The sequence below is a fragment of the Frieseomelitta varia genome, unplaced genomic scaffold (assembly GCF_011392965.1).
Source record: "Frieseomelitta varia isolate USP_RPSP 00005682 unplaced genomic scaffold, Fvar_1.2 scaffold_689, whole genome shotgun sequence".
NCBI classification, from domain to species: domain Eukaryota; kingdom Metazoa; phylum Arthropoda; class Insecta; order Hymenoptera; family Apidae; genus Frieseomelitta; species Frieseomelitta varia.
Window position 1 is genome coordinate 174057 of NW_025110466.1, and position 53767 is coordinate 227823.

Below are 53767 nucleotides of genomic sequence, written 5' to 3' on the forward strand. Positions count from 1 at the left end.
TCAGTAATTTATTTATTATTTAATAAAGAATTTTTATGTATTCGTTGAAAATTTTAAAGTGCAAAAATGCACCAATATGCAAAAATATATAAAATACTCAATGATACTCTCTACTTAGGTTCAAGTAGGCAAAAAATTTTCTACCTACGTTCCATTTCTATAATTAACTTCGTAAAAACATAAAATTACCTCAATTTCCTAACAATCTACAAAATTTCATTAACAATATTAATTCTAGCGTACGCAATATCGTCGATGAGAATCGAATACAATCATTATACATCAAGCAAACTTAGTTTTCAACTTTTCCTAAGATCACCGAATCAAAGGGAGTTTCGAAGGGGAACGGAAAGTGGAAAGCTGATCAACGAACAGTAACGCCAGTATAACTTTGATCTGGATGATCTCTGATCCAGACGGATCAGTTTCTCGTGAATGTCGACGGGAGACAGAAGACTCGAGCGAAGAAAATAATTATCGTCATTATTACGGGGAGGATAACGATGCATCCGACTCTGTGATACGTAGCTTCAAGGATATCGAGTTCTCTACGCAGGACTTCGATTTTCGAGCACTCGACCAGCCACCTTAATTGAAGGTTTACGCAAGTATGATCCTGACGGAGATGAGTGCGCATTTAAAAGGCCGTCGAGATAATCATTGTTCGAGGAATATCGGCAACCACGCTTGGAATTTGTTGAATGACCTTCCGCGAGAAAGGGGAAGAAGTTTGAGGAGAACCTTAGAATTTACAGGTGGAATGTGGTAGCTTCGATTTTCTTGCGAGTATCGAGTAAAAAGAGATTAAGGGCGAAGTTATTTTATTGAGAGAGAAGCCGAATGGACGCTGGAGGAAGAAATGTAATAGACGTTTCCAAACAAAATCTTGATTATTCCTTGTACCATTAGAATCTCTAGTAATTTTTAATATTCCATACGTGTTTTTAGTAAAACTGAGGAATCAGAATACATAACAATAATATATTTTTTAAATTTTTATATTATTAACAGTGCAACTACCAAAGTGAGAAAAATGACAAACTAATAATTAGAAATTTTATTAGAAATTTTGTAAACGTAAAACGGTGTATTTTTGGAAATTTAAATGATCTTTCATAAAATATATAAATAAAAGTTTCTGTACTCAATTGTATTATAAAGCTTTTTTGTCTCCTTTATTTTAAATAAGCGATTTACTTTTAGTTTACTTTTATTCAATGTTTTAGTTCTAGTGTAAATTTAATAACATATTTATTATAATTTTTAAATCTTTGAATACAGAGTTCTTTCTTTCTAAATATTCTTTTCACAATTCTTTTCATACATTTTACTCTGTATTATTCTATATGTGCATTTAAATATTCAAACGAAGCATTCTCTCGATTATTCATCTCACTGTCCAAATCTTTTGATTTAAAAACATGTAAAACATTGAAAATTCTGACTGGAACTAATTCAATAGCCACAAATAAAAGTAAGATAAAAAAGTAATAAAGGAAAATAAAGAAGTTACATTAGTAAAAAAAGAAAATTTAAAAATTGTGGGCATAGATGAGTAGGTTTTTATCGATTGAATTGCTTTCATCGTTTGGGTTCTGCTCTTCACCAGCAGATAGCACAACAGTACAGCACGAATTTTAATCTGAACTTAAATTATTACAAATTGAATTTATAATTTCTAATATAAATATATATATATATTTAAAAATCTTCTTCTAAGATTGTAACAGCTTTAAGTGAAATTAAGTTCCACTTGGTATTTATATTTCATCTGAAAATGTATATAAGAAGAACCTATCCTAAACCACACACGAGGTGTATGAATAGACCAAGCCATCTTACGAGATTTCGTGGCCTGTGACCTGAAATACCGACATACTAAAAATCAGTGGTTTTTGACGCACTCTACACTTAAACAACGGTGAATTGGGGAACTACGTCACGTAAAACGATTGAATTTGATCAAGTAGTGAATGCGACAGAAATAAGATTTTTGTAATCCATTCCATGTAATCCATTGTGCTATCAAATTTTCAATATAGAAATGTGAAGCTAGTAACTAACTGAGATCATTCTATTATATATCAAAAAGAGCTCTATCCATGATGTACGGTATTACGATGACTTCTTTTCATATAGTAAATTAAAATTCCAAAGTTACTAATAAAATATTAAAGAATTTATCAGCAAAAATAAATTTTATAATATGCGTAGAATTAAAGAGAAGAAGGAACAACAACTCTCTTATTTACAGATATAATCATTGTAGAAGAAATAATTAAACCAAAACTTTCTAAAATATTTTTGTACGAAAAATATACAAATTCGTATGAAATATTTTTCATATGCCTACAAATTAGTTATCCAAAATATATATTACTTATTTTTAATTCATCTAATGAATATGTACACACAATGGATTTACACAAACACCTAGATCGCAGCCAATCAACTCGTTTGTAACGAGCATTCTGTTTTGTATACTTCACAGAATTTTCTATATTTAGTGTATTGTATGTACAATCTTTTTCAGTTAATGTCAAAACCATTAGTGAAATAAATTTAACAAGATATATTTAATTACCACTAGATATGATCCAGGCTTCATTCCAATTAAATTCCAGAATCCATGTTATTCTATCGTCCATCTATCCGTTTGGAAGTAGACAAATCTGAAACAGACTCATTTGTTGGATTAGTAGTTTAAAAAACTTAACACAAAAGTTCCACACCACTAAAACAGTCCCGACATTAGAAAAAAAAAGCAAATGAATAGCCAGAAGGGCTAGACTACTGAAAAGGAAATTGCGATACAATAGCCAGAAGGGCTATTAAAAAGTATTGCTCAACAACACAATAACCAGAAGGGCTACTGTACAATTATCTACGTTAAAAATCCGAGCAACAATCCGTAGCTTGTTTCGCAACACTAATTCACTAGCACTAATTGTGAAAATAGCAAATTTTCAAAATCCAACGCGAAGAGTGCTTCGTCATGTTCAAAACTCCCGAAAATAGGTACGCGACGTTATTAATCTAATCTGCACTCGTGTTTAAAAATGCGCAACACTAATTGCGACGCGTCCAGTGCAACCATGATGGAGGTTGCTGATGAATAACTATTTCTGTACAATTCTTGTAACTGCATCAGGTGATCCAGGAGCAGGAAACAGCCTTCCACGAATTCAGTGGAAGAATCTGGGCATTTTGTAAACGCAACGCTACATCACAAAACGCGATCATTCATTGTCGCAATGCTAACAGTAAAAATAAAACTGGAAATCGCGATGAAATAATGTCGCAACACTAGTTCCAAAGCTAAACTCAATAAAAATTATCATTAACAATACAAAACTGTACGAATGAAAAGCTACTTCAAATACTCTAACACTGTAAAATTAATTAAAAGCAATAACTCTATAATTTAATTCAAAACAATAAAAAACAAGATGAATTTTATTCTGTACAACTCTAAGACAACTTTAAAAATTCACAATCGCGAAATCATAATTCGCAACTCTAAAACAAACACGATTATCATTTTCTCGCAACTCTAACTTAAACCGTAATCAATTTTTCGCAACACTAACAACAAGAAAAAACGCGGTTTGCCCAAAACAAAGATGAACGATGACGGAGAAGAAAAAAAAAAAAAAATACAACTACAAATACTAAAGGAGCATAGTGACAAAGTAGTAACGAGAATGACTTCCCATGCTCTGAAATCATTTAAATTATCCAGAGGATGAGATGCCATTTGTTGTGACCCTCTTCGTGGCAGTTTGCCGGGCCTCTTCTTTCTTCGAGCGCAATGCTCGCTGAAACTTACATTTAGCTCGAGTCTTCCTAATCGCAAACCAAAAAATAACTTATAAAGATGAAATGAANACCAGTCACCCGTGCCGATTCGGACCTTTCGTCCTACGACATGATTGAGTGACCGGAGGAACATAAATGCATGCGACTCACACGACGGATGTGAAGAACGTTATCATCGATGCTGCACTGGAGCAAAAAAAAGTTATCGTGAAGACTCTCATCAAGTAGATACCCATCGTGAAAGGGAAAAATTTTCTGAAAAGCGGCAAAAATTTTGTTTCTAAAGACACAGTGTTATTTGTGAAAATTTAAATTTTAATAATGATAAAAATTCGGGCTAATAATTTGAAGTGTTTTTATTTTATAATTATAATGTTTAAAAGCAAAGCAAAATCTTAAGTCAGATATAATGAAAGATTCTTACATTCTTGGCTTTAAAGCCACCGTTGGATTTTCCCCTCAAAATACAAAAAATTTGTTGCTGATGTGAAACGTCTGTAACAAAACATTATATATTATACTTTGTTGTGAAATTTGAAAAATTGAGCAAATTGAAATACAGTATATAGAACTACTTACGATCCTGATTTCCTGGAGAGACCTTATCCTCTTGAGCACTGGCTCTAATATACCGAAAACGAACGTTGAATAAGAAAAGATTATCAACGCGCGTGTTTAAGTAACAATCGGTTGACTCACTGACTCTAACTTCGCGAATTATAATTATAATTTAAATGAATTAATAATCTAATTTAATGAGACCCACTTTGTTCAAAAACATATTAAAATACTGCGCAACAAAAACTGACTCTACCAACCGCATTGCGCGCGGTCACAAACATTTCCTGAAAATAATAAATATGTATGAAAATAATGAATCTTGAATATGTATTGCGTGTGGGCGTTCGGAAAAAGTAAATATATTGTAACAAGGTATAGTACAATAAAGTACGAAAACAATAAAGCATGAATTTAATAATCTAATGTATATCCATTTAAAAATATATATACTATTCAGGTGCTACGATATCTATATTCGAAATAAAACATTAATTAATCTAATCTATTCCATTTTCATCCTTGTATCACAAATAATTATAAAAATACAATTATAAAAATAATTATAAATCTAATGCGACGTAATACGTGTTGTTGTTACGAAATTCGACAGCCGAATGACTTTCCGCGACACGTTTCGTCCTTCAGTTGAGAAAGCAGTAGGGGATGGGGTGATTCTGTCCGAACAGGCACAATAGTTAAGACAGACATAAACATTGTGTTCGTGTTGTTTTATACATCGAAATTCGAACTCCAAGGCCTTCTACGTTTTACTTTATTTGAAAACTGAACAATTACATTATATTACGCAGTAAAATTATTATTAAAACTATTAAATACGTACATACCTAACAAATTATTGTTAGTATAATTATTAAGAATTACACAGTATGAAATTAAAGTACCAAAAAATAATAAAAGTATATGTGTAAAAACTTGTAATAAAATATGTATATATTTATATGTACATATGTATATATATATAAAACAATGACAATTGCCAACTACAAGGTAACAATATTTGCAGTGGTTAGTATTGAATTAAATTTTGGTATAAATTATAAATAACTTTAAACATACTATGTTCTGACTGAATATTTATATGCAATTATTTCTTTAATCGTTGAAAATTATATGTAATAAGTATTTGGTTAAATCTTACCTTCAGTTGAAGCTAAATAGGCAATTTTATCTTAAAAATTCACAACACAAACACTAATCTAACAGCTATTGATATATATTTTTACCTCAGAATTTTTGATGATACTTCTTTCTGGATGATTCTTTTGGATAATACTTTCTTCTTTACAGATGAGTCGTGCTCCTTTCCATCATGCTTTCCGCTCGATCATGAGAAATATTGATTATTTCGATAATCGTAGGAAGTATATTGCATGTTTCACCGTTGGGGCGCTGTAATAGCGTGTTTCGCGCAAAATGATAATTTGGAATAAAAAATGAAACACGCTGGTCTAAATCAAATACACAATATTTACAAATTACAAATGTTGTTAACATACCGAAATTGCACTCTAGTCATCGAGATGTTCTTCCAAAGTGATTTCGGCAATCAGTCGACAATCTGTAACAATGAAAACTAGAAATTTGAGATTAGACCAAACAATATTGAAATAATGCAATAAATAAGCACAAATTATACCTCAGAAATATATGATATATTTTTTTATCTTTTAACATATGATATATTACATGACAAATCCAACAATTGCGTAGTTGAACGAAGAGATCCGAATAAACAAATTTCATAAAATTATAGAATATCGTTATGACAGCATTCAAAAATATATTGAACAACAATATATCAGTTAAACGAACCTGAGATAGTACATTGCAGAGGGTGATAGAATGATAATGAAAATGTTACGCACTAACAAAATTCACAACTTTCAAACAGATCGACACGTCTCGACGCCATGACACCCGAAACTGAAATAGTGGCATCTCCCGCCAAATTCTCTGCTAGTCGCTTTCCTATTGGCTAATGCGACGTACATGCCCATTGGCTTAAAGCGGTGCGCCTTTGAAATATTCTACGCGCGTCATTTAAAACTCAATCAAGGTACTTTGAATTTATGAAGAATTTTTGATGCAATTTTATTTTTTATATATGTATATATATAGATATAATAAGATAGCCATGTTACAAAGATACAATATTTTTAGGTAGAATGTACTTTTTACCTGAAAACTTTTGGGTGATACTAAACTATTCTTCTGTATAATAATTTCTTCTTTACAAGATGGGTCATGCTCCATTCCGCCATGCTTCCCGCTCGATCGTGAGAAACATTGATTATTTCGATAATCGTAGAAAGTTTATTGCATGTATCACCGTTGGGGCGCTGTAATAGCGCGTTTCGCGCGAAATGACAATTTGGAATAAAAAATGAAACACGTTGGTCTAAATCAAATACACAATATTTATAATTTACAAATGTTGTTAACATACCAAAATTGCACTCTAGTCATCGAGATGTTCTTCCAAAGTGATTTCGACAATCAGTCGACAATCTATAACAATGAAAACTAGAAATTTGAGATTAGACCAAACAATATTGAAATAATGCAATAAATAAGCACAAATTCTACCTCAGAAACATATGATATATTTTTTTATTTTTTAACATATGATATATTACATGACAAATCCAGCAATTGCGTAGTTGAACGAAGAGATCCGAATAAACAAATTTCATAAAATTATAGTATATCGTTATGACAGCATTCAAAAATATATTGAACAACAATATATCAGTTAAACGAACCTGAGATAGTACATTGCAGAGGGTGATAGAATGATAATGAAAATGTTACGCACTAACAAAATTCACAACTTTCAAACAGATCGACACGTCTCGACGCCATGACACCCGAAACTGAAATAGTGGCATCTCCCGCCAAATTCTCTTCTAGTCGCTTTCCTATTGGCTAATGCGACGTGCATGCCCATTGGCTTAAAGCGGTGCGGCGTTAAAATATTTTACGCGCGTCATTCAAAACTCAATCAAGGTACTTTGAATTTTCAAGCAAAACAATTATACAGAATTTATGAAGAATTTTTGATGCAATTTTATTTTTTATATATGTGTATATATATATATATATATATATATATATAAAGAAGATAGCCATGTTATAAGGATACAATATTTTTGGTTAGAATGAACTTTTTACCTGAAAACTTTTGGGCGATACTTCTTTCTGAAAGATTCTTCTATATAATACTTTCTTCTTTACAGATGGGTCCTGCTTCATTTCGCCATGCTTCCCGCTCGATCGTGAGAGACATTGATTATTTCAATAATCGTAGGAAGTTTATTGCATGTATTACCGTTGAGGCGCTATAATAGCGCGTTTCGCGCGAAATGACAATTTGGAATAAAAAATGAAACACGCTGGTCTAAATCAAATACACAATATTTATAAATTACAAATGTTGTTAACATACCGAAATTGCACTCTAGTCATCGAGATGTTCTTCCAAAGTGATTTCGGCAATCAGTCGACAATCTGTAACAATGAAAATTAGAAACTTGAGATTAGACTTAACAGTATTGAAATAATGCAATAAATAAGCATAAATTCTATCTCAGAAACATATGATAAAATTTATTATCTTTTGACATATGATATATTACATGATAAATCCAACAATTGTGTAGTTGAACAAAGAGAACCGAACGAAGTTCATAAAATTATACAATATCGTTATGACAGCATCCAAAAATGTATTAAACGACAATATATTAGTTAAACGAACCTGATGGTACACTGTAGAAGATGGTAGAATGATAATGGAAATGTTACGCATAACGAAATTCACAACTGTCAAACAATTCGACACATCTTGACGCCATGATACTTGACCTCGGAATCGTGGCATCTCCCGCCAAATTTTCTTCTAGTCACTTTCCTATTGGCTAACGCGACGTGCATACCCATTGGCTTAGAGCGGCGCGCCATTAAAATATTTTACGCGCGTCATTCAAAACTCAATCAATGTACTTTGAAGTTTCAAGCAAAATAATTATGGAGAATTTATGAAGAATTAGTGAATTTTCTACCAATAAAGATACATGCATGTACACGATCAAGTACGATAATTTTGAAATGAATATTGATGAAGTACCATCACTTTCAATGCAATAAATATTCCTCGAAGCAGATGTGGCAATACTCTACCTTTTTTTTTATTTTAATTTTCATCACTAGTAATGCTGCAGTGCAAAACTTGTCTGAATCGATACAACAGGATGTGACACAAAAATGGTAAGAGGATCGTGAGACTCTCCAATCGTGAGCCGAAAAAATAGATTGTATGCTAGGTCTATTTATATACCTCGTGTGTGACAGTGCATACAGTCATTGACTAATAGCTAATACCTCGTCTGTGATCTGTGTCCGTCTTTAACCCTCTTACCATTTTCGTGTCACAACCTACCATATCAATCTAGGCAGGTTTTGCCCTACAGCGCTACTGGTAATCGGAATTAAAATCAGAAAATATGAATAATGTTGTTACATCTACACCAAATATTTTTTATTGAATTGATATTGAACGCTTTCTCATATGCATGCCTATTCTTACGAGATCAACTTAATTTTTGACTGGAATATAATTATTTTCTAAATTAACATTATATGTCACAGGCTTACAAATTAGCATTTAGTATATGTCAAGAATTAGAAGTTAAAATCTGACTATGCATATGTAATGTCAGTAAACAAAAAGTAAAAAATAAATCGCAACATTAAAATTATCAACACGTTTATTTGCCGAAAATGTGGCGCACTCTATGTAGTCTTTTCGCGAGCGAAATGAACTTCCTGTGATTCATATACATATAAACTACGAGCAGGATCCATATGTAAATGAATATTGCGTTAAACAAATATTTTTAATATACGCTAAAAAAACGAGCATCGATTCTAAACGAATATACACACAAGAAGACCAAAACCAAATATACTTATATTCTCGAATAAAACTATAACCATATGAAGTTCTCATCTCGTCGAACACAAAATGATTCAGTTCTGAAAATTATATTACCTTCGGTGATCCCTCAAAAAACCTCATGACTCATAGCACATCGTGGCGTAGTTTACCGGAACATCCGGCTTATATCGTAATTTCACCAGCCACGTCTGTTTTACGAGGCGACGACTGACAAAAAACACGCACGTATCCGTTTCCTCCTCGCGTATTCTTCGCGAATTACCGCTCGAAGATAAACAGGACTCACCAGTCATTTTTCTCGAACGTTATTGCAACGATCCAGAGGTTTTTGAAAAAAAGAAACAAGGTACAATCGATGAAGAACATGATTTTATTGTTATTTGAATTGTTTAGAAGCCACCTTGATCACTTTATAAATTGAAAAGCAAAAAGAGATGATAAAAGAGGAATAAGAATTGTCACATAATAGTTTTACTGAGGAACAAGTTAATATTATTTTAGTCTACTTTAATCTTTACTTTACTTCCAGTTAAGATTTAGAAATAAAAGATTTAGAAATAACTTAAAAACATCTAGAAAAATTGTAGAAGATTTAGAATTGAAATTAATATTATTTTAATCAATTAGTAAAGTTTTCTCAATGAAGTTATTGGATGAAATTATGAAGAAACTATTAATTCTTTAATTTCGGCGATTGAATATGTTGTAGGAATTATTGAAAATCAATATATTAAACAATTTTATAATGACTCACACTAAATATTGAAACTGTTATAATTTTGTAAAGAAAAAAAATCGCACAATACTAAAATTTGGGCTCATTTTAAAGCTCGAAGCCTCTACTTTCAAAATGCATTGTTCATTTTATTCTACTATGTTTCTGCATTTTGTAAACACTCATTTCTTCTCGAAAATGCCATTAAACTTTCATAATAATATTGAAAAACATTTTTTCCCTAACTTGGATTTGAAATTCCTCTACAATGGATTAGAAAGGGAAAATTAAAGCCTTCCCTTTATAACAAATCCTCGAAATTTATTGTACAATTTTTTTCGCCAATTTATTGTACAGTTTGTTTCTTCAATACCGGGTATTAATTGCGTGCTTGTATATTTTATAAAATTGAAAAATTAGCAAAAAATGAAATTGATCAATTTGCCTCAGGGTAGTTCATTTTTTTAGATTAATTGAGCTATACTACGTTAGTTCGTGAGAGATTGTAAGTCGCCCACGTGCTGCTGTTTGAATGACTGAAAATCACTGGATGCAAGTAATTTTCTTTTGTAACCACTGCTTCTTAGTTAGTTCATTTCCTTGATTCTATAGGGTCTCGAGATACTGGTAATTGCTAGAAATCAATTATTGCCAAGAAAACCACTTGATATTCATGTATTCTTGGCGACATCCAACTGAATGCAAATGGAAATGGATCGAAGCAACGATTGTCTATTTACAGGAAAAGAAGGTAACTATCGTTCAGAATCGTTAGCTAATTAGTAATTTGTTTCTTAGAATACTGCTATTTTCATTTACTTTTCAAGCTTCTTTCGAGTCTATACGTAGAGATAGATCTAAATAAATCTAGGAAACAGGTGAATTACATTTCTCTTTTTTGGAAGAAGACAAATTATTCTTGTATTTATCTGTGATCTACCAGACTTATATTTAGGCGAATATATCGCAAAAATAATATTTGTTACGATTTATATTTATGATTGTAGAATCATTTATGATCGTCATATTTTTGTGATGACTATCATTATATGTATGTTAAGAAGATTATTGTTTCATTAATACGAAAATTATACTGCAATTACATTTACGTATTAATAATTAATATTAATAATACTGTTATTACGTTTACGTATTAGTTATTAATATTAATAATACATTACCATTAATAATACTAATATTGATAACAATCATGTTAAAATACATTATTTCAACACAAATTTAATTCTACCGTAAATAAAAGAATGTCTATTGAGATAATTTCTCTTTCCAAACTTCATCGGTTTCGAATGTATTAATTAAAATACTTAACATAATCTGAATTTGTTCTACGATTTTCGACACTGACCAGTTTCATTTGCGGGTGCGTTTAAATCCATCGAGAGCCATCCAATTTTCGAAACACGATTCGAGTAGACAGAAAAGGATTACACGACACCCACGAATCTCACCGTTAGTATACTATTCTACCTATTCTCAACGATGCACGTAATTTCTTGAACGCAGGAGACGCTAAGATTCGTCGAGGCAATCTCAACTCAGTTTATTAGCATCTTTGGTGAAAATAGACGATTCGTAGAAAGAACAGCGCGATGGATTTTTATTTGCCATAAAAGTTACAGTTGGCAATTAAAAGTTTCTACTTTCTTAGCTGACTAGTCCGGTCCCCGTTCGCAGCAATGTTTCTTCCCTGGAGCGTCGTCGAAACGATGGAATAATGAAGGGATTATTAAAATATCCCTTCGAGATTCGCTGCTTTCTCAGCGTACAGCAGTAACACGAGCGTTGAGAATGCGAATCGTGCAGGAATCGGGACGAACGTTCAACGAATTGGTATCGATGCAAGTTACACTAGAATCTTATTATAGAAACGCCTTCGATCTCTCGCCTATCGATGAATCAGTTTCTCGGGAAGAGTCATGTTTCGGTGTGTATTGCACGAAATTTTCTTGTCGTTCATGTTTATGAAAACGTCAATGTAGGAGAAGAAGAAGAAAAAGAAGTTTTTGAAACTACTACACATTCTATCAAAAGTAAATTAATTTAGCTTAATCCTGATGATGCAGATTTTTAAGCAAATTCTATTAAATTAGACAATTTTCTTTTTTTTTTTTTTCATCCATTGAGGGCTAAGCAATGATTTACTTCAATTTTTTGAAATTTCATCAAGTTGTAGGATCTAAATGAAAAAAATGACCGAAAAGATAACAAACAAATATTTGGAACCAACTTTCTCTTAAAGTTAAGCTCTTAATGGGTTAAATAAATAAATATTTATTCGGTGCGTTTATCATGCTGGAAAATGATTTGACAATTCTTTAATATCTATTGTTGAACACAAAACTCGATTTATGATGGTGAAGATATTTTGGGGAAATTTATAGGATTTATAGAAAGTAGACAGTATTTAAAAAAAAAATGAAGCATATATAAGATTATTATTAGACATGAATTGCTTCCTAAAATAATTAAAGTTAAATAATTAGAAAAAATTATTTCGCTAATTATTTAAAATGAATTGTCGCTTACATTCGAGAACCTCAAAATGAACATTAACTCCACTCCACTTCAGGTCCATTAACTTCATTCTATACCGTTTGAATCGCGATCGAAACTATAGTTTATCATCGCGTCTTACTGGAATCTACATGTTGTTGTTCTCTTTTATTTGCGAAAGGAACTCGGGGAAAAGCGCGACAACCGATAAGAACGCCGAAAACTCGACTATCGTTTCCATCTATCCACGATCTTGAATTCTTACGTCACCAACTGGGTCACAGTACAGAAGAAGCAAGAAAGCAGCGAGGCAGCCAAAGAAGTTCAAAGACGGAGAAAATAAAGGAAAAAGACAGAGGGGGAGCCAGACAGCCGAAAACTTTTCGAGTTCGTTGTACTAGATACGATCTTCATTGGTCAACCTGGTTTTCTATTAAGGTCACGAAAACGTTCTTTGCTAGGCTCGGTGCAAGGGAACGCTTTTGCGTCAAATTCGCCATAGTTTACCACTGCGTTTTAGAAAAAAGATATAGATTTGTATGTAGCGGCTCACACGAGACAGGATTTTTAACACACTGACATCGTCGTCGTCGTCATGTATACACATTTTTGTTAAAATAGTAAAAACAAACGTACCACGTGCATAAATATATTTTCGACGGACAATGGTTTTGTATCTGAAAAAAGAATTTAACGTTTCGAATTTGTGTTTTTAGTTCGACGATGTATTTTCGCGAGATAATACCATCTGTGGAAACAGTCCGTGAAAGTGGAATGCGCGTCAATGGGTTAATCTAGACTAGACGCGAAATTCGTATTTACCAAAATGGTCACGTATATATTGTTTATTTGTTTGTGACATGAAATGTCAGTGGCAAAGCAATATATGTACCATATTGTACAAAAGCATACACAATAATGGAAATATTGGTTATGCGTAGACTCTTCATTTCTACGAAAATTGATATTTCAGTCAATTCAATTAAATAAATAGAGATTCAAGTAAAGATCTGTCATCATCTGCTGAATTTCATTAGTACCAAACATTTCATTAGCAATAACAGTTTCAATGATATTAAATTATCATTAATTATAGTGAAAAACTTTAGACAAAGTATCCTGCAAATGCAAAAGTCATAAAAATATTTAAGCTTGTTATCCATCATAGTCACAAGCCTCACGATGTAAATTAACTTCGTGACAAATATCCTTGCGAAGCCACTTTTAAAACGCATCAGCGAATTTGTTCGTGCCAAGTAAATTAAACGTCAATTACGCACTTTTCTTTTCTTTTCTTTTACCGGTCGTTCGATTGTGCATAAACAGAGAACGATGAAGCCGCGACCCTAGCGTTAAACGACTTGGTTTGCTCGTACGATTGAAAAGCGGACACGACGTGATTCGAATACTCCACGGAATTGTCCCCGTTAAGAGAGACGATCTGTATGCCTGGCACAAAATTGACGCGACTAGGGGTTGGCCGACGTCATAAAGGATACAAGGCGAACGATTCTTCCGATTGGAAGGAAGGAAAGGACACACGGAAACATAATCACGTAATCGCCGTGCCGGGGACGATGTCGTAAGCCCGTGCTAGATGGAAGAAATTGATCGAATATCTGCAACCTTATTGCCACGTCCCGATGAAACGACACGACGAATCCTTTATTTGATTGCCAAGACATTTCGTGGGCTTTCTCTGAATAGGTCCTTTTTATTTCTTTATTAGGAGGTTTGAACGAACTACAGCACGATGACCACCGGCGTAACGACGGTTATTTCAGAGGACTATGGTTTAACGAAATCGCTCCAATTTGCTACCATTCTCCGGTTCTGAAGTCGTGTTTGAAGATAGAATTTGCGCAAGAAGGATACGCTTTTTATCGTTTACTCTACATTCGTTGTTTATTATTATATTTACTGTCCGAAGATCGGCTTTGTATTTATCTGCAATTGTCTCCCTGGGAATTATTTTATTCACAATTATTTTGACAGACACACTTTTTATAATTTATTTCATAAAAATTGAGTTGTTGTTAAGTCCTTAATTCTTGTTCGTTCAAATATTAACTTTCATTAAGAATGAAATTTATGCAAATGGCAAAATGAAAATTTTTTGAAACACGAGTGTCGTCAATGTACGACGTATATTATATTAATAATGACATTGTATTCAGCTTTGTTATTATTCTGCGGTTGGGAGAATAATTTATCAAAATGTATCTGTAATTAATTAAAGTCACTGCGCTGTGCAAAAATAAAGAATGTGAATCTCCCATTGTAGCCTTTATATTTTATCGAAATATAGAAATCTTTATTTTAAATTAAATTGTGTGTATTATATTTAAATTATTGAAGCCAATATCCACCGACTGTTGCTTGATTAATTACAAGTGGCACTTACACTTAAATATTTTACGTTTAATATTTATTTTGAAGGAAAAATTGACAGTTTACATTGACAGTTCTATTACACAATATTATTCTATTATTATTGACTGGTTAAATATTAAAAATAAAAAGTATTTTAAACTCTCTGTATAATGGTGTATTATATTAGTATAGAAATTCATATAAAATTTCGAGCGAAATATGTAACACTGAACGGTGTCACGACAGCTCCTTGTCTTTAATCAAAGATACAACAGTTTCATCGAGGTATCGAATATTCGTGGAACAGAATTTGCGATAGAACAGTTCACGCGGGTAGCATTCAATTTCACGAGCATCTCCAATCAGATGCTCCGGGAGTCAACATTCCGCTCCAAACTCCCTCATGGACCACAGGAACAACGTTAATTCGATTTCGGCATAACACGGTTTATCGTCAGCTTCGCTGCGTTTTAACATGTTAGCATATATTGACAGATATAACATGTAAAATTGAGTAAAAAATAACAATTCGTGCAATTTATTCACTAATACGAGATTATTATTAAAAGATATATTCCAGCCTTGTGACGTAATTTGGAAAGGTATGTTTGCAAGAAGAAAAACTTTATTAAGAAGAACGTGAAGAGCGGTGTTGTAATGCAAGTGTAAATAAATAATTAAATAATAATTAATAGTAAATAAATAATTAAATAATTAAATTGTTGTTTCTTATATTTTTCTCGAGTATTTATAAATTGATCTGAACACTAAGAGATGCCAGAATTAACAAAAATCTCATTTTTCAACATCTTGTGGTACAAATCCTTTTTATACTAAATTTTTCAATTTTTGTGTGTGATTGCATATCTATTTGTTATAATTTCATCAAAGAAACTCTATATTCTCAAATAATTTTTAGTCAATTTAGTAAAAACAAAAACAATTCCTAATAATTTAAGAAGATTTTTAACATCAAATTAAATCGAACCGTGCATAACGACGTTACAATAATACTAACTCTCATATTTCATTCGAATCGGAGACTTTTAATTTCACTTATTTTTTCAATACATTTTTAATTTCAGAGAAATTCACGTGGGTCGAGAGTTAAAAGCAGTCATCTTTACGTGAAATAAAACCATTTCGTAAACAAAAAATGCGACGTTACTTTCCAGCCAACCTAATGGAACGTCAATCTTCCTAACGGAGGAATTTTACCAAAGGTATTCGGCCTCCAACGTTCGCCAAACACCAGAGGAAAGGTTCGTCTAATTTTGGCAAAGACATTTATCTTCGATCCTCAGATTCATTCCGCAACGCAATGCAACGCAAGGCAACGCACCGCGCCATGTTTGAGAAAGAAAGACGTCTGTCTACGTGGGTGTGTTGATCCGTCGTGTTATTCGTTTATTATGCTAGCTAGTTTGCCTGGATTATATTGTGCCGGCAGCGTTGTAAATGCGCGGCTGCCACTGTTCCCTCGATACATCCTTCCTTCAGAACGCCTCTTCTCTCATTTTCCAAACTCTCTCGCGAGGCCAGTTTCAGCCACCATCGATCGCGAGGATCAACGCGTCCAGTGTACGCGAGATATCAATCATGTCGTGATCGTCGATCGTGAACTTGGTGAACCTTTCTAGAAAAATTTTGCTCGATGTTTCCTTTTGTTTCAAATCTTCTTCTTGCATTTACAAAACGAACGTGGTCGTTGTGAATATATTTACGACACGCTCAATGCTGAAGGAACGACCGAGCTCAAAAAGGTGAGATTGCTAATTGCTGATAGTTCAATTCGTTTCAAAGTGATTGCATCTCTCCATTGTCAGTGAATGAACGTTAAATGAAACGAGGCGAAAGACTTTAGGATTTTTTAAGTATCCAAAGATTGTAAGAGTTCATGGATCATAGGTTCTACTAGTTCAGCACATTTTTCAATGGATAAATATTCAACGAAACAAGCCGGAGAACATTAGAATTTTTACGAATTTTGGATTTTCAAGATTTCTACACTCTACTAGTCCAGTGTGTTTCGGAGTGATTGTATCTTCCAGTGAATGAACGTTAGACGGAGATAAAAAGTTTTAAAATTTTAAGAAATTTGAAGATCGTGGACGTTGGATGTTCAAGATTTCTGTATATAATTTATATATATTTCTGTGTACTACTAGTCTTGCACGTTTTAAAGTCAATATATTTTATATTTCTTCAGTGAATGAATGCTGAACGAAACGAAGCAAAAGGCTGAACGTCTGAGGTTACAGTGATTTTTATATATATTTTTATATAATACTGCATCTGCTCAGTGTTTCAAAATCAGTGAATGAACGTTGGACAAAGAATCACGTATGCTGGATATTAAAAGTCGCAGTGATTTTCTCAGTGATTCGCGTTTTCTTCTGCCACTGTAATCTTTTTCGAATTAACTTTTTGACTGCTTGCTAAAATTACTAGAAGTCCAAAATCTGAACACCGAATGAGGAACATATGACGAAATAAAAGTGCACGTATGCTTTTTCTGACTGCAAGGGAATCTTCTTTGAATTTCTAATAAGCAGACTACTATTATTTTAACCGTCTATAACGTCATATAACTTTGAAGTTACATATTCGTACGGCATCAGATATTGAAAATTTTATTCTTCCTGCTTATTGCTTCTCTCTTGCAAAAATACCATCTAGCTTGTTTCTAACGATTATTATTTCCCGGATTTTAAATTAGAACAAATAATAACAACTAACCAATGATCTTTTCATCTCGTAACTAAAGAAAATTCTGATCATATACAGTTATACCGAATTACCTAAACAAATTAAATACTCTAGCACGAACTAAAACATTCAAAGAGTCGAACCACGACTGTTGTAAACACAGGATATTCGGTTTTAACAGCTGGTGTGCTAAGTAAATTTTACTAGACATTTTCAGTAACGTCTGTTTCTCGAAATTCGCGACACGTAGTAAAAATTTTCAAGGAGTGTGCACCGAAAGAAGAAAGGAGAAAAAAAAAGACCTAGTGAGATATCGTGTACAATAAAAAATGTTTCATAGGAGAACGTTGGTCATGTTGCAAGGTGTCCTTTGGCTGGCAATGATTCATGTCGCCGCTTAGAACGAGAAGAACGACCGGGAGATTGAATCACGACGAGGGAGTATCGATGATCTATGTTCGCAAAAGCAACTCAATTCCATCGGGACGTTTCTATCGTTGAGGATTATTTAAATCTGTCGGTCGAAGCTGATTTATGTTATTGTCAGGACCATGCCTCCCAGATCGAACGCATCCTCTTCGAGGGACACCCTAAATACTGTTGCAACCACGGTTAGTACCATTATAATAGAACATTGGTTACACGTATATTTAATGTACTTGCGTTCTAATATTCGTGTAGTTTTTAATATACGGATGTACACGGATGAACGTGTACTAAAATATACGATACACACATTAATATAGAGTTACGAAAGTCTACGTACGTTGAATTATTCTACATCGATATATTCCACATATATCGAATAGGCATATTTCGAATATTTAAAGAGATATTTGGAAGAGATATTTAAAGAGATATTTTGACGCTAATTAATTTAAAAATTCTAGAGAAATGACGATATCTTTTTCTATTTGTTTAGTATTTATATCCATTTTCTCCGTTGATTTGTTATTATTTGTAATATTATAATGATTGATTTGATGTCGATCTTGAACAGATTCATTGAGCTTATACAGTCAGTCACAAAAATTTACATTTGCTCATATATCAAAAAAAAAAAAAGATTTTATACATATTAGTTTATTCATGTTGAAGTTATATTTTGAAAAAGTGACAGTGTTTCTCATAGTTGTTAATTAGACAACGCAAAAATATCGTAAAATCTACTATGGTTCTTTTTAATGTTAATAATTATAATTGATTTTAAAATTCGACAAATATGCGTAGACTTTGGTGATTGTGTTCAAATTTATTTTGCATGATCATTAATATAATATTAACATACTCGAATAACATACTCGTAAGGGTTATATTTACGCATGTAGTTTCAGAAACACGCGTATTTTTAATTCACCATTTTACACCATGATCTTTCGTCACAACGATATTTTCAGGCAATATTGACGTTGTCCGTCAGTTCTATCTTCGCCGCAATATTCTCGATGTCTACGCGATTAATAGCGGCATGGTGATTTCGAAAGGGCAAAGTTGAAGGGAAAGGTGTCGTAAAAAGGGTTTTGGCACAAACTGTTTTCCACAACTCGCTTGCTCAAAATTTAGAACAGTTTCGGTCCGATCCCACGCGCCCCGCTTTGATCGGCTGAACTTCTCCAACCATATACAGCAGTGATGCATACTCGCAGCTTGCGTATGGCCCGTTTTGAAAATTTTTTCAGCACGAGGATCTCTTGTGATCAGTTTAATTCTCTTTTTGTTTGTTTGCGGAACTTTTTAAAATTATATTTCATATATATCATTTGCACAGTAAATTTAACTCGATTAAAAGTAAAATTAAAAGTAAAAACAGCGAGATAGAGAGTTAGTATCTGTATTTCTCTTCCCGTTATATTCTTTCTTTTTTTCTTCTTTTCTTTTGGCTTAACAATTGTTTGTACAATAAGGGCAGAAGAGAGAGATTGATGGTTGGGTTTGTGCATCGCTGGTGTACAGCCTCTGGTTATTAAATTAAGGACAATAATATTTAACATTCCTCAATTGTAGAATTTGAATGGAGTTTAATTATAAATTTCACTAATTATTAAAGTATCATATACACCTACGTATTAATAATCTACATTTTACATTGCACATGATACTGTACATGATATTTTATTATTTATCGTTATCTGTATTATCATACGCAACGAGTAATTGAGCACAAATTAAATATTCATACAAGAAACAAACTTTGCACTACGAAAAGAAAATTATAACGAATTATTAACAAAATTTGACATTAAACACTACGAATATCCTAATTGAATAATCGGGAGGGGGAGGAGGGGCTGCAATTTTCTCTGGAAGCTCAAAGACAGACGGATGACTTTAACGTCGTGTTATTCGTCAATTTTTATAGGACGAACTTTTTTTCCAAACAGTTGGTCGTGAATGAAAAATTCCTCTTTTTCTATTATGTTGTGGAATAACGATACCTCATGGTGAGAAAAAGAGATATTGCACGCGCACAATTTCACAGAATGAAATCTTTAAAACATAACTTTTTTCTGCCGTGGCAATGTATTTCACTTGGTGAAAAGTTTCGGCTCTCGTGCGTTGTTTCATGCAACACACTCTTGCCAAATAAAAATACGAGGAGAGTCGCGTTGTTAATGTTAATCCTTTGTTTTCGTGCAATATGTGTCGCAGGGAAAACGGGTCACGCGTTGCGGTGAAAATGGGAAACCGTGTCCCTATAGTAGTTTCTATTCTAAACTTCAATTGGAAGTTTCTACATATACATGTAATATATCTTTTTATCTTGCATTTACAAACATTAACGAGTTCGTCAGATTTATTTGAGAATAGTTTATATCAATTTCTTCCCCTCTCTCTATCTCTATTTGTGAGGTACAACGATCTTTTAAATCAGCATAATTTTTGAACATGTTAGAATCGATATTGTTAGTTTAGTATTATTAAATTTCGTTAGTTAAGAGCATTACTTAATTGAAACAATTCTTCAATTAGATTAGAATAAATTACTAAAAAAAAAGCAAGCAATGAGATGATTACAAAGAGATGATTACACACTGATAGTTATTTATTACTTCGTCCATTACTCACTTATAAGAAAGAAGATTCGATAGCAAAAAAGATACATCACGTAATATTCAACACATAAATACTAAAATTCAATATATACATTTCGAATCTATTCAACGCAAAATTTCAACAAAAAATCTCATTTTTATTCTTTTCCATCGAAACGAAAGAAAAGGTCCTTCACATCGAATCAAACTACTAAGAAGAAACTACACAATTAGTATACTAGTATACTAGAACAAACTATTCTCGAGAGCATTGCAAGCAAGGGGAAAAATAATAGATTCGATCGTCGAAGCAAATGTGAACAGCGATGGTGGACACGGTGCAGTCGATTCGCGTATTTGTCGTGCAAACTTCTGCTTGGGCGCGTGACTTACGACAAAATAAATCGACGACAAAAAGTGTGTCAACTATCTAAGTACGTACATCCGCCGGTACTTCGATTTGAATACGATAATAAGTGGAAAACGTGTTAGGATGTATCGGTGATGGTGCGGGTGAACGCGTGTGCGCGCTGAATGCAAAGCAGCCTCGCGACGGGTCAAATTGCATCGGCGTCGCACGAATGGAAATGGAGCTGTCACTTCGGCCGGCCATCGCTACCCAAAATTTAATACCGACTCTTCTGTCCTCTGTGGTTTTCCCTCTTTCGTTCCGAGGGGACAAAGTCCCCTAACGCCATTGAATTTCATCTGATGAGAAGACTGCAACTTTCATGCAATTTCTTTTATAAAGGTATAATAATCTCTTTCTACAAAGGTACAGTAATTCTTTTTTTTATAAAGACACAGTAGAATTTCGCCAACAACAATTTATATAGTAAGAGTTTATATAATTCTTTCGTTCACCAGTGATTTTTTTATTCATACAATAGAAGTTCAAGTTCAAATAAATAAATTCAAGATTCAATTTCTTCGACAATATTCAAATGTACGATCAAAGGTAGATTCATTAAAATTTATCAATTAAGAAATACTGCAATTGCGACAATAATTATCGTTAAACAGTTTCAAATAACCGAGATCATTAGAATATCAACGTATTAATTAAACAATACTATATTTCAATATGATTTTTTCCTGAGATACAGTCATTTTCACAGCTCCATTTCCAAAGATGTACTTATTCTCTTCTCAAGCACGTTACTGCTCCCATTTCCTCAATCGTAAATAAATTTTCCGTCGATATCAAAGATAGCATCTTTCCTTTAGAATTTGCTTTCTATTACATCGTTCGTATACATCGTCCTGTTACTAATGTTATCATCGTTCATTCCACGTAGGAACGTTTCTGAAAGAACCACCGCGAAAATTTTTTCTAGACTAACAAAGCGCGAAAATATCTTCCTTCAAGGGATTTAGTCTGTTGGAGAAATCTCGACAGAAGAACTTAATCCCTCGTCTTACAATAATGAGTCACGTTCGTGGTGTTCTCCGAAAGGAGACTGAATTTTCTATTAAAATGCAATTTTTAAATTGTCCATTTCCACATGGAAGGGTGGAAATGGCAGTATTTTGAGTAAACAGAAGAATTTAAAGTGTAATCGATTAACAGACTGGAAGATTCATATATACGTTTTGTCGTATATGTGTATATTTAATTTTTACAAAATATTACGCGCAATTTTTAATTATTCAATTCTGTACAATGGACGAGAATCATGGCACATTGAGAAAATATTTGAATTTAGCAAGGACTTAATTAACACGTTGATGCTAACACTATGCGAAAAGTACACAGTTTGATTATAAGGCAGGGGATGAACGATCGCATAAAATTGACGGAATATCGCCTGTATATTTGTCATTTGTTGACAGGACGAAGGACGTCGGACTGGAAGGTACGTCGCCGGTGGGGCCGTGCTGGCAATCATGCTACTTGCTGTGCATCACGCACTCCTGCGAGAAGCGTCCACCATAGCCGGTGTCTGCATACCGGCCATAATAATGGCGTGCTACATTATCTGGATTCTGTATTCCGCTCACAGGGACAGACGGAAGGTAATGAGGTTTTTGAAAATTTGAGAATATGACGGGACCCACTGACCCAATGACCCTGACCTCCTTACACGTGCAAGAACACCCTCTTGAGCGGACATCAAAGAATTTTTGCCAACAACTTCCGTTGTTATTTGTTAGAAAATTCGTTAGAAAGTTGGGACGAGAAGTTAGGAAGAAAGAAAGAGTTTCCTAAACAATAATTTTATTCCTGTTACCTGAGACAGGCGAGATTCGAATAATTCGAGACTCGGAAGTATCAGAATTTCCAAGAGTATCAAGCGCCCGAAGCACGTCGAGTACAATTATTTGCATTTTGTACTTTTAACGCGTTTCAGAATCCCTCATTTTATAGTGAACATGCTTCGAGTTCTCGAAATTCTCGGGAATCCCGATATTTTAGAGTTTTGAAATACCTTCGCAAACTTGTCCCGATACCGAAAGAAATTCTCGACTCGATAACCGACCCGACAGTTTTGGATTCTCTCACAACGCTAGCATCAAGTTTTAAATTATGACCGCAAAATAACTGCTCCAGTCAACGATTGCTCGACATTCGCGCAACTGGACAAATGCCAATGAATTCGTTAAATGTTTACAGCATCTTCGACCGAATACTGGGGCAAAGTTTGCAGGGAACTTCAGAATTCACCGCAGACGCGTTCTTTGTGCCGTTCGTCTTCCTATTTTTAGGAGAGTTTCCATGGTAAACTCACATCACTTTCTCTTTTCTTGAAATATAAAATGATATCAGAGGGCGAAGATCGTGTCGATCACGTTTGATATACTATGTATTTAAGCAAAATACGTCATGATTGATTTCATTGCTTCAACAATTTTCATAGAATCCCAATGAAAGGAAAAAAATTCACACGTTCGTGAATTACAAAAATTGGCGCAATATTTTTTAATAAAGCGCAATAGTAGACTGCGTGCAAACAGGCCAAAGAGTGTTCGATTTTTCAGGGAAATGTTCTCAAATGAGAGTCACTAACGTGGATGAAAGGCCAGAGGCACTCGAATTTTTTCTCTTGGTTGTTTGTCTTCCGAGACAGAAGTTTGGCTCTTGTTCATAAACCATCGAAGTCAGATGATTTTCTGCAACGCCTATCTTTCTTTAGCTCTTTAAACTTCGTTGAACTCCCGTCAAATCAGAAACTTCTTGTGTGCTTTAAAAAACACTTTCCTTTTGATTTTAAAATTTTTGAACTTTTGAACTCTCCCTCGAGAATTTTATAATACACAGTCAGTTATGAAAGTATGTGTACTTATGCTCATTACTAGTTCTCGAAGAATAATTTTTTGTTACTCAATGTGCCAGATTGTGCAACAAGTTTTCATTCGAATTTCTTTAAAAAATCATTGCTTTAATCTATATACTAATCTAATTCGTGTAAATTCTATTCAACCTTAACATTCGTTGATTTAAAATTTATTAATAATACTAACAAAATATGATTATTGTACAACGTAATTTATGTCTAAATCAGACGTCGTTCTCGAAGAGTTAAAAGTGTATTTTTACGATCAACCTGATCATTTTCTTTCGTTTTCACCTAATTTCACTTCATTCGGTATGTTGCATTGTCATCAATGGCGTAATAAACACATTCTTAACTCGATCGTGGTGGCAACGAGTTGCAGCCGAAACGTCCATCGGCGAATTTCCGTTCAATTTTCGTGGAAAGTCGGCCGATAGGGCGAGGCGCGAGCGAAACTCCCTCCGTAAACTGCTCGGATGAAACGCGTAATTGAATGGGGATGAAGTTCGGAAATAAACGTCGTTTCGAGAGTGCAGAAAAAAGCGAGAGGGATCGATTTGCGCCAGCAACCGACAACCTCGCAATTGGACAAGTTTTTTCGTTTTTCAGTTTAATCTTGATCTAAAATAAGTCACGAGGCTGAATGTAGCATCGCTGATGGTGCAGAAACAAATTGCATTGGCCAGGTATCGACCACGCGAAATTCCCTTTTTTAACATGAACGACGAAGCTGTGTCGTTCGACGATTGTGCACCTCGAACTGGTAGAAACTACAACGAGATTCACTTCGAGCTGTTACATCGATATGTGTACATAGTCACTCAACTGCGTACAATTTCCGTTTGCAAGAAACAATTCTACAATTCCATCGTATGTGTCTTTTATCTAAACTGGAGCAAGGGCGTTCGAACTTTAAATTTTATAGAATACGTCATGGTGGTGCAACCAAGGAAGAGAGAAAAATAACAGGCGTAGAAAGAAAGAATATAATTTTTACAATTGAGGCTTCGCTTTCAAGGAAATCAGCAAGTTCGAAAATAACTGGTGTTCATTTGATGTTTATTTTGGCTAATTCGAAAGAGGCATGAATAATCAACAGGAAGTTATAAGATATAAAAATAAATCAAGAAGTTTTTTCAGAAGACGCTTCGTTTCTCAGAAAATTAAATTTGAAAATTTATTAAGTATACATGTGGTAAGCTAATTCTCTATTAAAAATGTTCAAAGTACATTTTCGTAGAGTAATTTCCTATTGATCATTCATTCCTGTCAATATACTTGATAAATTTTTAAATCGATTTCCTTGAAAACATAGTCTTAAATAAAGAAAATTTTATTATTCTTTTTCGATTTATTTTTTCACGTAAAATCACTCTCTGGCCGGCTGTATCATCAGTTACGTGATATTTCGTATATCATTGTATTTAGGAAAGTCTGTAGGATTACGTGATATTTCGTATATTATTGTATTTAGGAAAGTCTGTAGGATTATTTTCTTCAAAAACATGAATTCTACAATACACCTTTTGCCGCTGAAAACATACAACAAATTCAAAATTGAGAGTCTGTTTTTCTTTGGTTCAAAATTCATTCATAAAAAATTTACTCTCCGAATCTTTAATATCCAAATCTAGATTTACTACCTAAATTTTATATTAGAATGTGTTACACTATAATTGGAATGTTGGAATAAATAATCCTATTTGATCCATTTATATAAAATTTTCTGTCATCTAATTATCGTTTCTATCTTATTCTTTACAGAATTTTCCTCGTGACTTTCTCTGTAATTCAGAGATATTTTTTTCAAAGATATTTTTAATTGTTCACTGCGCAGGCACGATTCGAGTGAACATCTCTCACATGACGGAAAAATGCACATTGCACATTGGATTGCGAAATTATTTTTAACAGTTAAACGATCACGTGTATTTTAACTTCTGCCCGCTGTGTTCGACTGCGAAAAATTATTGTCAGCTGAGCGATTTTGTGGAAAATCGCGATATCATTTGATATGACCGGATTAATCTAAATTCAAATTGATTATTATTATTGATTTTCCTCAAAACGATGCTTTAAACGACAAAATTGTATTCCTCATTTTCAACTTATTTTTTTATCATTTCCTACTCAGCTGCATCTTCAATACTGAGACATCCTGTATAGTACGAAGAGGTATCTATTATTAGTAGATTGCGAATTTTTATACATTTGTAAAATTTGGGAAACTTGGAGCTAAAAAGACGCAAAAAAATATATATATAGAACTAGAGTATTTATTACAATATTTAATAACTGAAACAAGTTCCTCTTTACTCCTTATTTTTATTTTTTTCTTTTTTTTCTCGTAAAAGTGTAAAATCTGCGGTCTAATTAATAGTAAAGATTTTGTTCGGATAATAAGGTATTCGGATAAAGAAGCCTTCGCTACAGATATGAAATTCGCGAAGAATTTCAGGAAACCGACAAATGACTCGAACGCGCGAAACGATCGACGAAAATGGAAGTTTTATCGCTTGGTTAAACCGGAAACGATGAAAATCGCATAGGTAAAAATGAGCAACAAACGGCGAAGCTAAACGGCGCGCAGAAAGTTTGTCTAAACTGGAACAAGGTTAGTTGATAACATAAAACGGGGTTATCTACTCGTAGGTAGGATACGTGATTTACGAGGGCTGGAAACGGTGCTAGTTCCGCGGATTTTCGTGTCGTTTAAGCACAGTCTTGCTGGAAACTGTGAAAATGCAATTTCTTTGACTGAACTCGCTTCTATTAACTGGACGTTTCTATTAACCGGAGGCCAACTTAATTGTGTCGTATTACGCGACGCGAAAGCTGTAACTTTCCTCCGCTCGCAAAAAAATCTTCTTAACCTTGTCAAATTATCGAATTTCCTTTGCAACTGTTATTGTGTAATAACTTTCATTCGTTTTTTTTTTTTTTCGTTTATTTAAGTAGGTTAGAAAACTCAGAGACGTACTTTAACTCTAAAATTATTGTGCGGTTAAATTAATTAACAAGTGAACATTTTACGTTAGAATATTGGAGAAATTCAATGGAATTTTTGAAAATATGTTATTGACTTTGCACTGTGAAAAAAAAGCGAAATGGTGTATTGTGCCAGGAAGTTCATTCAATGAAAATTAATCATAACTAACAAAACATTTGTACAAAAATTAAATACGAATACCAAAGGTTAATATGTATCTATGTGTAAAACGCATAGTATATGTATGTGTCTACCATACAGTTCATAATTAAATTACATTTAGATTCGTTAATTTTATTACAGATATATAAGATGATAAAAATTGAATGATCCTAATTCAATGGCCGTAGAAATTCCTAACATATGTCTAAAGATCCTCTAATCTGTTAATTAAAGAACAAAGCTACTAATTAAAGAATAAAGTTGAATAACCCAAGAAAAAGGAGCATTCTAAATACACCAGGCTTCCCACATTCTCCAACTCACTTTTTACAACCTAGATACTTCTGCTTGGTTTACAAGCGCGGAAAAAGAAACTCCAATAACTCAATGATTCATTACGATCGACATTTTTTGCCTCAAACTGCGCCTGCACGTGCTCTCTTCCTTCGTTCAGCGTGAAACATCGTTTCATACCTCGATCTCGTCAACACAGGAAACACGCGAGTCCCCTGAACCGTGCATCGTTAAACAACAACTTTCCAAGTTTCACGAGCGGTGACGATTCTGCTTGCAGGCGTTGAGATTCGCCGCAGCGATGCAGCTGACAGAAGTAATCAGCGTGCCAGCCAAGTCCAACGAGGTGATCTGCAGAAACGGCACAAGCAAGAACGAGCTACGAAAGTCGAACGACTCGAAGCTGGCCTACGACACGAGAAAGTCCTGCGAGAATCCTGCGTACTCGTCCAAGGACGAAGCTGTGTGAGACCGACTGTGGAGAACAATCGCATTCTCCGACTGGACTTTCGTTGGTTTCCTTTACACGACACGACACAAAAGTTCTTCGAGAAATACTTTTTTTTTTTTTTTCAACTGTGAATTGTCTGTCTCATTTGCTTGGTTTGCTACTCGAACGACAAGACGTTTTCTTCGTTGGATGGTTTTTATTTTTTATGTATAACGTTACAATTAAAAATGTAACCGAACAAACAATTACAACTTTCCCCGATCATTTTTTATTGATTATGAAAGAAACATTTTATACAATTAATATTAGTGTAAATAATTTTTCAAAGCGAAGAATATTTTTTATTCGCCTGTAATAAACGTTGATTTAGACACGAGTGAGTTGTTATTTCAACGAGTATAGTCTCCGAATTTTCATTTTATAGTCAGTTTCATTTTATATCTCAATATCCAATATTACTATATTACTACAATAAAATGTTCATTAGTTAAAATGAATTTAGATTAAATACAGACATATGTATGTTCTCTGAAGTTTTCTGCTTTCTGAAGAATTGTTACATTGCAACGCAATCGAAAAGCTCACGGCGTAATGCGTAAAATTCAGAATATGAAAATCTGTTATACTAGCGTGGCTTATACATATTCCATCCATTTCCCAATTGAGAATCTGTGGAGATTTTTAAAATCAGACAGTCATAATCATAATTGCAACAACAAATTTCCATTAATATCGATTTTTGAATTGATAACAGAACTGAAAACAGAACAATGAGACGAAATTTATTCTGATTACTGCCAAAGTAATCCTCTAAATATAAAATATGTAAAAAACTAGAAGAGATCGGTGTAAAGGAGAAATTTCAATTTTTAAAAGACGATGACGGATCGTGAAAAAAATTTTTCAATGATTTCAGAATCCATTAAATTTTTACAATTTTCTAAAACAAGAATATTCTTATTTCTTCGCCTGCTGCACGATGTGAAAACATCTTTGAATGAATCGAACTCGGTGTTGTTAAAGCAGAGAATTCACGCTTAAAAATGAGGTCAACTGGATTGTTGTTCGATTTTTTTCTTTTTCACAAAGTTATAACAGCTTAAAGCACCGACAATTCTTCGTCGAGTGTGTCCATCATTATATGCTCATTTTTCAATATTAACAACAATAATTATTAATAGCAACTTGTGCAAAAACTGTTGTTAATGATTCAGCTGTGCTCTTCACTCTATCTAATACTAACAATAAACATGTATGTACGTACGTTCGCATCAGAAGCGAATTTTGCCAGATAGAATTATTTGTTTAGTCCGTCAACAGGATTATGTATTTGTTTTCGTTGCGTGACGCAACGTTTTCGTTCGCGGCACGTGCATGCCGCCCGCGTTTCGTAAATAAATCTATTTAGTGGCAGTGATAAATTGTAAAAAGCGCTGGGGTCACTCGAGCAATTCATTTTCCAAACAATCGCAACGACAAATCACCGGAACCATTTTGCTTTGGAGGCAAAGCTTTAACCGAAGTTTCTGCGTTGTACCAAGAAAACCATTCTAATTAAAATACGCAGTTGCTCATAAAAATACTCGAACGCTGACAATCTTTTTAAATATAAATTTTAATATTTCGTTAACACCGTAGTAAGATTCAACTATCACGATTATATCTCTTTAATATATTACAAGTATACTTATATTTCGCAAAGATCACAGAAATATATAAACGCATTATGTCAATATTTAATAGATTCATGTTTGACACTCATATTAATCTTTTACCAAATATATTTATATTAATATTTATATTCGATAAGATCATTTTTAACACACATTATGTACTTAGATTATTCTTGTATAGAAACTTTTTACTAAATATAATTATTTCTGTATACTTTTATGTTTCTATCTATCTACTTTCCCGTATATTTTCAAATTGACTTTAAATTTTAATACATCATAATAATAAAATTTCAAAATATTTTATGCAACACACATACATATATTATATTTCTTCTATCGTGTTCGAATACTTTCACGAGCAACTGTAATTGCATTCATTATAAGTGAATTGCGTTTAAAATACATACTAGTCACAATAAAGAAGATGTCTCAGTAAAAAGAATGTGTCAAATTGTTCAATAGTAGCAATGATTATGGTAATATACGAGTGCAATTCAATAACCATCAGCCACATGTACACAATGAACGTTGCGGTATATTCCATCACGCGGAAATATATATATATATATATATTCCGTTATCACGAGAAACATTATGAATGTGACAATCTACCGGTACATCATATGAAAACAATTACCATATATAATTATTCTAGATACAATCGTTTTAACATAGGTGAGAAAATATTCCTTCGATTAAGAGATGAACCGATTTTCCGTGGATCTTTCTTTCTTTTGGAGATCTACTATCAATTTCGTACGTTTATTTCGTGAGACACCGTGACATTTTATCCTCGCAAGCAAGATGACTTCCACGCAGATTGGTTAGGAGGTTCACGAGTTGAATTACGAGATAGAAACCGTGGAATGGTTATGTTTCCACGGTTAATTTGTTTCACTGCGGCGCGTAAATCGCGGTTATAAAGAATTACGCGGAATATTAGTTGAAAAATACGGGCTGCGTTTAATATGACGTAACGAGGGCCTCGTTATTACATCGTTTCCTTCTTACTGCTCGAACAAGTCGGGTGAATGAAACGAACATTGTTATTAATAAAATTCTACTTTGGTTAAGAACGACTCCAATGAGTTCTAATTTTTTCCTCACGATTCACGTAAATTGTTTCAATATCTGTTAAAAATCGTACATAGATATTTCGCGTAACGAGATATGACTATTGTGATTACATTGATATACTTTGGAACAAAAGAATTTGAAGTAGAAACTGTAAGATACTTGTTGGTTTACATAAATTTAATAAATAAGTCTCAACATGGGATAGAATACTAATTTTCATAAACAATGAAATTTTATTTAAAAAATTTAATTAAAAATTGCACACCGTACCTATAAAATAAATATAAAATATACGAAAACAACTTTCTATCTAGGTTCTCTCCTTCCAATCATATTCTCAAAAATATGCATTTGCATAGAGATCGTATCCTAATAAAATTATATTTTCAATCATATCCTTATAAAATTTCAACAAACTTAGATACATACGTACGTGACAAACGTTCAAATATTTTTGTGACCAAGCCACTAAATTATATATAAGCAATATAAAAATATACAGAACATATTGCTTCTTATAACATTCAATTAAAACAATTAAACAATTTTCTCCACAAACTCCCTTGTTTGAATTATATTTTCGAAAAGTACAAATACTAGTCAACTCGTTACAAAATCGCAACAATATTCGATGTAATATATACGACATGTATATTTATAAAAAAAATGTTTTGTGACAAGTATTCATATACTTTCGTGAGGTGGCTGTGAACGTCAATCGTCGATACCAGCGGACCGTGAATGCGAATCGAACGCGAGCACGATGAATTAAGTGGTAACCACGAGCACTGCCGTTTCAAACGATCTCCGACAGTGCCGTTTGTTCGTTTCAATTTCTCAGCAACACCTGGAATAATAGTCGCTAGAGGATCGTTTGTAGCGAAGTTGAAGCGACCAGAGAGAAATGAGGAACGGAGAAGGAGAGGAGAAGCCAAAGGCGCACAACAGAGGATGATGAGGAACGAACGACGGCGAAACGAAGCAATTCACCGATGCTTTCGCGCGTAATAGATGGCGCCCATTAATTAGGAAAAAATATAAAGCGACGTTGTAATTCATTAGCGAAGTCTTTACCCACGATTTATTCTCGTCGTGAGCCATCGCGCCATGGTTTTCTTCGTTCCTTTTCTTATCTCTCCATTATTTCCTGCGCGGTTAATTAATCGATCTGGTAAGTGATCGATGTTGAAAGAAACGCGAGAAAGAACGCTAGAAAAACAGAGGGGAGGAAATCTGGCTGGAAGTATCTGAGCTGCAAAGTATTCGGTTAAAATGAAACTTTTTCTTCCTTAAGGGATGTTTAAAATTACCGAAGTGGAAAACGCGGGTCGTTTGTCGCGAATATAAAGCGTTTGAGGCATGGACATTTTGGAATCTAGGCACATTGTTCAACAATCAATATTAATACATATTGTTGAAGCGAGATTATTCTCAGGAATGATTAAAAATTATTATCTGGTTTAAAACTTTTGCAATTTTTATCAATTTTGATAGTAATATTAATAAATTAACTATCACGACAGTCATTAGTGATTGGCATTGCTCTTTCGAATATTTAAAGTAAAGTAGATTTTTTTCTAAATATTGTGATTTCGAATTTTCAAAAGATTCCCTTGATATATTTTACTTAGTTTTCCTATGTAGAATATATATATCTATAATTTTATGAAATTTTATATGAAATTATCACGTTTTATCTGAGACTAATACGTGTTCTAATAATGAATATATATGAATTTAATATACGATTGGGCGAAAAAACCACCAGTTTTTCTTTTTTACAAAGAAATTAGCGTGGATTAGATAAATTGTCCTGTCAGTGCATGAAACTATAGCCAATAAGATCATAAGTTCTTATATTTCTAACGATAAGATTAATCCAAATGTCCATACAGCTGAATTTTTAAAACCATTTATTTCTATGAAAAATAACCCTCATTTTCGGTTCTAAGGACCTACAGTATAAGAAAATGTGCATGGCGAAACACGTGGATAAAAAGAATTCCGGTTCTTACAAGAGAGTTCTTACCGAATTCAATTGTCAAAACTAAACTCGGGGATCATTTGTTATGTCAATTTCAAGCTGTACGGACGTAAACGAATTAGCAAACTGCCTTCTCGAAAGCGAAAGAGAACTGTTATTCAGTCATAATTCATGTACGTATATACAGTTGCTAATTTTTCTTACGAAAATATCAGGTCAGAAATTTCGCAGTCCAGATATCGTCCGAATATCTAAATATCACCAGGAGTGAGAGTGAGATAAAATCCACCGGTCCATTAACGAAAGCGTCAACAACGACGAATATGGCATGACGTACCTGACCGCTAAGGAAACCGCGACTTCAATTGAAATCCAGCGTCCCCGAACGCCACGAATTTAGCCGCTATCCTATTTCGGCTGAGATAATTTCGATTCATCCGGCACGACAGAACACGCGAGTGCAGCATCCATCTCTCGATGATTTCACCGCGGAAGGAACACGTTATTTCGCGTTCTTTCTGCCTACTGCGAACAACGTGATTAAATACTCTCTTCAATGGCCTCTCTATCGCGGAATTTCTCGAAATTTGTATCTGTTACGAGAGATCTGTCTAACAGTGAGAGAAACATGCGAGCAAATCGCAATTGATTAAGAACGTTTCATTCCACGTTTCGTTTCGAATCTTCCATGTTAACGTGGGAACTTTCCAATTACGTTCGCTGGACGTGGCAATTTCCAAACAATTACGCTTTCCGATTACACTTTCGTTACGATCGATTCGTGATTGAGGCCACGTACTCAATTTTTTGAAACTGAGCGTATAAGAAATACTAAAAGTGTCGAATTCAAAAAGTATTGATATTAAATTGCGGATATTTATTCACATTCTCATGAATGTGTGTAGAAAAATGATGGATGGATACTTGTTTCACCTATTAAATATTCTAACGTAATATTTTGTATATTTTATTTATATTTGTATAATATTAGTATATCTTCATACTACAGAAAGTTTTGAAAAATGCCATACGATGAAGCAGTATAAAATGCATACATTTTGCATATAATATAAAATCGAAGAACAAATAATAAATTTTGTTTATACATATAATCTCGCAATCGCGCGAAAATCAAATACAATATACGCTGGACAATATGACAAATTTTATTGGCGTACAAATTTGTTCGTTCAAAGGTCGAAGATCGATTTCTTATAGTGAAACGTCACTGTCACGTCGACGATTCAAGTTCTAGTTAAACTTAACAGGCATACTTACGACGAAGTTGTGCCTATCTCGTTGATTGCGCTACTACACGCGCTGACCTGATTACGATTGTTTCGATCGCGGCAATCCATTAAGCCGATAACGATCGTTTTCTTAAACGAAGCATTCGAGAGCCATTCTATAGGGACGATTAAAGATTCCGTGGCCATTGCAGCTGTTTCGTGGCACGGTTACGAAGAGGATTCGTAAGTGTTTTCTCGCCGAGCGCGGCCAGAATCGATCGACGACGAAGTTCCGCGGCGTCGGTCTCGCGGTTAACTTGGTATGTTCCTCGCCAATGTGGAACTTTCGCATTGTTGTGATAATCAGACCGGCGTCGGATAGGATACGGGGTTTCTTTTTTAAACGAGCTGCCCGCGTGCAACTAATACTTTGGGATGAAACTTCGAATTTATTCGAAGAGGAAAGTGTACAGTGAAAGGTCTTGAGCATTGTGCTTTGGGCTAACGAGCACGGAGGCTAATTTATGGCGAAGAAGCTACTTTCCTGGAAGAGAATGTGTAGACGTCGTATATCCTTTGTGCGTGTTATCCAGACTCTCGTACTTTAATTCGTGAAGTTAGCAAGCAAATCGTGCTTATAAAATGTGTTAAAATAAACGTGATTATTGATCAAAGTTTACATTCGTGCAAGATGAGAGCAATTTGTAAAAATATATGTTGTTCGTACACAATGCAATTAGAGAAGTAAGAATATCTGAGAACAATACTTAGAACAAATTATGCGACGATTAATGAAGGAATAATTAATAAAAATCAGAATAAATTCCGCTTTAATCATAAAACTAAAATTCTGAAATTTTCATCCATGCTGACATCATATCTATCGATAAATAAAATATCGAAGAAATTAAAGTGCAAAGAATGGGAACAATTGAATGGGAAGAGTTTATAATACGATAAAGAATACTAGTTTTTGTTTATATATCTTCGAAAAAATCATTCAACTCTCTGAAAATGTATCGTTGCAAATTTATAAAATTTTTATTTCATCAATCGCTCTTACAGTTTTGATGTTAATTTAAGATTTCAACTGAAATAATAATCCTTAAAGATTTTAACAATGTAACATTTGAGTGGTTCACACTACTTTCTGGTATTAAAATACCTTTTGTTACACATAAATTTAATTAGGTTCCTCTTTAAAATTGCAAGATGGAATTGAAATTTCCTATAGCCTTTGGAATTTCTCGTTTAATTTCTCGTGACATAAATTCTCGTTACCGAAGTTCTCGGTAACGGTTAGAATTTTTGATAAAATGAATTCTTAGAAATCAAGAGTTGAGGTAACGTTACTCAATCTATGAAATAATCTATGGAACCGTCTGATCGTTTATTTCACGAAAAATTCGAGAAGAATTTCACCAATTCCTCGCGAGTCTAGTGACACGAAGAAACAAAATTTGAAATAACCTGGCCACCGAATGGAACTGGGTGTCACTTGGCTGCAACATGCCCTAAAAATTCTGAAAGGAATTGGCGAGAAATTCCGTGAGTTGTTGATCCATGGAAGATTCAGGGAACATAAAAGCATCCCGAAAAAGTGTTCGTTCTAAGTTACTATTCTTCCTTGCAATAAGCAATTTGTACTTTGTACGCTTTACACGTTCACCAGGAATCTGTTCTTTCTTTATTTATAATAATTCTAATTATATCCTAAAAAATAATTATTTTTATTACTGTAGAAATATAGAAGATGGATACGACAAGTTTCTTTTACAAGAGGGTAATTTTTAAATTCAGCACATGTTATTAAAGTTATGTATCTCTCCATTTGATTCTGGAATTTTGAATTTCGAATTTTCAATTTGATATTAACATTTTGTTGACATAATTTGATTATTTTCTTATTTATATCATATTATTTTATTGCAAAGTTCTATTATTGCATATGTAATCTTTCCTACATTATGAAAAATTATATGTATTACTTATTTAAATTAAATATAATAACTATTATTGTATTCGATACAGTATACATATGGTAACAAAATATATCGGAATTTCATAAAATATGAAGTTGAATATCAAACATTTTTTAGAAGGTTCGTGCAAATATCCGAAAGTTCGTCGACATCAAATATTGCGATCTTACTTTTTATGATATTAGTTTTCCATCACAAATCAACGCACCATATAATACATGTATACGAAAATAAGAAATTACTTGTTGAGCTTATTTGTCCATACTTAATACAATTTCCTAACCTCTCGTATTAAATTTCCCGTTTCAATTTTCTAGTAACAAACTACAATGTTTCAAACATAACCCTCAGAGAAATCTCTTACAGAATAACGCAATATTTACGTAACTTAAAAGCACCTACGAACCGACTTCACATAGTAAGCAGTAAACTCGTTAAACAGATTTCCTCATAAATCTCACGTTGAACCCTCCAAGCTTTTCTCTAACACTTTTTCCACTAAATTTCCATGTTTATTCATCAGAGGAGACCGCGTTTCGCTGAAACTTATCCTACATCATATTCTCTTCGTGCGTGCATTTCTCGCGTTTAAATATAATCGAGTCTCGCGGCGAACTGAAATATTCAGATAGAAAAGGAATTCCTTGTTTCGTCTCTCTCTCTCTCGTCTCGTTTCGTCGGAACGATATTTCCGTCGTACAGCGGTATCTCCGGGAAACTACTATTTACGTGTGACATTTCTTCGCGTGATGGATAAAATGCGCGGCGCACGATGCAACAACAACAAATAAAGGGGAACCTTTACACGACGCTGTCGTGAAATTCCATCGGACGAGTCGTGCTCCTTGTTTCATTACACCCGCCGTTAAGATGCATTAACGCTCATTGACACACGCTGTTAAAACACTGTTATTTGAACACGTTGCCGGTTGTAGAAGTCGTGCTTCGTTTGAATTAAATGAAAAATTCCGGGAATCGCGCCAGTGCACGGCTGGTAGATATATAAACTCGAAGTTATGAACGCCGTTTCGCAAATGTCGGGTTAAACGGTTGTTACGTCACGGAAGAATAAACGAGATTCGTTTCACTTACTTTTAATTGTGATACGGATGTTTATTAACGCGGTGAAATTGTCACGTAAAACTTATATATACGTTTCGACTGTATAAATGTGTAACTGTGAATATTTTTTTCTTTTTTTTTGGCGAATATTTTTAATTTTTATGAAGTATTGTGTTACAACAGTAATTCAATGGAAGTGAGTTTTTGTAATATTGTTTATTAGTTATTCTACTAGTCATTTAAAAGTGTCTTATTCGTGATATTTGTTTCATTTCGTTCGTTTTGAAATACAGTGGCGAAAATCAATTGTAAGAATTAGTAATTTTTACATTAAACATTTCTTTTTATCAATATTTTATTTCAAGATATAATCATGTATTAGAATCCCTTATCTTGAACTATCTATTAAATTATCTGTTAAACTGTTATTCACTATAGAAAGAGTACAAAAAAATCCTTTTTATATATTTAATTTCTAGCGTTTTCATTTCTGAATTCCATTAAATTTCAAGTAATATCCTTCTTAAACTTTTCTGATTAATTTTTGAGGTCAAGCAATATCAATATTCTGCGTTCCTAGCATTTTTATTATAACTTTTTAATGAAGCATTTATGGTCTTTTTGTTGCAACATTTTACTCTTACTTTGGTAAAACACACTGGCAAAGTTTGAACGTATGTATTAAACTTCAGAACACTCTGCATATTGTTATAGAATACTAACTATTTAATTTCAAATTGCGAGGATACGAATACTTCTGTGACTCATTGAACGTCCATACACGAACGTGAGAATCGAAAGTCTTAAAGTAAATGAAAATGATATTGGTAATAGTGGTAATATTAATATTCATTCGTACACGTAGATCGTTTGACTTTTCAAAAACTGAAGAAATTGTAAATATAAAAAGAACAGTACTTGAACACTCCGTGCGATCACGCGGTGTCGTGTGACAAAAGATTAATAGGACGACAATGACCTAAAACACCCTTTCCAAAGCTTGCACAAATGATTCAATATTATCATTTAAAAAACGGCGATAAAGTTAAGACCAAGAACCATTAATTCTCGCGAATAACAATGAATTTAATTAAAATTCACGAATGGTCAGGTGGTTTCTAGCATAAATCACAGTCGTGTCTTAACTTCATTAAGCATCCAATGATTTATTAACGAGGCAGTGTATGGAAATGCAAACTAGTCGCCAGAATATGCAGCCAGTACGATCATCTATCACAAACGAACAATTCGAACATACGAATGTGCATATGTATGTAAACAACGAGTTAGTCGTACGAAATAACGCAGCTATGGCGGAAATAGCCACAACCCAAGACGGAAGCGATAAGAATGGACGAGCAAGATGAAATTGTGTCCCTGTGTTTCTGTTTTTCGCACGAATGGTCGAGGTTCCCAACGAATTTCCCGTCCCTGGCGACCAATAAATCCTCACCGATTGAATTCGCGCTGATTGTAGCCGCCAGCTGTGGTGGGGCGCGAACGCAGCGAAATTTCGCGTTGATATCATCGCTGTCAATGATTAATTGCACATTGAACCGGTCGTCGATCTGCGATAATTCTGATTTACGTACCTCGAAATGTCGCTTAACGACCCTCGAATCGGATATTCGCCGGTTTTTTTAAAACAACATCGAATTAATGTGTATCAATTAGCGTTCGTTAGCTCGAGTTACGAATTTCCAGTGGAGCAACCTAAAACGGACCAATTCGTTCTACAATCTTGCTTGTCGTAGAACACATGTACACGCGTATCAAATGAAATTTGAATTTTAGTTTATTGCTGGTTAGTTTGTTTTAGTTGAATATTGGTTTCATGGAGTTCGTGTGTAATTTTTGTGAAATTGATTGGCGAAAATAAATTTTCTCGCGAAGATTACATAGTGAAGATAGTGAAAGATTACATAAATCTTCAATCACTGGCATCAACATTAACGTTTAATTAACGTTTAATTATTAATTTGAGATTAAATGTTTAAAGACTGATAATATAGTAGGACTTCCTTTATTCGAATATTTTAACTAACGGAATATTTAATTTACGACTTACCGAATACTCTTGTTTACCTATATTAGTTCGAACACAGGAAATTCTATTGCAGTATACTTATACATTCTTAGTACGAAATACAAATACAAATTTAACAAAATTATATTGAAATTTTACACATTTCACACGTATGTAAATTTATAAATTTGTAAATTCCATTTCTCCGCGTTCATTATTTTGATTCAACCAGAAAAATGATTGCGCGTTACCCCGTTGTATAGTGAATTTCGCCATTGCACGAAATCATCATTGGCCAAAGTTCTAATAAAAAAAAAAAAAAGGCTACTTCGTAATTTCGATTCTTTGTAACATAGACAGTTCCGCCTGGAGGGCGTTCTTTCGCGAAATCGATGGCGCAGCACTCCACCTGATTCATCGTGTGAGCCATGGGTGGTGGAACATTGAAAAAAGCTTTCAGGATCCATTCTTTCTCGTTTCTTCCTTCGCGACAGGGGATCGACTCTTACATTTGAACCACACACGGGTTTCCATTATGGTTCGCGTTGCATGTACTTACAAGATCTTACGAGAATAGATTCGTGTCGTAGATATCACTTTCTTTGACTATTGAGGCAAACTGCACTCTATCTATTAGTTACGTACGTTTTTTATCTTCATTGAATATTAGTTCCCGCCACATAGCGGTACGTCTTTTTATACTAAAGCTGTGTGAATTCAATGCACAAAAGCGATCCAATGTACGGATAAAAGAAAATTTGTAGTATGGTGATAGTAATCTGTTCTGAAGAATATTTTATGTTCATTTATATACAGTGCAATTGCTAAACATAATTCTCTCGTCAAAAATGTGATATATTTTTTTTCATATTTTATAAATTATTTATGAATACGATATCTTTTCTACTATACATAAAACGTATATATCTTATCAATTATTTTCATAATTAAGTTGGTTCTAAATAGAAAATTTTTTATCACAGTAAATTCTACTTTGAATATTTTATATATTTTTGCATGTTATGTGCATTTCCTACATTTTCGGAAGCATAAAATTCCCAAGGGTGCATAAAAATTCGCAGCCTCTCCATTGTATTCAACGACTCTTCTTTATCTCGCGATCATAAAATGAATGGAAATTTCGAAATGTAACGCTATCTGTTCCTTTGAAACATCAAGCGGCCGGTTTTCAAATGAAATTTGTTTCGATACCCTGGTGACGAGATACGTGCCCTGAAAGCATGTCCATCTCTTTTTCAAGCAAACCGTAAGAAATAAAAGTGGCCTCTTAATTTGTGACCGTATCTCGTTGAGATATTGGAGAACAAACGAGCAGCACTAAGGGCTAGGTAATCCAGAGACATTCGTTTCTTTGACAAAATCTCAGCTCAGGTTGCTCGTGAGGAATATCAGGAACGCGTTTCCATTCAGATAATACATTTGTCAAGCTTTACGACGTACTTAGAACGAAATCTGCCTTTAATCTGCACTGATAAATTACAACAACTCCGTTTTGTGTTTCGTATATTTTTTCCTCACCAATGTATTGCTTTATTGTATTTATAACAGAGTCTATCGGTAAATATCTCGTCGTATTGAGGAAAAATTAACTTTCCGGGGATGACTATACCGACTCCTTTCTACCAGAAGTTATCTCAGCAATACTAAATTTCACAATTTATAATATAAAACAAATCATCGTTCGATTTAACGTATAAACTATCATTTTATAATATAATAATCGACAAAACATGTTACGTATAACATGTTCGAGCTTTGAACTTTAAATTGATAATGTTTCATTGATTACAATACTGTTACGCAACATTTCAACATACGTACAACTCTTCAGAGCTTTACAGAGAGGCGTATGTCGTAACATTACGTTTCTCCCCAAATAACTGCAAATTGATCGACTCGCAAATTTCCTTTTTAAAAATTCAAAGTTCAGAGGGACTGGCCTCTCCTACCTACGCTTTCTTCCAATGAAACGGCATATTTACGTTAGTTCTAGCATTAAAATGAATAGAAGACCGACGAGATAAGTAAAATTACGAACTCCTTTAATGGCGTTCGTGATTTCATACTTCTTTGGAACTGCATGTAAAATGTGATTTCGAGAGATGGAACTCAAGAAAGAAGAAATTCCTACTTCGTGTTCGCGGAATTAAAATGCGGATTTCACGAATGTAGCACGTCCGTTTTATATTGTAACTACTGTTCTCGGAGAGATAACTATCATCTCCGAGAGGGCTCGAACGCTATTAAGGTTAGCGAAGATTGGCAAAGTTTTTGAATGACAAAGTAGCAACTTCGGGGAGTCTCTGGATTTACCAAAACAGGGACGGCCGTAAATAGAAAGATGCACGTATGCTGGAAGATTAAACAAACGTTGTCGACTGTGAAACGAGGTCTGGACGGTGGATATAGACAAGATCTCTAAGAATGGCGAATATCATTTTCATTTCGATCGATTTTCAGTTGTATTTGCATTTTAATTTAGTGTATATCTTCGTTCACGTTAGTTAGATTGGCTTCAGTATGTTGGACAACAGTCCACTGAAAACAGAAAATTGATCCTTTATTTAATTTCCCTGTTTCCGCGATAGAGCCGGATACAAAGAAGAAATAACGTATTTTTGTAATTAAAGTAATTCGAAACTGGACAATGACTAAGTGAATAAGAACATTCTATGTGCAAAATTGAAAATAGGCTCTGAATTTTGCTCAGAATGGTACAAGCGTGTTCGAACAGTTTTGTAATTTAATTTTCTTAGAAAGAAAAAATTGTATTCTACTTATTTCCATACGTGGGACAACCTTTTTCTATTGATTACTGACTATCAAGTTCTATCAAGTTTTTTAAAATTAATCTATCTAAATACAATTTCCTAAATAAATTGATAAAAATAAAATCTTTTCATTAAAATTCAAACTTTTTCTTTCTCTGAATATTTGAAATTTGCAGACGTACATAGACTTTCGTGACTGACTGTAGACGTATTTATAAATAGACTAATCGTCTACAGACTCAAGACCAAAATTGATGCTTCTGTTATTTAATTAATATTCCAGATTTAATTAACATTCAGTACAAAACGACCATCATTTGAAATTTGCGTGTTAAACGAAGACCATGACATTTTGTACACGTAACGAGAGAATCCACTAATTCTCTCTGCATGCTATAATTTCTCGTTTAACTAATAGGAATCCACATTTGAATAAGTGGATCCAATCGGTACAAGTTCATTTCGTTCAATCGTTCGTTAACTAAAATTCGTTTCATAAATGAAGTTCTACCGCATGTCGAAAAATATATAATGACCAAAATATGTACTAACAAAATCAATTTCTTTTTCACAATATTTTTCTAAATATAATCTGCAGGTCTTTAGTTGATTAAATTCTACAAAAGAATTCTTTACGATCGCAACAATGACTATAAAAAACAACGTAACTTTTATAACATTTTAATTTAATTCTTTTTCTATATCTTACAATTTTATAGATATTCATGATAATGTAAAAAGTCAAAATTTCTTCGGAAGAGCGAGAGAGAGAAAGAGAGAGATATTTTCACCGCAGGTATTTTTTCAATAAGAGAAAAATTATTCTCTTATTAGCATCACGTGAACTATATATGTGCAGTTCCAAATTTCTTAAAATTTTGCAATTACCAAATTTTATTTGTTTGTTTAACTACTTAAGAATAACTAACAATGTATATTCTTGTACTCGCGTGAAATTTATTTACATGAGTTTAGTTGATTTATTTATTTACATTAATTTAATTTATTCGCTTCTTAAATATTCCTAAACAATTTTAAACGATAAATATTTCATCGTCACTCGATCGAGAATCGAGTAATAAAATCACGTGGAGCAATTCATCCTTGACGCAAGTGAAATCTTTCGAATTTAACGCGTTCCGAAATATTCGCAGCGAACGACTATCGCCGAAATGGCGTCTGAAAAAGCGACACGACAGCTCAAAGGTCGTGCGCGCGGTGATGCTCGAATGATTTTGCAAGCAGTTCGCAGGATCAAAAGATTCGGAAAGTACGGGAAACTGAATTTTCTCTCAAAGACTGGCGTACAGCACGCTTAATCACTATCCTTCGAATGTTTCTCGGTCCATGAATCAAACAATTATTGTTCATTCATGTGTGCTTGCAAGTTCTCTCCTTTCTCCCTCTTTAAAATTATCAACAACGCAATTTATTGCCTCGCTCTTCAAGGATCTATACACACACATTCAACCTAAGATGAACTTTAGGATGAAACTGACATTCCTGCTACTAGCAACTAAACTATTTTATGCTAACAGGATCACGAAACTTGCATATCCGTATACGAATAAGTTTAATTTCTTTCATGGCAATATGATGCCTTCTATTTTAATTTCAACTACACAATACATTTATAGGGTGCGGATTTTTATGCCTTTATGGAAACTTTTAAAACACACACAATGCAAATAACATGCAAAAGTATCATATACTCGTTACAATACATAATTACAATAATACTGAGTACTATTTTTGATGTTCGGAAGAATATGAATTTGCATGAAAATCCGCAATCCATTTACAAGCAACGTTCCTATTATTTTATCCAATCCTTGTATATTTCATATCTGGAAAAACATTGAAAGAAACATTTCGCCATGTGGATATTGTGTTCATTTGGGCCGAATGAGATTTAATAAAAAAGGATACATTTGCATTTGCTCACAGCCAATCGAAAAACTTCAATTTGGCGCAACGACACGCCGCATTATTCTCTCGAGGAAGATTAATATGCACAATGATTCAAGGGAACGAGCCTCGTAATAAATCCAATGTTCGAATAATTTGTATTCGCAGTAACAATGTCTCTTTACCTGTGCTATTTCGATCCGCCCGGGACAGGACGAATTCGTAGTAAGAGAAATCTTCGTCTGTCGTAAAAGGAACGTGATGACTCATGGTTTTATAATTAATGAAGCGATGTCTTCAAGGCCGTCGCTCACGATTAGCGTTGAAAAACGAATTGAAAAATTGGGACGTTCTGAAATCGACGAGACATCCAGCTTGAAGTATTAAATACTAAATAAGTTTAGAGCGTGAGAAGATAACCGAGTCTTAGACGATTGGGTTGACCTAATTTGTGTTGGGACATTTAGCCGCATTATTTTAATACTTTTACGTCAATAACGCAAAGTAACTTCGCTTGCCCGGATATTAATATAAATAAATAAAAATATCTGTCAAAATAGTAAAGGCTCGTCTTCCTAAATATGTGTATTCACAAAAGTAAATTCCTCGAATCATATATTCCAGAATATATAAAATATTCAAACTGTTTTGTAATATTTGACATGTAAGTCAACTTTCTATCAAGGTTCTGATTTTTTAATTCTATTTTCAAAAATATGAAACCGCAGTCTAGTGATGAATATTCAATATCTTGCAAGTTTTTTGATTACTTTACTTGCTTGCTAAACAGTGTCATAGAAAGTCCAGAAAGTTGTGAGCCTAGTCATGAGTGTTTAGTAAAAGAATTATTTATTAATAGATGTATTAGGAGATTTCGTTCGAGTTAATAATATTCGAAATTATTAAACTTGAAGAATATAAGTACTAATTTATTCTAAATATTTCTCTATATAGATTGCAGACATTGTATAAATATTTGTACAGAAAGCTTGAAACTTCGTTTAATTCGCATGCAAAGGATAATGAAATAAAACAGTACGCACGACCTAATCACAAGTTTGTGTCATTGAAATAAAGTTCGGGATAAACCAAAAATCAAACTTTTGCTATTTCACGGTGACGCATTGTTCGGGGAAAATGTTTTACACGTTTCGTAGATGCCAGTCGGCCAAACCGTTAATTAAAAACACTGTATAAACGAACTCTCGTAAAGTTGCGATGCTTGAAATTGACAGAATGAATTAGTAGTTGAAATGGCGAACGCGTTGCCGAAGCTTCGATATTTATAACTTCACGAATGAATTTGCAAATCCAGCCAGCAACGTCGCTCGTACGCTCTCGAACAAATGTGCACGTGTACGTATATGTATTTGTCGTGTGAAAAATTCATGCATACGCTTGGCTATTAGTAGTGCGTTACATATGTATGCAGCCGGCAAGCAAAATCATGAATTTCTAACGAGATCGTGACAGTACTCGTGACAATGCCTCATGAAATGCTGCGATTATTCTTAGCCCCATTATTTCCGTGGTTCGCGAAAAGAATCTGAAACGAAAAGATATCACTGGACTCGAGTACACAACGAAGAGGAAATTGGGTTAGTCCATTGACGCTGTAGTAAATAGGTAATATAAATGAGATAATAAAGAAAGTAGATAGATAACGCAGTAAGCAGATAGTATCAGTGCGTCTTTCGATCCCACTGGGAGACCTTTTCTCTTAGAGCTTACACTCGTAAGCCACAGTGATGTTAACACTGGAACTGCTAAGACGACGAAAGTACAAAACTTGTATCAGCGAAGCTAATTTTATGATACAATAACCATAGTTGTTATACGTAATAATAAGCGTATAATTATATATAATTATATATCAAAATTTATGGTACAGTGAAGTACGCATACCCAAGTTTTAAGTAATATATTTCACGAAGAATCATATTTAAATTGCTAAAAACGCATCGATTGCGAATCCATAAAATTTTTATGAAAAATTACAAATTGACTATTTTAATTACTCTGGTAATTCTATCAAACAGTAGTTCTAGTGTTAACTTCAATTTTTAACACATTAAATGGGCAACAACATGCGCATCTTTTCCATGTAGGTCAATAATTGTTAAAAAACTTCATATGTTAAGAGTTAACAGTGCTGAGTATGGTAATACTAAGGAAAAATGATTATTTTTGTAGAAATAAATGTAGTGCAACAATCATCTCAAATTTGTAATTGTTCATATTTATGAAGAATTTGCATAAAATACGTATGAAAATATATAAAATATCGACAGAGAAATATTTGTCACAGAAATTTTTAGTTAGAAATATATTTTTAACTGCGTCTATAAAAATATGAAATTACATAAAGACCCGAAGCCTAATTATAATTAATAATTGCAATTGTAGTAGTTTATTTCTTCCACTGTATAAAACAGATACTGCATCAAAGTCTACTCTCACGCTGCTCTGTGAAAAAATTAACCCCCAAGCTACAGATCGTTTACAAGTACGAGCAAACCGACTATTGAGAAGCTTCACTGACAATCAACGTTGTAAAGATATAGATAATGAGAAGCACAAAACTCTGGAAAACAAAAAATACGCTTTGCCATTGTTAATGACATTACCCATTCTACATCGATTAAAACATCAGGTTATTTTTTGCTTTTTTAGAACTACACCGTCAAACAACACTGAAGTAACAAAGAAGCAACCAATGTGTTTTCAAGCCATAAATAACTCCGCAGAATCTAAATCGAGCAGCAAATCGTCGTTTTAGCGACGCGTATCGAGTTCAATACGCTCGATTATCAAGGGAGCTGGTATATGACAGCCGAGGAATTAACCGATTACTTTCGTTCAATGCGCAATTAATTAACGATCAGCTTATCGTGCGGCGTTTGTTTATCAATGTTTCCAGGCGAAAGGCCAGGAACAATGGCGCGCCGTACCTCGATCGAGGGATAATTTGCCGGGAGGCCAGCCGGGAATTCAGACCGGAAGGCGCCGGGAGGCAGATCCGCGATTGTCTCCGTAAATCTGAGCAACAATCCTTTCTTCCGCACAGCCGCGGGATTTTCTCGATCCCACGGGCTTTCTCCGTGAAAATTCGAGAAACTTTACGGTTCACCCCCCGGAGACAATCGACCGAACACACTTGCGTCACGCGAGTAATCTCTCCGTTGTTGAATCAAATTTAATTAGCTCTAGCCCCGACTTGAGTTTCGACATGGAACGTAGTAAATAATCGCGTTTACGATCGCGTTCGGTTGCGTAATCGAGGACTATCGACGCTGCGAGTTAATGACCATCGTATTATGTAATAATCGATCGAGAACGTCGTGGCGGTCTTTTGCCACGGCAAAGGCCTTTGCACCGGATAAAATGGCCGAGAGCCGAGAAATTCCTCATTGTCCGGCACAAACAGAGCAACTTTGAAGGCAGGAAGGGACGATGCATCTCAGATCGGTTTTCAAAGGACATGTTACGATACTCTAGGTGAAATCTCTGATGATCTATTTTTCGTCGTGAAGCGTGCAATATTTGTCGCGTTTGTTCATTTTATATTTGGGCAATGAATAGAAAGTATATCAGAATGAAACGAACATTCGTTTTATTAAAGTATATCACGTATCTCGAGAAAAATTGAAAAGTTTGATTCTTTGCTCAATTCTTCGATGCTGTCTAACTTTTCTATATCATTCATTTAAGTATCAAATTATAGAGTTTTATCCAAATATATAAATCAAAACTGCTGAATAATTTCGTATTATTTGCCTGTCACTTTCATCCTTTTCTCCCTTTCTGCTCGATCGTTAATTTACTTTCCCAAGATCGACACTCCTACCGCCTCGCTTCAGTTCAATTAGCACATTTGAATTCAACCTATGAAGTTTCTGAAATTATTCCGCGAATCTGCTCCAAGTTAAACGATTAAGCGGCATCTCGTATCGGATGCAAATCTTACCCGCGAGGATCGGCACTTCGTCCGCGTGGCTAATGGAAACGAAGCTTTACTTTTCCTGTGTGTACCCGCGCGAATCGCCATCGAATCGCGCGTTCACGGTTGTTCCCCAGCGAAATTTGAAACTAGCTTTTCACGCTCTAATTCTTGCATTGAATCTCCCTCTCCTCGTTGGCACGGTGTCGGCTTTATTAAAATCGTCTCTGCCTTTATTTGGATAGAGGCTGGCCGATTTGCTCGACACGCGGACGCACGACGAGAACCTTCCTCTTTCCAACTCTTTCACCGGTGCCAAGTGTTGTTCCTCCAGGTGAATTTCCGCCAGGAACACGCCTCTCGACACGCTTCGTTAGCCCGACTCGCGAACAGATTCGACTCTTTTTCTCTCTCTCTCTTTCTCTCTCACACACTTGGCGGCGACCTACTTCCGGCAGCCGGTGTCTAAGCAACTCCGCGATGCAACTGCGCCAAGTGTCAATTAAGTCCCATCCTCCGTTTTACGTGCGTCGAAAATCGACGAGCGTCGTTTCAGACGAAACTCGTTCCTAGGTCGCCGCAATCGGACATTTCAGACACGTATGTATTGCGGCACGTGTCGCTTGCCTCCGATACAATAATTTTAAATCAATGTTTGCCGCACGTTTGGAGTTTAGAACACACGTATCACAAGCACCGCGTTTAATCACGAAAATTCGAACGTGCTCGCAACGGGCTATGAACCATCTCTTATTTCAAGAGAGAAAATTTCAACGTTCCACCGGAAGGCTTGCTAATAGTTCGTTGCTTGTGAAACATTTTTAAGTGGATATTTCTTCCATTTGGAAAAGTCAAAAGTTTGATTTTCTTCAGTTTGATTCCTCCATATTTTTTTTTAGATACGTATCCAACTTCGTACTAACAAATTTTTGTACTAACAAATTCATTCAAATCGAAAAGTATTAAATAAATTTTAAGCTTACAACTTTCAATGTAGTAAACTTAAGTTAATACTTGAATTAATCATTGATGTCCGTTTCAACACTACAACTACAAAATGTAGAGATCCAAATGTAATTTCTGTCAGATTGTAAAATAATGTATTTTGAAAGATTCAAATGATTCTTCGTAAAATGTATAAATAAAAGCTTGTTTACTCCATTCTGTTATAAAGTTTCTCTACTGTTTTCACTTCAATGTCTCTGACGTAAATTTCACGCTTTAATCGTCGACTGTGTTCTAGTGTCAACGAAAACGTTGTCAAACTGTGCTCCAACAAATCGAGTTGCTATCTGGAAATTTCATGTATGCGTTTCTCACGGTTCTTCCGATATTCAAACAGCTGCTATGTATCGTCAGGAGCATAGGTACGGTTTCATTATGATCACAGTTGCGTTGCTTTGAACGTGTTGCCTAATTCACGCAACGGAAGCTGGATGGAGCAACGTCGACGGTTTTATAACGTATTACAACGACGCTTGCCACGCCGCGGCGTAATCCCGCGGAAAAAAACGATGCAAGCAAGAACGCGACGATTCATGAGAGACTCGTAAAATTCCGCGGACCTGAAATTTTACTGCGTGAAAAAATTTAGTTAGGTCGACGATCTTGTCCCGTGTGTACAAACAGGAAATATAGAAGATGCGTCGTCAGTGAGATGAAATTTTCAATACGTAACCGTGGCTAGAAAAGAACGAACGTTCACGAGGTGACAGATCAACTTTGGATTACTTCGCATCATTAGCGCATCGCTTATGGAAGGCAACATTTCTTTTCAGAAATTAATGAAATTCTACGAGAGATTACACGAACAAAATTTCACTTCGAAACGCACGTTTGAAAAACAAGCAGATTGATGTTTAGCTTTAGTAAACCCACGCGCACACGAACCGGCCATGATAATTATGTAATTTTGCGAAGAATATTAATGAACGGAGCATGGTCTTGGATTCATCCGAATCCAAGATTATCCGAATCAATTGCTAGAAAAAGAATATGACGAAATTAACTCTGGAGAAAAGTAGAGAGATGTTTCTATGTAAATGATGTAAATAAAAAATAAAATATTTTTTTCTTTTCTCTCAATTTCGCGCGCGTACACTGTTTCGCAATGAAACAGAAGGTAGAATGTAATTCGACGAAGTAAAGCGATATTAGGTGTAATAACATTGTTACCAAGAACGTGGATGTAACGACAATGGCTGCAGTTTATCGAGCGTGTTTAACGAACCATTAACATCGCAACTTCATTACTTTTACCTTTGTCTAATTATGCGCCGACAATTGAGTAAACAAAGCGAGATTGACACGGCAAACGAGGATATCCGATGGGAAATAGACTGTTGACAGCGCACGAGTGGAATACACCGTCATGATATTCAATCGGGATTGTGACATGTATAATCAGGATCAATTTTAAGTCCGCGCATCTCGTTTCAATTCTATTATCGCGCGAATCCAGCGCAATTTGACGATTCTGATTGAGAATTTCTCTCATTACCGAACGGTGCTCACGGTGCATTGACTTTTAACCAATTTCATTACGCGTCAATTGCCCTCATTGTGCCAGAGCAGACCAGTGGAATTTTCATATCAATGCAAAACTATTTCAAGAAGAACGAAATAGGAGTACTATAGTTTCTATTATTTTAGAGATTCTAATTTGGGATTGCTTGCAAATGAATGATCTTTACATATTTTGAGATTTTAAAATGTTTCGTTATTGAATTTATTTCTGCGTTAGAAATAATTTTTTATTCAGAATAGTTAACCTTTCTTTATAATTATTCGATCAAAAATTATTCTAAATCTTTTCTGGGATCTTTTTTATGCCAAAGATAATTTTCTATGGAATTTTGTGTAATGTAAAAAATATAATGATAGATGTAAAGACAATAGAACTTTATAATAAAGAATTATAAGGTTATATTCTATCGATACTACATGCAAGATTGACAGAACTACTTTCGCATAATTCTCAAAAAAATAATCTCTGACTAGTTTTTGAACAAACCTCTCAGAAATCATCTTTCTATGATTTCTCAGTTTCATTATGCAACGAAATAATGGTATTCAATATAATAAAGTTCAATTTTCAAGAAACAAAGTCGTTCGTGAAAGTCTCGATACATTTTCAAAATCAACGAAATTTTTGAAACTCTCTGCAAAATGAAATTATCAGTCTGAAACGATTTGACAGTGCCAACAATTGTACAACATACAAAAGTTATTCCACAGATTGATAAATGTCTGCTTTCAAAATTTTTGTCTTTAATTATTTTTTCATTTTGAAAGTTGCCAAGTTTCTATGTAATTTCACTTCGTTCTAACCAATAGAAATATAGTATAATCCTCCGATTACGTTTCCACCGAACAACGCGCGGAGACAGTATCGCATCGTTCAAGATTGTTATGGAAAATCGGCTTGTTTCCGAGAAACTTCGCCTGACGTTCCTTCGATTCCCGCGGAGAACTTTTCAACGAAGCTTTTGTGCTAGGCGAGCGACCCTAATAAGGGTAGCCGAGGTGTTTCCGTCCCGATAGTGTTCACGGAAGTTACCGACTCAATTGCATCTCCGTTCCGTGCTCGACACGACTGACAACATGATCAAACCGACACTTGTTTTCGTTTCTTCCCGTCGATTCCGTTTCCCTCTCCCGTTGCAAATTTCCCCTCGCGACGTTCAACTTTCCCGAGTACTTCGAACGTGTCTTTCACACTCCCGTAAGAGAGGAATATAAAGCCTTCAGATCTCGTTACCGAACCAAAATTGTTGGTTCACTGACACGATGCAATAAACTGGCCAGACGAGTCGCGCAATGTTGATGAATATTAATACTAAATACTTAATAGCTGTTTAATAATAACCATTGCCAATTCACCTTGCAGTATATGATGATCAATGTTTCAATCTATTAATATCAACTTTATTATTATGTAAGTTTTAAATTAAAATTAAAAAAAAAATGACGTTTAATAAAGCACGAGCAAAATTTGTAAAATAGTATTCCTTACATTATTTCTCAATTATTTTTCTTCACTTCTTGTCTTTTCTAGCCGCCTCTCCTTAATTGTATTTTTTTGATCATTTCGATCTGAAACATGAAATAACTGTACAATTTAGGTCTCGTGATTTTCTTCCTGAATTCCTTGCATTTCTTAATTGTCTTTTAAATTGAAATTTAAAAAATTACGTTCTATAGGGACGTAAATAAAATCTGCATTTAATACTAACTTTTTCCAGATTATTTTATTGGAGTTATTGGTAACGAGGTACACGTTGATTTCGAAAATAAAATAAATGAATTTGAATAAATGAAATAAAACGCAAATGGCAATGAAATCTCCCCAGAGATTGAATCTGTTCAATTAAAACGCGATGTACAGAACACATTTCTGTATTTTAGGATGTACAATTATATTTATTACATGTTCATCTCTCTTAGCAATTGTAGTTCAATTTTGAGATATTGCAAATGCAATTATTATATACGACTATGACATGCGATTCAATGAATATTTCAAAAGTTTTACTCTTATGTAAAGTTAAATTTGGAGGAAGTACTTGAAGGAGAAATAAATTTAGCATTCGGGAAGAATAAAGATATTTTCTATTCTGCACAAGCAATTTCTTGATTCATGAATATTTCTCAAATAATTTATTTTTTTGTCTGAAGATTTTTTTTTTCCATCATTTCACATTATTGAATCTGTTTTTCTCAACATTAGTTATCGTTTATAATCGATAATACCTTTCTTATCACTATTTCTTCTAGCTGAAGTCTGAAGTTGTATAAAACTGAAAGAAATTCAAATATTTGCTTGGTCTCTAATGAGTTACGAAGCAACCACTGATCTACTGCAATAAATACTTAAGTTTCACAAAATTACAGAAACCAGATGGAAGACGCACCGATGAGAACGAATCCTTAGAATTTCCTTTTGCAACGCCGAGATTAAAAAATATAATTTAATACTATAAATCGATTGATATAAGTTAATACCACAAAACGAGGAAGCACCGTAAATGAAACGGTAACGCAACGTTGACGCAATGTTCATCTTCAGTGGGTCAAGAACGACACGAAAGAAAATACCAGCGAAACCAGGGAATAAATCGTAGTTCGAGGTGGGCAGAAAGAACTGATTCCCGGTCGCTTAGCGGGAACGAGAAAAGGGAGGAAAAGTAAACGGATTCAGCTAGGAAGAGAGGGACATTAGGTCGTTTCAGTTGGTTGCAACAGGTTTCAACGTTCGCTGCGGCGATCAACAGAGAACGAGGCCGTAGGTCGAGCCACCCCTATTGTGCAGTTAGTTAAGCGTCATACAGGCGCGTAATTATGTTCCATGAATGCAACACGACGACGACGTCAACGCGATCCGACTCGAAAAAACCGCGAACCAGAACCGTGATTTTAAGCGAAACGAACTTTGACTGTAAAGCTACGTTCGCATTAAACTGCGATTGAAACGAATCAAACGAATCGTTCAATTGAAAAATAATAAGCACGATCGTATCGACGTGATTGACAAATTCGACGTATTGTTCGTAATTTAAAAACAATCGACTTACAACCTGTTGTTCACCCTAAAGTTATAGCTTGATCCATTTGCTGCGAACAACGAGATATTTCGTTCATGAAACGAAGGAGATGTTTCATTGAACGAAAAGTGCATGTCTTCTCACTAGAACACGAAGTATCTCGTCCAATGATTCGGAGAAATATAAAAGGGATTAGTTAGATCTTAAATGAAGGAAATGTCATTTTGTCACGTCAAAGAAATGGTGTACATGAACGACATTGCGTTGCGAGATACGTGTCTTGTTTATAATATACCTTATGAACAAAATTGGATCGCGAGATATCTCGTCCTTTGGCAGCGGAGGAATTAAATTCTGAACTGACTGAAAAATAATCTACTTTTGGCTGAAGATCGTTTCAATTAGATGTATAATAGTTGATCATGAAGAGTCACCTGATGATGAAATTACATTAGACAGTAGTATAAAATTAATCAATTTATCGATTCGTATCGATTACAATAAAAATTCTAATCTGGTTGGTGTTAATCCAAATTCAGGTCACTTTTGTATCTATTTTATAACCCATTAACGATCTTTCTTCTTATTCATTTTTTTAACAATTATTTCTTTCTCAACTGACGCGGAAAATCAGTCATAGTTGTTAACAATACATTGTAAAATCTATTTACACTCC

At 34.2% G+C, this 53767-nt stretch overlaps 1 protein-coding gene and 1 long non-coding RNA gene across 4 annotated transcripts; one reads left to right on the plus strand and one right to left on the minus strand.

Annotated features, from left to right (window-relative positions):
• Positions 1 to 3894: 3894 nt before the first annotated feature.
• LOC122535255 lies at positions 3895 to 5743 on the minus strand. The gene is made up of 3 exons (XR_006308122.1): positions 5625 to 5743; positions 4244 to 4314; positions 3895 to 4074 (listed from the first exon to the last, which is right to left on the minus strand). It is a non-coding gene; the product is annotated as an uncharacterized LOC122535255 (long non-coding RNA).
• Positions 5744 to 16444: 10701 nt separating this feature from the next.
• On the plus strand, positions 16445 to 28320 carry LOC122535256. 3 transcript variants are annotated; one of them, XM_043666642.1, is made up of 4 exons: positions 16445 to 16723; positions 18010 to 18280; positions 22535 to 22717; positions 27702 to 28320. In XM_043666642.1, exons 2-4 carry the CDS (start codon positions 18221 to 18223, stop codon positions 27888 to 27890), a joined length of 432 nt encoding a protein of 143 aa, XP_043522577.1. In that variant the 5' UTR covers positions 16445 to 16723; positions 18010 to 18220; the 3' UTR covers positions 27891 to 28320. The 3 variants fall into 3 exon arrangements, with proteins under 3 accessions (XP_043522577.1, XP_043522578.1, XP_043522576.1); XM_043666643.1 differs by having other exon boundaries at positions 18033 to 18280; XM_043666641.1 differs by lacking the exon at positions 16445 to 16723 and adding an exon at positions 17204 to 17303 and having other exon boundaries at positions 17784 to 18280.
• The last annotated feature ends 25447 nt before the right edge of the window (positions 28321 to 53767 follow it).

What these genes read in the sequence shown, in the direction of transcription:
- LOC122535256 (XM_043666642.1), top strand. Translation starts at nt 18,221, where the DNA reads ATGCCTCCCAGATCGAACGCATCCTCTTCGAGGGACACCCTAAATACT. An exon ending in TAAATACTGTTGCAACCACG is followed by an intron (nt 18,281 to 22,534) that starts GTTAGTACCATT and finishes ATTTGTTGACAG; the next exon opens with GACGAAGGACGTCGGACTGG. An exon ending in CTCACAGGGACAGACGGAAG is followed by an intron (nt 22,718 to 27,701) that starts GTAATGAGGTTT and finishes TTCTGCTTGCAG; the next exon opens with GCGTTGAGATTCGCCGCAGC.